Source organism: Schistocerca nitens, chromosome 1 (genome assembly GCF_023898315.1).
Source record: "Schistocerca nitens isolate TAMUIC-IGC-003100 chromosome 1, iqSchNite1.1, whole genome shotgun sequence".
In the NCBI taxonomy this organism is placed as follows: Eukaryota; Metazoa; Arthropoda; class Insecta; order Orthoptera; family Acrididae; genus Schistocerca; species Schistocerca nitens.
Genome location: NC_064614.1, coordinates 1,035,994,985 through 1,036,067,073, shown reverse-complemented (window position 1 = coordinate 1,036,067,073; position 72,089 = coordinate 1,035,994,985).

Genomic DNA, 72,089 nt, shown 5'->3' with positions numbered 1-72,089 from the left:
TTTCGTAACAGCGCACACTCGACTGCATAGTGGGAATTTCATTCTGAATCTAGTGGAGTCATTGAGGCAGTTTTAGAAGAAACGAGGTAAGAAATTCTCCTCATGATCTCATTGCAACCATTACTCGCGGATTGTTCGACATAACCCTCAACATACAACCTGTCGCAAACTACAACATATGCAGTTATCATGTCCGACGATGCAGTATTGCGTCTCGGCAGGAACATTTTCTGCTCTTTCCAATGCAAGTTGGAAGGGATGAAAGCTACAACGCCCTTTCTAATCCGAGCAATTTCTTTATACTATGAGGATATACTGGTTTTCCTTCAGCGCTGCTCCATTATCAATCACAGTATTTAATATCTTTACCTTTTCTAAGCCGAACTGACTGTCGTACAACAAAGTCACAACTTTCTTTTCTGCTGTTCTGCATATTATTATTCTCAGCAAGTTGGATTGATTTTGCGAATAGTTATCACAGTGGTCTGGCCTTGCTGTCTGCCGGTCTCCAATGCAAAAAAAAAAAAAAAAAAAAAAAAAAACTGCTTTTCTGGCCACTGCTTCTCCCCCAAATGATTGTAACAGTTCTGAAGCAATATGGTGAGTCAGGAGAACCTTGTGAACATTGTTCCTCGCAGGTGCGTATTTTGGACGTGTGTAGTTTTACACACTGAAGGAAAAAATTCGGAACTCTAAGAAGGAGTCGTGCGACGTAAACGAAAGTTAGTTGGCGTGTTTCTGCATCTGAAAGATTATGTCTATTCAAATTTGACGCCAGTCGCAGTGGAGTGGTGCTTGTAACGCCATTATGAGGATGCAAATCACATCTGTTTTAAATACGCGCTCTAACGATCGCGAGCGATGGTTACCAAGAGGTGGGATTGATGAGTTGATGTTAGCCAGGAATGCCTTTAAGAAGGCAACAACGCCACTAAGGCACCTCTTTGAGTTTGAAAGAGGTCGTGTAATAGAGCTACCAGTAGTTCGATGTTCCTTCTGCAATACTACAGCAAGACTTGTCAGGAATGTAGCCACTATACAGGATTTCTGGCGGCGGTGGTCGTGAAAATGTTCAATTGCAAGAAGACTGGGCTCCAGACAGCCATGTGGCACTACCAAGAGAAAAGACCATTGTGTTCGGCGTGTGGCGCTGGCGCATCGTACTCTATCTGCAGCAGCAATCTGCGCAGTAGTTGACATCACATTGACGCAATGAACTGTTCCAAGCCGGTCACTTGAATGACAGCTTTGAGTCAGACGTCCTGTATCAAGCATTCCATTGACCCTAAACCACCACCCTACGCGACTTCAGTGGTTTCAAGCGAGAGCTCATTGGAGGTAAGGATGGAGGTCTGTTGTGTTTTCTGTCTGGGTGCTACTGATGGCTGTGTGTTGATTAGAAGGAGGTCAGTTGTGGGCCTGAAATAAACCTATCTGTGTGCTAGGCACACTCGACCTACACCTGGAGCTATGGTATCGGGTGCGATTTCGTATGCAAGCAGGAGCACTCACGTTGTTATCACTCGGACCCTAACTGCAAACTTGTACATCGGTCTGGTGATTCGACTTGTTATGCTGTCAGTCGTGAACATCATTCCAGCGGGTATTGTCCAACAGGATAACGCTCGCCCACATACAGCTGTTGTAACCCAACATGCTCAACAGAGTGCCCACATGTTGCCTTGGCTTGCTCCATCAGCAGATCTGTTTCCAGTCCAGAATATATGGAACATCAGCAGACAACTCAAAGGTCACCGACAAACCGCATAGCCGGTTCCTGTGTTGGCCGACCAAGTGCAACAGGCATAGAACTTCATCCCACTAACTGTTATCCGGCGCCAATGCAACACAATGCAAGCACGTTCGGATGCTGGCATTCAACATTCTGGCGGCTACACCGGTTAGCAATATACCAGCATTTCACATTTGCAATGGCTTATCTTGCGCTTGCTTTAAAGTGTGATCTTACAATGTTAGTCACTTATGTTATCTAGACAAATTTCATTACTCTAAATTAATTATTTTTTGGTATTATCATGTTTTCCGTCAGTGTACCCAAAGAATTAAATTTCTTAATTTTGATCCCGTGCATTTTGGTAAGTGGTCTCACCGGAAGAGGGGCTTCTCAGCATATCTGCTCGGAACGACGGTCTGTGCTCGGCGTTTCCCCCCGTATGTGGTGGTTCCCTGGAGACTGGGAAGAGGGCGGGACCGCGTGTGACGTGCCGGAGCGCCGCATTTGAAATGCAGATGCACGCACCAAAACAGCGGCTCCGCCGGCTCTTGGCGGTGCCGCATTAATTCCGGACGCCCCGGGCGTCGCGCCGTTACGGGGCACCGTTATTGCCGCAGGCACCGCCGTTGGCCGTCGCCCGCGCGATTTCCTGCTGGCTCCGCTCGCTGGCAATGTACAGATCGAGTGTCTCCACAGTTTTGCAAATTGGCACGTCCGCTCTTCCGACGCAGCTCACTCACACTGGACTCCAACGATGGAGGCCTCCAATTATGTCCCAGCTGGGTTGGGGTTGGGTTGTTTGGGGAAGGAGACCAGACAGCGAGGTCATCGGTGTCATCGGATTAGGGAAGGACGTGGAAGGAAGTCGGCCGTGCCGTTTCAAAGGAACCATCCCGGCATTTTCCTGGAGCGATTTAGGGAAATCACGGAAAACCTAAATCAGGATGGCCGGAAGCGGGATTGAACCGTCGTCCTCCCGAATGCGAGTCCAGTGGGCTAGCCACTGTCCCAGCTGGAACAATCAGGTATATGAAAGGTGATCACAATGGGCAGCAACCCCTTCACATAAAAAGAGAAGAACAGCACCTATGTTTTGTGATGTATCGGATGTGGACGTGTCAGACCCGTCACTGAATCGGATTTCTCAGCCATTTTACAGCGCGTTTTGCACGTCTTGGTCTGTAGCTCCTAGCTACTGTACTGTATGAAATCTAACTCGTAATTCGTCTTATATATATGTTTATTCGTCTTATATATATGTTTGTGACTATTACAGCGCCATCTATCACAAAGCGAAAAAAGTGCTCAAACTAAAACATCATTATTTCTTTACGTACTACACTAATATGTAATGAAAATTGGGGGTTCCTGTTTATAAAAACGCAGTTGATATCTGTTTGACCTCTGGCAGCGCCATCTAGCGGGTCAACCATAGCGCCATCTGGTTTCCCCCTTCAAGTTAGACGAGTTTCGTTCTTTGTAGTTTTTTCGTTTGATGCTTATTTCGAGTTACGAAGTAATAGGCGACTGGAAATATTTATTGTGGTAGGTCACCATAAGAAATGTTACACTGTCCGCGGAGCTATGAACATAGTTTATTATGTTATTAAAAAAGAGTTACAGCAAAAGATACAATTTTTTAAAATGGAACAACAGTTGATTCTATCGTGCACTGGAACCAGTAACACCAGCTGTGTATACATCAATTTAAATCACAGTCCTATCACTTTTAGTTTGGGAGCTATAACCCTTCAAAATTTCAGGGGCAGATACCACACACTGTACATAATACATGGCTGTGTGGGTCCGCAGCTCGTGGTCGTGCGGTAGCGTTCTCGCTTCCAGCGCCCGAGTTCCCGGGTTCGATTCCCGGCGGGGTCAGGGATTTTCTCTGCCTCGTGATGACTGGGTGTTGTGTGATGTCCTTAGGTTAGTTAGATTTAAGTAGTTCTAACTTCTAGGGGACTGATGACCATTGATGTTAAGTCCCATAGTGCTCAGAGCCATTTGAACCAGCCAGCCATGGCTGTGTGGTGGGCCATGGATGTTCTGGCGGTGGAAAGCTGATTTAAATGAGATGTTCAAATGTGTGTCCATGTTCCTGAATGCATGAATGCACAATTCAATGCGCCTTCCAAAAATTTGCGGACGAGATGTAACATCGCTGGTGTCACGTAGCAACATGCGTCTTCGATGCGCCGTTTTAGATCATCTGGGGATGTGGGCAAAGTGACATAAACACGATCCTTTAGATATCCCCACAAAAAGAAATCTAATGGTGTTAATTCGGGCGACCTTGCGGGCCATGATTGAGGACCATGGCGCCCCAACCACCTTCCTCCAAACCTGTTGTTTATTTCTTCCACAACAGCACGCACGGAATGGGCTGGGTGACCATCGTGCTGCATCCACATATAGACACTCCTGTTTAGACACGCATGTTCAAGGAGACCACCCAAACTGTCCATTACAAACGCGCGATATAACTGACCTGTCAGTGTACCTGAGAAGTAGTGTGGACCGATGATTTCATCCCCAAGGATTCCACACCATACATCAATAGACCACCTACGTTGACGGTCGACAGGTCGTGCCCGCCGAGGATTGTCTGCGGCCCAATAGTGCGCGTTATGGCGATTCACTGCACCATAGCCGGCCGCGGTGGTCTCGCGGTTAAGGCGCTCAGTCCGGAACCGCGCGACTGCTGCGGTCGCAGGTTCGAATCCTGCCTCGGGCATGGATGTATGTGATGTCCTTAGATTAGTTAGGTTGAAGTAGTTCTAAGTTATAGGGGACTGATGACCACAGATGTTAAGTCCCATAGTGCTCAGAGCCACTGCACCATAATTTGTGAACGTGGACTCATCAGAGAATATAACACCTTGTAAAGACTCCACTGTGAAATTACGCATGGCTCATTCACAGAATGTAACTCTCACACGGAAATAGTTCCCATGCAGCTCCTGGGTCAGTGACAGGTGGTACGGGTGAAACCTATGGCTGTGTACTATACGCCACACAGATGTGAGACTTACACCAGCGACTGCAGCAACGGCTCGTAAGCTGACATGAGGACCGTGGCGTACTGCAGCTAAAACAAACACCTCCGTCTCCTCACTTGTTGCAGTTCTTCGTCTATTAATGCGGCGCATTACCAAGCTGCCTGTTTCCCGAAGGCGTTGTTCGGCACGTAAGAACGTAACGGCTGCCGGAGCCCTTCGCCGAGGATATCTCACGGCGTACGCCACGGCTGCTTCAGCGGCATCGTATCGGCACTCACCGAATATCAGCAACATGTCAGCGTACTCGTTGTTTGTGTATGCCATCTTCATCCGATGTCAGTAACTGTGGAATATCGAGGAAGCTTCTCGCTCCGTGACACCGGCGCCGTTACAACTCGGACACACCACATTTAGAAGGCGCATTACGTTATGCGCAGCGTGTGTGGTATCTGCCCCTGAAACTTTGAAGGGTTGTAGCTCCCAAACTAAAAGTGATAGGAATGTAATTTAATGTATACACAGCTGAAAGCTGGTGTTACTGATACCAGTGCATGATAGAAACAACTGTTGTTTCATTTAAAAAATTGTATCTTTTTGCTGTAACTCTTTGGATAATGACACAATAAACTATGTTCATAGCTCCGCAGACAGTGTATCGTTTCTTATGGTGACTTACCGCAATAAATATTTCCGTCGCCTATTACTTCCTAACTTACAGAAGAAAACACATTTAGTGAAAAACCATGTATATATATTTAGGTATTAATCTTATACCTGCTTTGAAGTGACCCACCACAAATCGAATTCCTCTCCTGTGCCAACTTTTTCAGCTCAGAGTAGCAGTTCCAAGTTACTACTCAATTAATTGCTAGACGTGTCCCTCTCTCTGTCTTACTCTACAGTTTTTTTTATTCTCTCAAGCTCCCTCTAATACCACGGAAGCTATTCCCTGATGTCTTAACAGATTTCCTGTCATCCTGTCCCGTTTTGTTGTCAATGTTTTCCATACACTGTGTGATCAAAAGTATCCTGACATCCCCAAAAACAAACGTTTTTCATATTAGGTGCTTTGTGCTGCCACCTGCTGCCAGATACTCCTTATCAGCGACCTCAGTAGTCATTAGACATCGTGAGAGAGCAGAATGGAGCGCTCCATGGAACTCACGGACTTCGAACGTGGTCAAGTGATTGGGTGTCACTTGAGTGATACGCTTGTACGCAAGAATTCCACACTCCTAAACATCCCTAGGTCCACTGTTTCCGATGTGACAGTGAAGTGGAAACGTGAAGGCCGACCTCGTCTGTTGACTGACAGAGACCGCCGACAGTTGAAGAGGGTCGTAATGTGTAATAGGCACACCTATACAGAACATCACACAGGAATTCCAAGCTGCATCGGGATCCACTGCAAGTACTGCGGCAGTTAAGGCGGGAGGTGAGAAAATTTGAATTTCATGGTCGAACGGCTGCTCATGAGCCACACATCACGTTGGAAAAATTCCAAACGACATCTCGCTTGGTGTAGCGAGCGTAAACATTGAACAATTCAATTGAACAGTGGAAAAACGTTGTGTGGAGTGATGAATCACGGTACACAATGTGGCGATCCGACGGCAGGGTGTGGGTATGGTGAATGCCCGGTGAAGGTCATCTGCCAGCGCGTGTGGTGCCAACAGTAAAATTCGGAGGCGGTGGTGTTATGGCGTGGTCGTGTTTTTCATGGAGGGTGCTTGCACCCCTTGTTGTTTTGCGTGGCACTATCACAGCACAGACGTACATTGATGTGTTAGGCACCTTCTTGCTTCTCACTGTTAAAGAGCAATTTGGGAATGGCGACTGCGTCTTTCAACACGATCGAGCACCTGTTAAAATAACATACCTGTAATCGACTGTCCTGCACAAAGTCCTGACCTGGATCCCATAGAACACCTTTGGGATGTTTCGGAACGCCGACTTCGTGCCAGGCCTCACCGACCGACATCGATACCTCTTCTCAGTGCAGCACTCCGTGAGGAATGGGCTGCCATTCCCAAGAAACCTTCCAGAACCCGACTGAACGTATGCCTGCGAGAGTGGAAGCTGTCATCAGGGCTAAGGGTAGGCCAACACCACATTGGATTCCACCATTACCGATGGGGGACGCCACGAATTTGTAAGTCATTTTCAGCCAGATGTCCGGATACTTTTGATCACATATAGTATATTCCTTCCCCCGCCGACTTTCCGAAGAACGTCCTCATTCCTTACCTTATCAGTCAACCAAATTTTCAACTTTCTTCTGTAGCTCCACATTTCAAACGTTTCTATTTTGTTCAGTTTCCGTTTTCGCACAATCCATATCTCATTGCCATACAATGCTGTGCTACAAACGTACATTCCCAGAAATTTCTTTCTCAAATTACGACCTACGTTTGGTACTAGGAGATTTCTCTTGGCCAGGAATACCCTTTTTGCCAGTGCTAGTTTGATTTTTATGTCCTATATGGTCCATATGTCACGGGTTATTTTGCAGTTGTGGCGGCACAATTTCTTAATTCCATCTATTTCATAATCACCAAGTCTGATGTTAGATTTCTCGCTATGCTCATTTCTGCTACTTCTAATTACTTTCATCTTTCTTGGATTTACTCTCAATCCATATTCTGTACTCATTAGACAGTTCATTCTGTTCATAAAATCCTGTAACTCTTGCTCACTTTCAATGAGGGCAGCAATGCCATCAGCGAATCTTATCATTGATATCCTCTCATCTTGAATTTTAATCCCACTCTTGAACCTTTAGTTTCATTTGTGTCATTGCTTCTGAGATGTATCAGTTGTAAAGTACGGTCGAAAGACTATGTCCCTGTGTTACACTCCTTTAAATCCGAGCACTTCGTTCTTGTACATGTTGTCTATTACCCGTCTCTCCCTACAGATTACTCCTATTTTTATCAAAATTTCGAACATCTTCCACCATTTTACATTGTCAAACGCTTCTTGCTGGTCGAAAAACGTTATGAACGTGTCCTGATTATTCTTTTGTCTTGCTTCCATTTTCAACGGCAGCGCCAGAAGTGCCTTTCTTGTGCCTTTACCTTCTGTAAAGCCAAATTGAATCGTTAGTGGTGGGAACAGGGAACTACTCTTAGCGAACTGCTCCTCCGTAGCCGAGGTCGCTAACTTACTTCTGTGCGTTGTGCGCTCGACTGGGAAGTAAGTTCGAATCCTGATCATCAACATCATCTCGGACAGTTTCCAGCCTCAGGCTGGGTCTGTTTGGATCGTAAGCCTCACCCTCTAGTTCTGGTTTCCCACGACCCTTCTGTCTTCGCTCTGGCCCAGTCCTCGCCTCTTTTCCGTCACGTCCCTCCATACCTTTCAGCCATTCTCCCTTGGTCTTCTTCTTGATTGTTCCTTTCGCGTCTCCATTTCATGTATCTCGTGGGAATCTTCCTCATACCACCTTAGGCTATTGTTTGTATCCTGCTCTGGAAGGGTTCCTCTTTTACAAATTTCCTTTACCCCTCGATTCTTCATCCTATTTCTCCTTGCTAGTCCTACCCTACCTCTGAGGAGCTTCATTTCACATGCCTGTAATCTGCTTGCTTTTCCTTTCTTCATTACCCATGTTTCAGTGAGTTTTAAAACGTAGTAGCCGGCCGGTGTGGCCCTTGCGGTTCTAGGCGCTTCAGTCTGGAGCCGCGTGACCGCTCCGGTCGCAGGTTCGAATTCTGCCTCGGGCAAGGATGTGTGTGATGTCCTTAGGTTAGTTAGGTTTAAGTAGTTCTAAGTTCTAGGGGACTGATGACCACAGATGTTAAGTCCCATAGTGCTCAGAGCCATTTGAACCATTTTTTTAAACAAATACATATTACTTTTTTATTTTTTTAGGACGCCTTCTTTGGAAACCAGGCTCTTAACACTTCACAGGAATTTTCTTGACTGTCTGCCACGTTCAACGATCTCTTTCTCATTTCTTCCATTTTCCTCTCTCACATTTCTCAAGTACTTGGAACTTTCCACCTTCTTCAATTGTTCACATCCAATCCTTATTCCGCTAGTTGGTCTGTTTTTCTTTCTAGCTGTAACCAGAATCCTGGTGGTGGACACAAAATCTTAGTACCAGTATTTGGCCGGCATGGGGAGGACAGATGGTGGCGTAAAGTGTCTACACATCAGTCTCTGTGCCTATGTCCTGTGTGAAATTCCAAACCTCTCCGCAGTGTCTCGTGAAGTAAGGGCATGTGACATGGTGATTCATCCATCGGACGGGGGCGTTAAGCCTGGCGATCCTGTAGGTGCTTTTCCACAGGAATAGGCTATGTACCAGCTCCGGGTGCCACCATGTTCCTTCTCTCATCATCCCCAACATGAATATGACACTAAACTACACACACGTTATTACAGTCACCTACACTTAACATATGTACGTATGCACAAAGCTCATGTAATTCGCGACAGAAAGGCATATGCGGGTGCGAGAGACAATGGAAACATTACCAATCAGGCGGGTGAACCAGCCCTTCTGATATCCCAGACGTTCATGACACACGACTTCACTTTAATGGCTCTAGCTTGTCTCCTCCGAGACTCCTGTCGACGTCACAGACTATCCTGCTGATATAATTTCTTGCTTCCAAGAATCAGATTGTATGATTTACGAGGACTCACACCTTTAAATCCTCAAAAGCAATTGATTTATAAGTATAGTTAAGAATGGTAGTTACTGTAGTTAAATTCAGACATTGAATTAGGAGCGCAATCTAGACTCTACAGGAATTTTTAAAGGAAAATTTCCATTGAGACCCCATGTTAGGTAGAAATCAATGTTATGTGTGTACAAATTTGCTATCTAACCGGCCAGTAAAAACAATTTTATGTAGTGAGGAATGTGTCAGCGTCACTCTGGGGAGCTAATCTGTTCTAATATTTTTAACTGTAAAATATATATACGAATGCGGTATTGGCGATCAATAGCAAATAGAGGTCTACCTTGGCCAGTTGCAGAACTTTAATTAAAGTACACCCCAGTTCACGCTGGGAATCCAAGTACATACTCGCTTATAATATTCCTTGTTTCTTTTCGTATTATGATACGGTTCTTTTAATTCTGTCCCTTGAACACTTTTATTTTTATAACCAAGCAATCCCATGTCTGGTTTGGGATTTGAGCCATTGGACTTGCCGCAACGGTAACACCGGTTCCCATCAGATCACCATAGCTAAGCGCTGTCGGGGTTGGCTAGCACATGGATGGGTCACCGTCCCTGGCTGCCGATCGCTATTGTCAAGCAGAGTGCACTCAGCCCTTTTGAGGCTAAGTGAGGAGCCGGTCATTAAAACCGACAATGGCCGGGAGAGCAGTGTGCTGACGACATGTCACTCTATATGACGCCTGTCGTCTGAGGATGACCTGGTGGTCGGTCGGTATGTACCGCTGGGCCGTCCGAGGCCTGTTCAGTCGGAGTTTAGTTTTTAGTTTGGGATTTAAAATACGATATCGTCCAGGGTAGAAGTCTGGGAACAAAGGTTTGAATCTGGGTTAATTGTGTACAGAGGGAAATGAATCGGGCTTAACGATTACCTTTCTTTGTTGTATGTCTTTTTTCGTAGGTTTTGGAATTGATATTAATAATTACGTCAAAATATTGCTATTAGATATGTCGTCGTATCAATAACCATGCAAACAGTGGTAGATCACAGTCTCCAGTTATTAAATTACTGCTACTGGACGAGTGGGCGAATGTGTCTTATCTGTCCGAATGTAACTATTTTTGATGTGTGATCTGAGGTTTTCCCGGCGTACAGAAATCTTGAAAATTTTTCGGGTATTCAGCCGGGTAGCGTCGTCCAAAAGGCGCGATATTTCGGCAAACCGCCTTCTTGCCATCTTCAGGCGTCCTTGGTGTCTGATTGATATCTGATGGATGCCGACTTTATATAATCTCCACCCCTCCCCCACAGCTTCCGTCTGGGCGCTTCCGAGCGGTCCGCGGCCGGTGGTGGGGGAAGGGTGGCGCTGAGTGGTGGGGGAAGCGCGGCGCCCCGCGACAGATCATGGGCCGCAGTCCTTCCGCGGCTACGGCCGCTTGTGGAGCTCAGCCGTCGTGGTGACAATGCTTCTTCTTCTTCAGGTGTCCTGACAGGAGTGGATTTCCGTGTAGACTGTCTTTGTGTTTTAATCATGCTCAAAGCTGGATCCAAGGCTTTGCTTATTTATTAGTTCGTCAAGCAGCCGGATCTCCACTGCCTCTTTGAGGAGGCAATCCCAGAAGGTGTTCGATTGCTGTAACACCTTTGTGCCATCGTAGTTCATGTTATGTCCATGTGAGATGCAGTGCTCTGCCATTTTACCCTAGTGAAGTATGAAGGGCTTAATTCAATAGTGGTACAAGTCCATTACCTCCACTTTTCTGCCTGTAATGCTTCTGAAAAACAGAAAGAAAGGTTCATCTCCAGCAAGAAGCCATATACTTGAATATTTCTGGTATCTCAACTGCAGAATTTTCAGCGCTCATTTAACTTTAGGACTGTATCTCAAAATGAACAAAAATGGACTTGTACCACTATTGAAATAAGCCCTTCATATGCTTCTACATCCGTACTTTTGCCCTCTAGCCATACCTGATTAGCCATTTTGCACTTCCTGAGGATCTCATTTTTGAGACGTTTGTATTCCTTTTCGCCTGCTTCATTTACTGCATTTTTATATTTTATCCTTTCATCAATTAAATTCAATATCTCTTCTGTTACCCAAGGATTTCTACTAGCCCTCGTCTTTTTACCTACTTGATCCTCTGCTGCCTCCACTATTTCATCTCTCAAGGCTACCCACTCTTCTTTTGCTTTATTCCTTTCCCCTATTCTTGTCAATCGTTCCCTAATGTTCTCTCTGAAACTCTCCACGACCTTTGGTTCTTTTAGTTTATCCAGGTCTCATCTTGTTAAATTCCTACCTTTTTACAGTTTCTTCAGTTTTAATCTACAGTTTATAACTGATAAATTGTGGTCAGAATCCACGTCTGCCCCTGGAAATGTCTTACAGTTTAAAACCTGGTTCCTAGATCTCTGTCTTATATCTGAAACCTTCCAGTGTCTCCAGGCCTCCTCCACATATACAACCTTCTTTCATGATTCTTAAACCGAGTGTTAGCTACGATTAGGTTACGCTCTTTCCAAAATTCTACCAACGGCTTCCTCTTTCATTCCCTACCCCCAGTCCACACTCACTTACTGCTTTTCTTTCTCTTCCTTTTCCTACTATAAAATTCTAGTCCCCCATGGATATTAAATTTTCGTCTCCCTTAACTATATGAATAATTTCTTTTATCGCATCATACATTTCGTCAATCTCTTCATCATCTGCGGGAGCTAGCTGGCGTAGGCGTGGGCTTCGTGTAAATCTTGGCTATATTAATGCGTTCACATTGCTGTTCGTAGTAGCTTATCTGGGTTCCAATTTTTTATTCATTATTAAACCTCCTCTTGCATTACCCTTATTTGAGTTTGTATTTATATCCCTGTATTCACCTGACCAGAGATCTAGTTTCTCCTGCCACAGAACTTCACTAATTCCCACTATTTCTAAGTTTAACCTATCCATTTATCTTTTTAAGGTTTCTAATCTACCTGTCTGATTAAGGGATCTGTAGAACGCCAGCTTTGCTCCTCCTGATAACGACGTCCTCCAGTTTAGCCCCAGCCTGGAGATCCGAATGGGGGACTATTTTATCTCCGGAACATTTTACCCAAAAGGACGCCATCATCATGTAACCACACAGTAAGTCTGCATGCCCTCGGGCAAAATCAGGTCTTTAAGTTTCCCATTGCTTTCAACTATTCACAGTACCAGCACAACAACGCCGTTTTGGTCATGTTACAAGGCCAGATCAGTCAATCATCCAGGCTATTGCCCCTGCAACTACTTAAAAGGTTGCTGGCACTCTTCACTAACCACACGTTTGTTTGGTCTCTCAGCAGATACCCCTTAATTGTGCTTGCACCTTCGGTACGGCTTTCTGTGTCACTGAGGAACGTAAGCCTCTTCAACAACGGCATGGTCCATGGTATACATAAAATGTGTGAAGTGTAATTAGTGGTGTGACAGAGAGTACACGATGGGTGATGAAGTAAAATGAAGACACTGTAATATCATGTTGGTTTAGTAGTTCACTAGCCCAGCAGCAGCCTGAACTCAGAGGAACAAATCTCCCGGAATGGCAGGGAGGACGCTCAGCCTCAGTTTGAGGTAGGCCTACACAAACAGGCAAGGGGTATGGAGGCCACGTAATTCTGTGGCTGGGCACTGCAACGTATTGTTCTACCACAATCACTGGACTAGTTTACTGCACGTTGTCGCACAAAACATTTCCACAGCTGACTACTTGGTAGAAGGCTACCTTCTGTGATAATATACCAAGCTGCAGCAAGTATACGGGTTCCAAGCTCAGCCAGTAACAAGATCCCCCTGACGCCATGTGTTCGACAGATGTAGAGTCCGCGCCAGTGATCAATCGAATGTGACGGCAGGAACAGGTTGCTCTCTTTGTAGGTGTGGCCGTAATTTTTAAGTTGACTAAAAGACGCGCTCTCTGACTGGCGTACGGTAATAACATCAGCGACAACGATAAAAGATAGTGAAGCCACAGATGATTATTAATGAGCAATCCAGCGTGCACTAATTAATTAGCAGCTGTCTGTCGTTGACACTGGAAAGAGACGAGACGCATGTGTAAAAATGTACGCGTGCCAAGTGTTATTAACCTCGTGAATGTATTACGTAAAGACCATGTGTGAAAATATATTTAGGACAGTTTTAAAAAATGGTTCAAATGGCTCTGAGCACTATGGGACTCAACTGCTGAGGTCATTAGTCCCCTAGAACTTAGAACTAGTTAAACCTAACTAACCTAAGGACATCACAAACATCCATGCCCGAGGCAGGATTCGAACCTGCGACCGTAGCGGTCTTGCGGTTCCAGACTGCAGCGCCTTTAACCGCACGGCCACTTCGGCCGGCCGACAGTTTTAAAAAGTTGTTTGAATACTTATTTATTAGTCCATGAAAGCCCATCATACCAAAAGTTTGGACGATCGTGAGGACTTGCAAGGGCACCAGTAATAATGGAGCGAAAGACCTACGTGTCGCCGCAAGGTTGAAGAGATATAAAAAATTACTTCAGGAAGGGACCTAAGAACATTTTTAAACTTTCTGTCTATATATTCATAATGAGATCTTATTGTTCAGTTTTTCTTCATTCGCTAAAGTGATTGTTCGGAAAGCCGAAACCCCTCCTTTATCCGATAATGTATTCCAGAATAATCTTAAAAGTCATTTAAACCTTTAAATAATATTTCCCTTGTCATTTCCAAATCCATTTTCCCAATAATTTTCCTGTATGTTGTAATTCTGTCAGAGACAGCAAAGGACTTGGAAGAGCAGTTGAACGAAATAGACAGTGTCTTGAAAGGAGGGTATAAGATGAGCATCGACAAAAGCAAAACTAGGATAATGGAATGTAGTCTAATTAAGTCGGGTGATGCTGAGGGAATAGATTAGGAAATGAGACACTTAAAGTAGTAAAGGAGTTTTGCTATTTGGGGACCAAAATAACTGATGATGGTCGAAGTAGAGAGGATATAAAATGTAGACTGGCAATGGCAAGGAAAGCGTTTCTGAAGAAGAAAAGTTTGTTAACATCGAGTGTAGAGTTAAGTGTCAGGAAGTCGTTTCTGAAAGTATTTATATGGAGTGTAGCCATGTATGGAAGTGAAACGTGGACGATAAATAGTTTGGACAAGAAGAGAATAGAAGATTTCGAAATGTGGTGCTACAGAAGAATGCTGAAGATTAGATGGGTAGATCACATACGTAATGAGGAGGTATTGAATAGAATTGGGGAGGAGCTTGTGGCACAATTTGACTAGAAGAAGGGATCGGTTGGTAAGACATGTTCTGAGACATCGAGCGATAACCAATTTAGTATTGGAGGGCAGCGTGGAGGGTAAAAATCGTAGAGGGAGGCCAAGAGATGAATATACTAAGCAGATTCAGAAGGATGTAGGCTGCAGTAGTTATTGGGAGATGAAGAAGCTTGCACAGGATAGAGTAGCATGGAGAGCTGCATCAAACCAGTCTCAGGACTGAAGACCACAACAACAACAACATGTTGGCTAGCGACAGCAGGGCGGTCCCATATAGGCACTCCGTTTGACAGTAACAGGGGCGCAAGATGCAAGCCCTCTTGTCGTGTGAAGTGACTGAGGCGTCCTTCTCGTCGATCTCGTTGTCGGTGGTTCTACATTGGGACCAGTCGCCAACAGTTACACTACAGCGATCGAAAGAAACGAGTCACGAATAGAGTAGAAAAACTGGTTTATTGTTGACATCTAGGGATCTATGAAACGGTTAGCTGTTCTGTTCCATGTTCACAGACGATATCTTAGGGTTAGTCTCATGAGGAGAAAAACAAATGGAAATTCTGACTTGGTTACTGGTTAGCAGAGAGATTCGATTTTGTTTGCAGGCTGGCTGGTGGGTGAAGTACAAAGACTCAAAGAATATTATGGCAATGTCCAAGTACACAGCATGACTCATCAGATACTGTTTCCACATAGATAATTTCAGCCTCTATCCAGAGAAAAGTTTCATGAGATCGTGCTTGTTGTCAGTGTGTTGGACTGTGTCTGATGTCAATGTCTGCCCGGACGCCAGATTGTCTGGTGCATCTGTATTTACCAACTGGCTGCTCGCTGTAATGGAGCGTTCCTGCCTCCTGGCTCCTCCACTGTTGTGCCTACATAGGCGACAGTGAACTACGCTGTGTGGGAATCCCCCTCGCATACCTACTTGTAAGCCATCCTGGAATGTAGACCGTCCACCTCCAGGCTCAGTTGGACTGACATCCACATTGCACTCCCTCTCTAGGTGTTTCGGCCCTGCCTTCGTCCTTCGGAAACTGCTTTCCCATGTGTGCGCCTCTACAACCCTCTGGTCTTGACCTGCACATTTCTGACATAACCCATTTTCGTTATCGTTCCGCAATATATTCCTTCAATAATACAATTACTGTAGGACATAAATAGTATAAAAGTGACCAGTCAGACTTTACAAATATAAATAGGATATAATTTAAATTAAAATGATTGTCTTGCTATAATATTAATATATTGTATCTAAGACTCTTACGTTATATTACAGTTGACATGTAAACTTATTTCGTTCAGTATTGGTTGTACGGTAAGAATGTGTACTTACATTTACCAAATACACTATAGGGTCTCTCAATGAATAGTTTATTTCTGTGTATGCCTCTACTTATGCTAGCTAATATTTAATAATTACTGCCACCAAAATAATGAACTTAATTTAGGATTTACCACATTTAAATAAATAGATCAGAAAAAAAATGCTTAACCTAACATGCAATAGCAAGATGGAAGCAGTAACCTTCTCCACCTAATGGTCCATGTAAAACTTTGTCTTAACTATCACTAAAACCCAGTTGCTACATTTTTCACCCCTTCGGTCACGAAATGACTGGTGTAGATTTGTGGCTGGACCATCTATGAACACCTTTCAGGAACTGACAACAAGACAAACAATATAAATACGAGAGTTTGTGACGTGTCATCCCATGTATACTAAAACGACCACTCTCTGCCCACACATTGTACAGTCGTGGACAAAACGAGCGAGACCCCTCGCCTTTTCTTTATGCTGACCCGCACGGCCTTAAAGTCTGCTACACAGCATAACAGGCAAGGCGACGAAGTGCTACCAACATACTATGCACAGGCGTGAAATTGACAAACTATCTGAATTTTTTTAAACTGTTTTCAATAATTTGTAAGACTATATCAATGCTGATTAGTGTGTTAAATACAACACGTAAATATAAGACAGAACTGAAAGAAGAAACGCTGATTGGTATGAACTGTATCAATAAAAATGAATTTCAACTTATCGACATAACATAACTGTTTTAGAAAGGCAAAGAACCCCAGATTGTTACGAATTAGCAAAATTTTATCAGCATTCGGCCGCGAAACGGTCTGTGTTAACGTTCAGACCAGTCATACTGGATTACTGTTGCTGACTTACCATGAAAGTGTGCAAATTTAGCTATGCGTGAAGATTCATAACGAAATTCAGTTAAAAATCATTCAACGCCAAACTTAAGTCAATTTCGTTATTGACAGAAGCGGAAAAAGTAGGCAGTAACATGTATGAAATTCTACAAGAGTGTCATATTGACATCCACAGGGCGCCAGTACAGAATAAAGGTAGCGATAAAACGTATTGGGGGCGCGAGAATTTCTTAAAATTGCTTTGCTGATATTCTACCTGCCTCCATCGAGATTAGAACCGAAAACAAACCAGACCTTCCTTTCACTACGCTAGCAGACAACCCCGGAAAACAGCCCTCTATTATTACCCCAGACATGAATAAGCCGGCAATTTCGCAATGAAAATGGCAAAATGATCTGCAGTTTCTGTTGCATAGAGCTTTCTGGACTCAAAAACATGAATTTTCTTCCTTTATGTCACCGCTTACGTGACTATCATTCGGGATGTTTATCGAAATAACAAAATACTGTTATTAGAGAGTAAATTTAGTAGGATAATTCTGCACCACCCCAGGAAATAAACGGCTACATAGCTGTCAAACGTATTCTACACTGTTTCTAATTCTCCACTGGACTCGCCACAGCCAGAAAACGTTAATTAGCCGAAGTGTTTCTTAAGCTAGCTAGCAATGGGAATGTTCGCACTTATAAAACACGGTGGCATTAATACTGGGATGTGAATTACCACGTGTATAGGCAAATGGATTCTATTTGCATTCCTGTAAACGTGATTTAGATCGAAAGCGTAGCTACGATTAATACGGTGATGTATCGACTGCAAGTAGAACATTTCGAATAAAGAGTAGGTGTTATTTATGCGGCCCTCATCTTCAGTAGCTGCCGTAGCTGTTTTCGTTGTTAGGATTTCGACACCTAAACCGGTAAAAATGGAACCCTTCTACGTCAACGCAATGTAAAGATACGGCCGTTTATGTAAAGAAAATTTACGCGAAAGGTCAAAAAATGGGTTCAAGAACTATGCGACCAAACTGCTTAGGTCATCAGCCCCTAGACCTAGAACTACTTAAATCAAAGTAACCTAACACACATCGATGCCCGGGGAAGGATTCGAACTGACGGCGCAAGCAGCCGTGCGGTCCGCAGAATGACGCCGTTGAAAGCACGGTTAACCCGCGCCGGCAAGCTGTTAATATCATCTGATGTTGCTAACAAGTTATTTAGTTCTGGTGAATGATTTTCTGCGCAGTTCATTTAAGATAGAATAACTAAAATATATTAGATGTTACGGAAGACGAAGGACGCCTAATTCATTTCCCTCTCTTTATTTATGATTTAAGATTCGCAATCTGAGCATACCTATTATCCATAACCACACTTTAGCGCCACACAGGTATGTGAAAGAAACACATTGGCGTACAGTTTTAGACATAAAAACTGACCGCCGGTCGGCCGCCACAGAGACTAAGTCCGAGTCGTTCACTTAACGTGGCCAATAAAACACAATCTGGCAACACTGTTAGACGCGGAAGTCTTAGGAGGAAGTGTTGTCTACTTCCGAGATGTTCTCGGATTGTGTGAGCCCTTGGTCTAGTGGTGCCCGAACGGTAGTTCAGTGTGTTCGGTCAGAGGGCTAGCTGCCCTCAAACAATAAAAAAAAAAAAAAAAGCTGGTTTAATGGATCAACAACGAGCTGAAACGGGTGTCTTTCGACGTCCGCCCCGAGCAGATACAACGAACGAAAACGAACAAATTGATATGAACTTTGTGCATTCTAAACTTATGGTCGCCTGTTTGCGTCCAACTGTTTTTTTTTTTTTTTTAACCGCATTTCGGTCTAAAGTTATGAGTCTGATTGAGCATCGAAGATAATTCGCATAAAATTCTACTCACCAGCAATAACAAGTATTCCAGAAACAACTCCGCAGGACAGCTCGCGGCTGCGTCGCGATCATAACAGCTTACGCTCGAGCGTTTCCCCGCGCTGCAGCGGCTACCGGCCACCGGCCAGACGCCACCCGCCGCCTGAAATCCGGCGCCGCCCATTTGAACGCGCGCCACGCTCTCAGTGTATATATCAACTGTCATTTTCGAATTTGAAGTTCTAGTTATCATCTTGCAGTTAAGCACTGGATTTTGCATACTTGAAAATCATGAACTACAGTTAAGCATTGTAAAATTGGGTCGCAAGTGGAAAGAGGTGTAACGTCTGCAACACAACGTTTACTTTTGGTATAACAGAGGGGTGAATGCAGAGGAGGCAGCTAGAGAGATTTGAACTGTGTTTGGAGCGAGTGCTTTTGGGAAAAATACGCCAGAAAAAGATATTCGTGTATCAACAAAGATCGTTCTGGCGTGAATGATTTTCCACATTAAGGAAGTCTCGACTACTGATATATGTGATAGATTACCATTTTACCATCATGCGACATTTGCATTCAACAGGCAAAGTTCAGAAGTCTGGTGTAGGAGTACTGCATGCTCAAATTCGAAACAACAAAAATCAACGGAGTGACTATTATTGAACGTCATCAGGTCGCACATCGAGCATTCCTATGCAGTTCTGTTACTGGTGACGTGTCATGATGCCTTTATCGTTAACTTCCTAAGAAGAAATGAAAGGGGGAGCCCCACCAAAAGAAGTAAACTCGAGGAAAGAGTAGTGTGAACATAATATTTTACATCTGATAAATCCAAAAGTGTGTTTTGGGCTACGAATTCTGCCCCCAGGGTGTGTGCAACACAGCTGGAATTTGTTGCCAACAACTGAGACACTTTTCGGTATCAGTGTAAGAAAATCGAGGAACAAAACTACATCACCTGTGCTACTGCATGATAACGCACTATGTTGATTTGAGAAACAAAACTATCCAGGAGATTGATAGGAAAGTCGTCTCTCAGGCACTTGTATTGATAGGGAAGTCCTCTCTCAAGAACTTGTCCCTCTCGTCATATATTTGTAAAATTTTACCTTTCCCGCTCTTGATCGATCAACCATCAAGGCAATTCATTTCTAGACGAAAATACTCTTATAACTACTCTGGTTTAATGACATCGTTAGAACCAGTAGGTTTCTACAGGCGTAGAATTCGTAAACAACTTTAGCATTGTCAGATCGTTTTAGATATCGTGAAAGAGAATTCTGCTGCTGATTAATTTCTCTTTGATAATCACTGTTGCGTTTAGTAAACTAATGGAAAATGCAATTAAAATACTCACTGTACTATTACAAATTAAATTTAGCTTACTACAGAAACATCACGACGGCAGTCTAACTTAATGAAGCATTAAGTGTCTGTGAGACGATTGAGCCTATGTTAACACGAATTAGTAGGATATTACCGTCTTTTAACTTCGAAAAGATCTTTATTTATTTCATTTCCTGTACCATTCGTAAGTATTATGAAAATGTAACATTTCATAGATAAAATTATATATTAACAACAACAAAAAATATGTCGGTAGAAAACAAAAATGGCATTATGAATTTGGCAGTACCGTAAGGTACTAAGGGTTACTGAAAGAAGCAAGACGAATTTTGCTCTAGCGTTGTCTTACGATTTCCTTATTGAGATTTTGTCTGCCTGCTTGTAGCTGTGCTACAAAAGAATGAAAAGTCTGGCTTTCAGCGAGTCTCGAAAGGCGTACGAAAGCAGCTTGCACCTGGCAGCTTAGCATGTTACCTGGGAAGTGGTTTTTTCCTAAAGTCGGAAGACATCCTTTTGTGGTTGAATTGTTGGCAAATTGTTAGTCAGTGTTTATTTTTTACTGGGGCTCTGATGAGCATAGTCGTAAGTCGCTTGTTGATGGGCCGGCTGCGGTGGCCGAACGGTTCTAGGCGCTTCAGTCCGGAACCGCGCGACTGCTACTGTCACAGGTCCGAATCCAGCCTCGGTCATGGATGTGTGTGATGTCTTTAGGTTAGTTAGGTTTAAGTAGTTCTAAGTTCTAGGGGACTGATGACCTCCTGCCCGCATCTCGTGGTCGTGCGGTAGCGTTCTCGCTACCCACGCCCGGGTTCCCCGGGTTCGATTCCCGGCGGGGTCAGGGATTTTCTCTGCCTCGTGATGGCTGGGTGTTGTGTGATGTCCTTAGGTTAGTTAGGTTTAAGTAGTTCTAAGTTCTAGGGGCCTGATGACCATAGATGTTAAGTCCCATAGTGCCCAGAGCCATTTGAACCATTTTTGATGACCTCCGCTGTTAGGTCCCATAGTGCTCAGAGCCATTTGAACCTTTTGATTGTTGATGGGTGTGATTTCTTTGACAGAGTTGATGATAGATCTGTGTTCGAGAAATGCAATGCCGAAGACTGGTACGCCTTTCGCTACCTTTTGTTGTATTTTGCTCTTGAAGATGCAATGGTTTCCCTAATGCAAGATTTCATTGTCAGTTAGTCGTGGTTCTTAAAGAGCAAGGATGAGAATTTTTTGTCGGTCGATTTCTTTTGTGAGATTATTTAGTCTTCGTGTTTGGATCAATGTATCGATGTTTATTTTACCGGACAGGACCAGAGGGTGTTGAAGCCTTTGAAAGCAAATATTTTCAGCCAAGCTCATTGAGCTAACAGACGCTGGCCAGAGCAACGGTGATTTTCACTCAGACGTGTCTGGACTTTGGGTTCTACGGATTGAGTAGCCGTTCAGGATTGTGTTAGTATTTGGTTCACCCCCCTGTATTTGATTTACTCGGTACCACCCATATGGGGGAGGGTTTCCCCTATCCGCCACACGCGATTATTATTATTATTATTATTATTGTCATTATGTCATCAGCAAATCCGATATGGTGTATCTTCCCACCACTGAAATAGACGTGTATTGTTCGACTCAGTATTTCCATCACACAAATGTGGGTTATAATTACGTTACATTGTTGCTAGTAGACATATTTCTCAATTTTTCGTAGACAGTTGCTACGTTACTCCATCATAGGAATTTATGTGCCCAGCATTGTTGCAATACAGACGTTCAAATTATCCGATTTCTGTAATTTGATTTCGATACCAGATCGTTCTAATCGGATTTAGCCAGGCAGTCTTAATGTGGAAATCCGACTACGACTCTCATCATATGATAGACGGGGTAAACCACATTCTTAATCGGACTGTTGAATATAGATCACTTATCTATGACAGGGCCTGAATTCTTAAACACTGTGGAAAATAATAATCCAATGTGCTTATTACAAATACGTTATTTAAATATAAATATATGAACTAACGAGATAACACTCAATTTACAGGAGCAGAGCCCCATCCATCATAGCAAAGCAGTGCGAGATTGGTTTCAGGGCCAAGAGAGGGTAAAGCTGTTGCCGTTTGTTCCACGATCACCAAAAATCAACCAGATAGAGAATATGTGCCATGTGGATCTACAAAAGCAAGCGACCTTTGGACAAAATAGAAAACATATGTTGGGAAGTAAACCATCACCCTACACTGTCGACGGCTTAATGAAATCAACTCCCCTACGCCTTCGAGAAATCTTACGTAATGGTCGTGGGTGGGTTGGTTACTAAAAGTATAAAAATATGTTCAAATGCGTGTGAAATCTTATGGGACTTGACTGCTAAGGTCATCAGTACCTAAGCTTACATACTACTTAACCTAAATTATACTAAGGACAAACACACACACCCATGCCCGAGGGAGGACTCGAACCTCCGCCGGGATCAGCCACGCAGCCCATGACTGCAGCGCCAAGACCGCTCGGCTAATCCCGCGCGGCTACTAAAAGTATACTCGTCCACAAAACCCATGTGGACAGTTATCTGATAATCGGTCAAGCTTTGCTTTGTCGCAGCTCTTTAGCATACAAGTCCATTTACTTTCTGTCTCCTCCTTGCAATTCTTGCAATGCAAGGTAATTGAAAAAACTCATCCACTCGACGCCAACTGAGGAACTGACTGGTGCATATGTTGTTCAACACACAGTAGTTGTCACCCTGACTGGAATCAATGACTGTGTGTGTGTGCGTGTGCGTGTGTGTGTGTGTCTGTGTGTGTGTGTGTGTGTGTGTGTGTGTTTTCGTGTTTATGCACAATCTGAATCAATACTATTAACATTAGAGAGACAACCAACAATATATATTGCATCAGATATTACTGTAAAGTATTTTAATGCGATGGGAAGTTACAAACTGAATTTTCACCCAACCCACGTCCTGCAGATTACGTTAAGTAAGATGTATTAACTACATGGTATCGTTAGCAGAGGCAGTGCGCTCTTCTTGTCGAGGCTCGCGACAAGTGCAGCGATCGGCAGTGCCCAATACCGCCGCGATTTGTTTATGCTGGCTGAGCGTGGACACTGCAGCAGACGCTTCGCCATAAACAGAAAGAAATCACCTTGGCTCTGACTGCAGTGAGCGGATATCACTGCCTGCGTGTTCTTATAGTAACCTTATAGGAACCTTCTCACGAAGGAATGTGAGGTGATACCAAAATGTATCCAACATAGAAAAATTAACTGCAGCGTTTTCATGTATGCAGTAGTAGCACACAAGGAAATATTATGTCCTGGAAGCGTATATTTCATTTCCTCTTCTCATATTAACTCCCTTGTTTTAGCATGAAGTGAGAAAATAAACACGAAAAACTAAAGTTCCTGAGAAGCATATGAGTCATTTCCTCTTCTCATATCATAACTGTTGTTTTAGTATGAGGTAAAAAAATAAAGAGTTTAGGGTTCTGAAACATAATATGACACCAGATTCTTATCGTAGGCGCTATCGGAAACGCAAAAAGCAGGGAGCTATCCATTCTTTTGTCCAAAAGTCTGTTTCCTTTCATGCATTACTCACGCTAGGAGATTCTTATTTAAGGATTTGTGGGCATCAAGTCCTTCAGCAGAACAAGCCTTATGTTATTGTGCTATTACGGTATGGAAAAAATGCAACAAAGACGAGTTCCGCTGGAGCAGTGAGGCTATTTGCACATGTCTGTATTCAGCAATGACTGCCAGCTGCCACAGAATCCTTGTGGCAGGCAACACAACTGTGCGTGCACTTCATACTTCATTCAGTAAGTCGTCAGGAGGTGGATGGAAACGTAAAATTAACGTTCCTTTCCGAGTCGTATTCAATCCAGAATGAGGTGTTATTAAGGTAGTTGAACGTTCTAGCAATTACACTTCTATAATTCCCATATGAGTATTCCGATAGCCAAAAGAACCCGTTAGTGTGAAACCATCTGGAACTGCATTAACCTCAAACTGCAAGAGCTTGGGACAATACGTGGACTCTTATCTTCGCTAGGTGATCTATTACTGATATTTAGGATTCTCTCCGTCCTAGGCGTAATGGAAATGGAACTTCAGAGGCGCTTTCCGCTTTTCTTGGCAAACATGAGAAACTTGTAATCACTGCGAGTTACAACTGCGTGATGATAATGGTTCAGGTCGTCAGTAGTGTGGTGGTGTTATGCTGTCAAACTGCAACGTTAATGGTGGCACACAAAATTTAGCGCTGACTACCTACTTAAGTAAAGATAGTGTTGTGGCGTCGTCGCTTGTCTTTATTTGGCCTCAGCTTGAGTAATCCGATTTAACGAACATAGTACTACGTCCGCGGGCTGCTAATGATACAGTATGACTATAGAGATCATCTTGCGGGTATTACATTAATTCAGCAATGAATTGCTTAAAAAAAATTACCCTCAGCTATGCAGCTGGAATGACTCACTACACAGGTACTCTACGTTAAAGTTTGTTAAGTGATCAGTTCGCTGCAATCCTGCTTCTACTGTTTGTAAATACTTGTATACTTCAAAAACGGTTCAAATGGCTCACAGCGCTGTGGGACTTAACGTCTGAGGTCATCAGTCCACTAGAACTTAGAACTACTTAAACCTAACTAACCTAAGGTCATCAGACACATCCATGCCCGAGACTGGAGTCTAACCTGAGACCGTAGCTGTCGCGCGGTTCCAGACTGTAGCGCCTAGAACCGCTCGGCCACCCTGGCCGGCATACTTGTATACTGACCATTCGTTATTTGACTGAATATGAACTACAATCTAATTCGCATGTATACGACATGGGTTAGCGCCGGCACAAAGGTATGACTAGGGATTGGATGCCGTTGGAGTCCCGTTATTTTGATGGCAAGACAAATGTACGCAAATCACCTCTATTGCCTCAAAAAACAATTGCATCTTAAATATCGAGGGACCGATGGCCACACTGTCACAGCGTGTTGAAATACAGCAACGACGGCAGTTGAAAATTTGTGACCGACTGAGCTTCGAACCTAGACCTCCTGCTTACTAGACAGACGTGCTGACCACTGCACTATTATTTGTTTAAAAAGTTTGAGAAGACTTTCAGCACCAGCTAGGCGGGGGCAAAGAGGGCAGGGGTCGAAAATCCGAGGCCTGGCCACAATGCCTCCCCCATACCTGTCACTGAGCAGCTGCATTATTCACATGTATTCCATGTGTGCATTCATATATTCCTTTAAATTGAAGAACAGAACTGAAGTAGTCATTAAGGTAAAATAAATTACAGATTGTCGCCTCCAATGGCGTGCGTTCCTTGTGGAACATAACTTATAACATTGAACAGGGTGACGGAAAAATAAATAGCAAACATTCATTCAGAAATATATTCACAATTTAAGTTATTATGCACTGGATGTATATGAGGCCTGCAAGGAAGCCATATATTTGTCAACAAATGGAAGAAGTTTCGGAGCCGGAGTGGTTTTGCCAAATTAGAACAGTTCTGATTTTAGAACCAACGTAAAAGAATATTCCAGGAATAAAAAAAGTGAAAGAATATTATTCTGCTTCTAATCAATAAAATTGTCCACCTCTTTGTAGCCCACATAAAGCAATAGATAAAAAAAATTTTAAACCATTCCTTATATTTGTTATTCTTCTTCAGCTTAAAATGTTCTTCTGCAATATAAAACATGCACTCTTCTAAGTTTTGTTTATTACGACGTAAAACACAAACTGTCCCAGAAGCCACGAATAACTGTTATTCTTTGCGGACCGGTAACATTTCCAGTCGGGCTGTAAAGCTTCAGTTATAGGTATATGACTTTCTGCGGTTCTGTTGATAGTGCTAATTTCTTCCTAGTCCAGTTCGAAATTCTGATTCTATTTTCACATAAGAAGGTGTGCGTTACAGTTTCTACAAGCCCACATTTGTCGCAGTATAGAGATGGTCTCAATTTTATTTTTCATAATCGTTCGGCTGTGGGTATGGTTTCGTCTACAACGTCGCACCGTACGGCACTGACTCTAGTTGGTATAATTTTATTGTTCATATTTTTCCAGACGTTCCTCCAATTTTTTGTAGGTTAATTTACCGGAATTGGTTTGTGTAGACGATGTCTGGTAACATAATCATAGACGGTTCTAGTGTTGGTTTGTGCTGGTAGACGTCTTATACAGCTCCAGTCGCCATAGTACTTTCGGACGTAATCTATGCTGGCGTGCTACATTACCAGGAGCGTTCCTGTCCCCAGGCTCTAACGAGAGGAACAGAAGTTTCGTGATGCCTGTCTTAATGGCGTGTATTAGTTTAAAAGCACGTCTTTAATTCCAAGTCCTCTGTTTTGCCTCTGCAAAGTCGCCGTGTGACAGGATACTTTGAAGATTTTTTTTTCCACTCATACCAAGAGGCTACAGCTAATATTTAATGTGCTGTGACCTGCAGTATCGGTAAGACTGCTGCGACATGACAAATTTTGCTAAGTATGTGTGTATTTATAAACTGAACTTTCTGCAGCCAGTCTAACGATCGCATGTCATGGGCCTTCAACAAGGTTCTGATGACATTAAGTTTCCGCTCCCAATTGTTCGTGGCCATGCGCTTGGGATTCGCCCTTAATCACAATCCGAGTTAGAGTCTCTCTTCAGTTACATCTAACAAAAAAAATGATTCAAATGGCTCTGAGCGCTATGGGACTTAACTGCTGTGGTCATCAGTCCCCTAGAACGTAGAACTACTTAAACCTAACTAACCTAAGGACATCACACACATCCATTCCCGAGGCAGGATTCGAACCTGCGACCGCAGCGGTCGCGCGGTTCCAAACTGTAGCGCCTAGAAGCGCTCGGCCACTCAGGCCGGCAGTTACATCTAACCAGTGCGCACCTATTGCACTACTGTAAGAACCGAGATACAGTATTTTGGATTTAAAATTTTGTAAATTTGTGACAAGAACTTATGGGACCAAGCCCCCCGGCCATTATTTCACTCGCTCGCCCCTACACTGTATTCCCGCGTGGGTTCGGACGATGTCGTGCGTCTAGCACTGAAAACTACAGATGAGCCGCCGAGACCCAATTAGTTATATAGGATGTTTCAGGAGAAATAGTAAATATTGTAGGAAATGGTAGTATAGAAAAAATTGTTGAAACAGTGACATATAACATGTGTCCAATTTTTATCGAACATACATATAGCTGGGTTGTAGTGTATCTAGAGGTAGCCCTGGATGGAAAAAATATTATGAACACCTCACATAAAGAATGTGTTCCACTGCGAAAGACAATCTTATAAGCACTAGAAGCTGCTGTAGGGTAAACTGGGGTCGAAACCCAATACTTACTGGATATACACCTCTGCAAAAAGACCATTGATAATTTATAGGCCTATAATATGAACAAAGTCGAACAGAAGGTGGCTGCTAGGGAGTCTGGCAAAGTGCAGAGACTGATCTGCTTTCACAAACAGATGGAATTAGCAGGACATCCACTCCTGTGATTGATATTACGCTAGACATGCCCGCCTTACACCTGTGGCTTAAAATGGAGGCAGCGGCAGGGACATAAAGGCTATAAATTGTAAATAGCTGGATATAGTTAGAATATACGGAATCCCAAATAAGTTTGGCGATGGTTGGGGAAATGCCGACTAACTATACAATAACTTCTAGCTGTTTCAATAAACCTTGCCATGTAACACTTGGAAGCAGGGAGCAGTGGAAGAACGAACCACTACACCGTGCAGTAGACATAATATAGTGGTTTACTGACAGGTCGAAAACAGATGAAAGTACTGGGTCCGGTGTACTGCCTAGAATCTCTTTAGGGAAGACGGCCACAGTATTACATGACATCTTCTATCAGCATGTGCACGGAGGAGAATTAGAGTAGAGCCTACAAAAATCGTAGCATCTACTTTTATTCAGACAGCCAAGCAGCTCTGAAATCTCTATCAGCCCCTGTAACTAGATCGAAGGTCGTGGCAGAATGCCATGAAGCATTTTCTTTCGGACATGTCCGAAAGAACAGACACCACACATATCTCCATAGGCAGGGTGTTTCGGGAGGAATAGTAGATATTTTAGCAGGTGGTAGTACAGACGAATTGCATAAAAAACTTCCATATAAATGGGTCCACTTTTTATTGAGGACAGAGATACAGCTGATAGTACGTAACCCTAACACACTCAAATCAAAGGCAAATGAGAACGTTCAAAGTTGACTTTCAAAAATTCCGCCACCAACTTCAATGCACATTTGACTTCTCTAGATAACACCACGTGTAGCTCTTCTTAGGTCGTCTTTGCGTTCTTTTATGGGGGCTGCACTATTCATAATCCGAACGATCAAATCGGCTTTTGGGTTTACTTTTTCTTTGTAGACTTCGCCTTTAACCTGTCACACGGCGACTTTGCTGAGGCAAAACAGAGGACTTGGAATTAAAGACGTGTTTTTAAACTAATACACGCCATTAAGACAGGCATCACGAAACTTCTGTTCCTCTCGTTAGAGCCTGGGGACAGGAACGCTCCTGGTAATGTAGCACGCCAGCATAGATTACGTCCGAAAGTACTATGGCGACTGGAGCTGTATAAGACGTCTACCAGCACAAACCAACACTAGAACCGTCTATGATTATGTTACCAGACATCGTCTACACAAACCAATTCCGGTAAATTAACCTACAAAAAATTGGAGGAACGTCTGGAAAAATATGAACAATAAAATTATACCAACTAGAGTCAGTGCCGTACGGTGCGACGTTGTAGACGAAACCATACCCACAGCCGAACGATTATGAAAAATAAAATTGAGACCATCTCTATACTGCGACAAATGTGGGCTTGTAGAAACTGTAACGCACACCTTCTTATGTGAAAATAGAATCAGAATTTCGAACTGGACTAGGAAGAAATTAGCACTATCAACAGAACCGCAGAAAGTCATATACCTATAACTGAAGCTTTACAGCCCGACTGGAAATGTTACCGGTCCGCAAAGAATAACAGTTATTCGTGGCTTCTGGGACAGTTTGTGTTTTACGTCGTAATAAACAAAACTTAGAAGAGTGCATGTTTTATATTGCAGAAGAACATTTTAAGCTGAAGAAGAATAACAAATATAAGGAATGGTTTAAAATTTTTTTTATCTATTGCTTTATGTGGGCTACAAAGAGGTGGACAATTTTATTGATTAGAAGCAGAATAATATTCTTTCACTTTTTTTATTCCTGGAATATTCTTTTACGTTGGTTCTAAAATCAGAACTGTTCTAATTTGGCAAAACCACTCCGGCTCCGAAACTTCTTCCATTTGTTGACAAATATATGGCTTCCTTGCAGGCCTCATATACATCCAGTGCATAATAACTTAAATTGTGAATATATTTCTGAATGAATGTTTGCTATTTATTTTTCCGTCACCCTGTTCAATGTTATAAGTTATGTTCCACAAGGAACGCACGCCATTGGAGGCGACAATCTGTAATTTATTTTACCTTAATGACTACTTCAGTTCTGTTCTTCAATTTAAAGGAATATATGAATGCACACATGGAATACATGTGAATAATGCAGTTGCTCAGTGACAGGTATGGGGGAGGCATTGTGGCCAGGCCTCGGATTTTCTACCCCTGCCCTCTTTGCCCCCGCCTAGCTGGTGCTGAAAGTCTTCTCAAACTTTTTAAACAAATAATAGTGCAGTGGTCAGCACGTCTGTCTAGTAAGCAGGAGGTCTAGGTTCGAAGCTCAGTCGGTCACAAATTTTCAACTGCCGTCGTTGCTGTATTTCAACACGCTGTGACAGTGTGGCCATCGGTCCCTCGATATTTAAGATGCAATTGTTTTTTGAGGCAATAGAGGTGATTTGCGAACATTTGTCTTGCCATCAAAATAACGGGACTCCAACGGCATCCAATCCCTAGTCATACCTTTGTGCCGGCGCTAACCCATGTCGTATACATGCGAATTAGATTGTAGTTCATATTCAGTCAAATAACGAATGGTCAGTATACAAGTATGCCGGCCAGGGTGGCCGAGCGGTTCTAGGCGCTACAGTCTGGAACCGCGCGACAGCTACGGTCTCAGGTTAGACTCCAGTCTCGGGCATGGATGTGTCTGATGACCTTAGGTTAGTTAGGTTTAAGTAGTTCTAAGTTCTAGTGGACTGATGACCTCAGACGTTAAGTCCCACAGCGCTGTGAGCCATTTGAACCGTTTTTGAAGTATACAAGTATTTACAAACAGTAGAAGCAGGATTGCAGCGAACTGATCACTTAACAAACTTTAACGTAGAGTACCTGTGTAGTGAGTCATTCCAGCTGCATAGCTGAGGGTAATTTTTTTTAAGCAATTCATTCCTGAAATAATGTAATACCCGCAAGATGATCTCTATAGTCATACTGTATCATTAGCAGCCCGCGGATGTAGTACTATGTTCGTTAAATCGGATTACTCAAACTGAGGCCAAATAAAGACAAGCGACGACGCCACAACACTATCTTTACTTAAGTAGGTAGTCAGCGCTAAATTATGTGTGCCACCATTAACGTTGCTGTAAGCAGTTTGACAGCATAACACAACCACAACTACTGACAACCAGAACCATTATCATCACGCAGTTGTAACTCGCAGTGATTACAAGTTTCTCATGTTTGTCAAGAATAGCGGAAAGCGCCTCTGAAGTTCGCCTAGGACGGAGAGAATCCTAAATATCAGTAATAAATGGATCAAATGGCTCTGAGCACTATGGGACTTAACATCTATGGTCATCAGTCCCCTAGAACTAAGAACTACTTAAACTTAACTAACCTAAGGACAGCACACAACACCCAGCCATCATGAGGCAGAGAATATCACTGACCCCGCCGGGAATCGAACCCGGGAACCCGGGCGTGGGAAGCGAGAACGCTACCGCACGACCACGAGATGCGGGCTATCAGTAATAGATCACCTAGCGAAGAGAAGAGTCCACGTATTGTCTCAAGCTATTGCAGTTTGAGGTTAATGCAGTTCCAGACGGTTTCACACTAACGAGTTCTTTTGGCTATCGGAATACTCATACGGGAATTATAGAAGTGTAATTGCTAGGACGTTCAACTACCTTAATAACACCTCATTCTGGATTGAATACGACTCGGATAGCAACGTTAATTTGTCGTTTCCATCCATTTCCTGACGACTTACTGAATGAAGTCTGAAGTGCACGCACAGTTGTGTTGCCTGCCGCAAGGATTCTGTGGCAGCTGGCAGTCATTGCTGAATACAGACATGTGCAAATATCCTCACTGCTCCAGCGGAACTCGTCTTTGTTGCATTTTTTCCATACCGTAATTAGCACAATAACATAAGGCTTGTTCTGCTGAAGAACTTGATGCTCACAAATCCTTAAATAAGAATCTCCTAGCGTGAGTAATGCATGAAAGGAAACAGACTTTTGGACAAAAGAATGGATAGCTCCCTGCTTTTAGCGTTTCCGATAGCGCTTACAATAAGAATCTGGTGTCATATTATGTTTCAGAACCCTAACCTCTTTATTTTTTTACCTCATACTAAAACAACAGGTATGATACGAGAAGAGGAAATGACTCATATGCTTCTCAGGAACTTAAGGTTTTCGTGTTTATTTTCTCACTTCATGCTAAAACAAGGGCGTTAATATGAGACAAGGAAATGAAATATACGCTTCCAAAACATAATATTTCCTTGTGTACTACTACTGCATACATGAAAACGCTGCAGCTAATTTTTCTATGCTGGATAAATTTTGGTATCACCTCACATTCCTTTGCGAGCAGGTTCCTATTTTCTTCGGATTCAAATAGAGTGGACATTTCGTCACTGGTTAATATTCTGATGACTAATGACATGATACCCGTTGCAATTGCTCCATGGCACCTGTGAGTAGAGTCTCACGTTGGTTACTATAAGAACACGCAGGCAGTGATATCCGCTCACTGCAGTCAGAGCCAAGGTGATTTCTTTCTGTTTATGGCGAAGCGTCTGCTGCAGTGTCCACGCTCAGCCAGCATAAACAAATCGCGGCGGCATTGGGCACTGCCGATCACTGCACGTGTCGCGAACCTCGACAAGAAGAGCGCACTGTCTCTGCTAACGATACTATGGAGTTAATATGTCTTACTTAACGTAATCTGCAGGACGTGGATTGGGTGAAAATTCAGTTTGTAACTTCCCATCGCATTAAAATACTTTACAGTCATATCTGATTCAATATTTATTGTTGGTTGTCTCTCTAATGTTAATAGTATTGATTCAGATTGTGCATAAACACGAAAACACACACACACACACACAATCATTGATTCCAGTGAGGGTGACAACTACTGTGTGTTGAACAACATATGCACCAGTCAGTTCCTCAGTTGGCGTCGAGTGGATGAGTTTTTTCAATTACCTTGCATTGCAAGAATTGCAAGGAGGAGACAGAAAGTAAATGGACTTGTATGCTAAAGAGCTGCGACAAAGCAAAGCTTGACCGATTATCAGATAACTGTCCACATGGGTTTTGTGGACGAGTATACTTTTAGTAGCCGCGCGGGATTAGCCGAGCGGTCTGGCGCTGCAGTCATGGGCTGCGTGGCTGATCCCGGCGGAGGTTCGAGTCCCCCCCTGGGCATGGGTGTGTGTGTTTGTCCTTAGTATAATTTAGGTTTAGTAGTATGTAAGCTTAGGTACTGATGGCCTTAGCAGTCAAGTCCCATAAGATTTCACACACATTTGAACATATTTTATCCTTTTAGTAACCAACCCACCCACGACCATTACGTAAGATTTCTCGAAGGCGTAGGGGAGTTGATTTCATTAAGCCGTCGACAGTGTAGGGTGATGGTTTACTTCCCAACGTATGTTTTCTATTTTGTCCAAAGGTCGCTTGCTTTTGTAGATCCACATGGCACATATTCTCTATCTGGTTGATGTTTGATGATCGTGGAACAAACGGCAACAGCTTTACCCTCTCTTTGCCCTGAAACCAATCTCGCACTGCTTTGCTATGATGGATGGGGCTCTGCTCCTGTAAATTGAGTGTTATCTCGTTAGTTCATATATTTATATTTAAATAACGTATTTGTAATAAGCACATTCGATTATTATTTTCCACAGTGTTTAAGAATTCAGGCCCTGTCATAGATAAGTTATCTATATTCAACAGTCCGATTAAGAATGTGGTTTACCCCGTCTATCATATGATGAGAGTCGTAGTCGGATTTCCACATTAAGACTGCCTGGCTAAATCCGATTAGAACGATCTGGTATCGAAATCAAATTACAGAAATCGGATAATTTGAACGTCTGTATTGCAACAATGCTGCGCACATAAATTCCTATGATGGAGTAACGTAGCAACTGTCTACGAAAAATTGAGAAATATGTCTACTAGCAACGATGTAACGTAATTATAACCCACATTTATGTGATGGAAATACTGAGTCGAACAATACACGTCTATTTCAGTGGTGGGAAGATACACCATATCGGATTTGCTGATGACATAATGACAATAATAACAATAATAATAATAATAATCGCGTGTGGCGGATAGGGGAAACCCTCCCCCATATGGGTGGTACCGAGTAAATCAAATACAGGGGGGTGAACCAAATACTAACACAATCCTAAACGGCTACTCAGTCCGTTGAACCCAAAATCCAGACACGTCTGAGTGAAAATCACCGTTACTCTGGTCAGCGTCTGTTAGCTCAATGAGCTTGGCTGAAAATATTTTTCAAAGGCTTCAACACCCTCTGGTCCTGTCCGGTATAATAAACATCGATACATTGATCCAAACACGAAAACTAAATAATCTCACAAAAGAAATCGACCGACAAAAAATTCTCATCCTTGCTCTTTAAGAACCACGACTAACTGACAATGAAATCTTGCATTAGGGAAACCATTGCAAGAGCAAAATACAACAAAAGGTAGCGAAAGGCGTACCAGTCTTCGGCATTGCATTTCTCGAACACAGATCTATCATCAACTCTGTCAAAGAAATCACACCCATCAACAATCAAACGGTTCAAAAGGCTCTGAGCACTATGGGACCTAACAGCGGAGGTCATCAGTCCCCTAGAACTTAGAACTACTTAAACCTAACTAACCTAAGGACATCACACACATCCATGACCGAGGCTGGATTCAGACCTGTGACAGTAGCAGTCGCGCGGTTCCGGACTGAAGCGCCTAGAACCGTTCGGCTACCGCAGCCGGCCCATCAACAAGCGACTTACGACTATGCTCATTCAGAGCCCCTGGAAAAAATAAACACTCATCAATGCACGTGTCCCCACCGACATCGAAAATAAGAAAAACACCGAAAATGCCGAAAATTCTGGAACACACTCGAAAATACTATGAGCAAAATTCACCAAGATGACGTGAAAATACTAATGGGAGACTTCAACTCTCTATTTGGGACAGAAAAAAACCTGTAGAAAAATCATTGGTACAAATTCAACACACCGAAACGCTTAGACCAACAGCACGCGTCTGACTGACAATTTGCCAACAATTCAACCACAAAAGGATGTCTTCCCACTTTAGGAAAAAACCACTTCCCAGGTAACATGCCTAGCTGCCAGGTGCAAGCTGCTTTCGTACGCCTTTCGAGACTCGCTGAAAGCCAGACTTTTCATTCTTTTGTAGCACAGCTACAAGCAGGCAGACAAAATCTCAATAAGGAAATCGTAAGACAACGCTAGAGCAAAATTCGTCTTGCTTCTTTCAGTAACCCTTAGTACCTTACGGTACTGCCAAATTCATAATGCCATTTTTGTTTTCTACCGACATACTTTTTGTTGTTGTTAATACATAATTTTATCTATGATATGTCACATTTTCATAATACTTACGAATGGTACAGGAAATGAAATAAATAAATATCTTTTCGAAGTCAAAAGTCGGTAATATCCTACTAATTCGTGTTAACATAGGCTTAATCGTCTCACAGACACTTAATGCTTCATTAAGTTAGACTGCCTTCGTGATGTTTCTGTAGTAAGCTGAATTTAATTTGTAATAGTACAGTGAGTATTTTAATTGCATTTTCCATTAGTTTACTAAACGCAACAGTGATTATCAAGGAGAAATTAATCAGCAGCAGAATTTTCTTTCACGATATCTAAAACGATCTGACAATGCTAAAGTTGTTTACAAATTCTACGCCTGTAGAAATCTACTGGTTCTAACGATGTCATTAAACCAGAGTAGTTATAAGAGTATTTTCGTCTAGAAATGAATTGCCTTGATGGTTGATCGATCAAGAGCGGGAAAGGTAAAATTTTACAAATATATGACGAGAGGGACAAGTTCTTGAGAGAGGACTTCCCTATCAATACAAGTGCCTGAGAGACGACTTTCCTATCGATCTGCTGGATAGTTTTGTTTCTCAAATCAACATAGTGCGTTATCATGCAGTAGCACAGGTGATGTAGTTTTGTTCCTCGATTTTCTTACACTGATACCGAAAAGTGTCTCAGTTGTTGGCAACAAATTCCAGCTGTGTTGCACACACCCTAGGGGCAGAATTCGTAGCCCAAAACACACTTTTGGATTTATCAGATGTAAAATATTATGTTCACACTACTCTTTCCTCGAGTTTACTTCTTTTGGTGGGGCTCCCCCTTTCATTTCTTCTTAGGAAGTTAACGATAAAGGCATCATGACACGTCACCAGTAACAGAACTGCATAGGAATGCTCGATGTGCGACCTGATGACGTTCAATAATAGTCACTCCGTTGATTTTTGTTGTTTCGAATTTGAGCATGCAGTACTCCTACACCAGACTTCTGAACTTTGCCTGTTGAATGCAAATGTCGCATGATGGTAAAATGGTAATCTATCACATATATCAGTAGTCGAGACTTCCTTAATGTGGAAAATCATTCACGCCAGAACGATCTTTGTTGATACACGAATATCTTTTTCTGGCGTATTTTTCCCAAAAGCACTCGCTCCAAACACAGTTCAAATCTCTCTAGCTGCCTCCTCTGCATTCACCCCTCTGTTATACCAAAAGTAAACGTTGTGTTGCAGATGTTACACCTCTTTCCACTTGCGCCTCAATTTTACAATGCTTAACTGTAGTTCATGATTTTCACGTATGCAAAATCCAGTGCTTAACTGCAAGATGATAACTAGAACTTCAAATTTGAAAATGACAGTTGATACATACACTGACAGCGAGGTGCCGCGTTCACATGGGCGGCGCCGAATTTCAGGTGGCGGGTGGCGTCTGGCCGGTGGCCGGTAGCCGCTGCAGCGCGAGGAAACGCTCGAGCGTAAGCTGTTATGATCGCGACGCAGCCGCGAGCTGTCCTGCGGAGTTGTTTCTGGAATACTTGTTATTGCTGGTGAGTAGAATTTTATGCGAATTATCTTCGATGCTCAATCAGACTCATAACTTTAGACCGAAATGCGGTTAAAAAAAAAAAAAAAAAACAGTTGGACGCAAACAGGCGACCATAAGTTTAGAATGCACAAAGTTCATATCAATTTGTTCGTTTTCGTTCGTTGTATCTGCTCGGGGCGGACGTCGAAAGACACCCGTTTCAGTTCGTTGTTGATCCATTAAACCAGCTTTATATATATATATATATATATATATATATATATATATATATATATATATATATATTTTTTTTTATTGTTAGAGGGCAGCTAGCCCTCTGACCGAACACACTGAACTACCATTCGGGCACCACTAGACCAAGGGCTCACACAATCCGAGAACATCTCGGAAGTAGACAACACTTCCTCCGAAGACTTCCGCATCTAACAGTGTTGCCAGATTGTGTTTTATTGGCCACGTTAAGTGAACGACTCGGACTTAGTCTCTGAGGCGGCCGGCTGGCGGTTAGTTTTTATGTCTAAGACTGTATACTTGAGATATTTCGTTTCCCATGAAATGGTGGCAGACGATGCTGTGGCGTCTTCGAAGCTCGAGCTTTGTCAGTGCAAGATGTCTCAGCACAGCTGAGCGAACGTTTTCTTCCTGCTGCTAGTCTAATGGACAATGGCGATACTATAGAATACTTTTGACAACTATGTGACCATCGATTTACGTTCGTGAGTGGTTCATAATTATGTTAGTAAATTCACTCGATCTTTTTATGTCCTTTAAATTACATTTGCTACATGATTCGCATTGAAGACGTGGGAAATGTATGTTATTTGGTCCAGTAAGCACGTTCCAACAGAAATTAATGCTTACATTGACATTTATGTTGAGAATTAGTCGTCTTATCCATCACATGGATAACGAGGATGCTCCGTTTTGCTACAGTTGGTTTATAGCTAACAAGGGAACCTCCCCATCGCACCCTTCTCAGATTTAGTTATAAGTTGGCACAGTGGATAGGCCTTGAAAAACTGAACAGGAAGAAGTTGTGTGAAACTATGAAAAAAAAAGCAAAATATACAAACTGAGTAGTCCATGTGCAAGATAATCAACATCAAGGAGAGTGTGAGCTCGGTAGCGCCGTTGTCGCGTGGTTAGCGTGAGCAGCTGCGGAACGAGGGGTCCTTGGTTCAAGTCTTCCCTTGAGTGAAGAGTTTAATTTTTTATTTTCAGACAATCATCACCACACGTACCGTTTATCAGCAAATGTAGGAAATAATCATACAAATATTCGACAATCGTTCGATCCCTTAAGGAAGACTCCGATGCCTTACAGTTCGGAAAATATTCATTGGCATTGTTATTGAAGTCGCGAGCTATATTTGCTGGATTCATATTGCCCACGGAATGCACCCCACGTATTTAATGCACTCTCGTCCAAAGTAGTGAACAGTCAACTGCCAGCCAGGGAGCCTCGTTAGCAGGAATACTCTCTTTTCCGTGCGCTGTAGTCGACTTACGTCATGTGATTCGATGTTTCTTTAGGTGTAGCGTCATCATACTACGGCGCAGTTACCTCGCATCGGACGAACGGACGGACAGATAATAGTTGTCTGAAAATAAAAAATTACACTTTTCACTCGAGGGAAGACTTGAACCAAGGACCTTTCGTTCCGCAGCTGCTCACGCTAACCACGGGATCAGGGCGCTGCTGAGCTCACCGTATCCTTGTTGTTGCCTATCTTGCGCATGGACTACTCAGTTTGTATAATTTGCTTATTTTTATCACAGTTCCACACAACTTCTTCCTTATTTCTCGATTGATCTGTGTTCAGTTTTTCAAGGCCTATCCACTGTGCCAACTTATAATTAAATCTGTGGGGGTGCGATGGGGATGTTCCCTTGTTAGTGGTATTGTGTGTTGGTGGCGTTGCCAGTTTACATACTGTGCATGTAACACACGATAAATGCGTTGGATGCCTCCTGTGATCAGTTTACTTGAAAAACGTTTGTCGTCATCGTAATTTATGTAACTGGTTCTCCGACTTCCAATTTCACAATTTGTGGAAAAATTGTTTACCTTGCTAGTCCTAGTTTCAAACATTGTCTGACAGGAAACGTAAGCATGAAGGAGTCAGTAAAAGCAATTATTCGCTATTATAGCAAACTTTTGAATTCACTGGACACTTGAATTCTCTATATTGATTCTGAGAGTTTTGTTATTTCTGTTGTTGTTTACTGTCTCAATGTCATCCGCGAGAATAAAATTAAAGGCAGTTGGATTAGGTTCCTGATCAATAAACTATGATTTAATATTCTGCGTTGCTAAATAAATTTTGAAGGTTATATTCTTTACGTAAAACAGAGTATCGGTTTCAGTCCTAGGATTGACGATAAACTTCAGAAATAAAATTACAGAGTATGGCATATCGATTATGGCTCCTCGCCATTAACAATAGTTATTACCCATAGTTTCGTATTTGCTATTTTACCGTCGCTACCCTTTAGAGACCAACCTGATCTTTCCACAATGCCATTTTTGACTTGCTTCTTAATATGTCCTGTAACTAAAGATTTGTTGAAAATATTAACTGTTAAATACGCTATTCCACAAATTAAAAACTTCCAGTTATTCTACATATCTTGAAACTTACTACCGTTGACTTTCACCGAAGAAAAGATACATAATAATAAAATGAAATCAAAGATTAGAATGTCAAAGCATAGTGTGAATGGTTAAAATGAAATGAACTAAAAATCATCTTCTTGTTTAAAACACGTTACTCTTCCAGAGAACTTCGCAACCTCTCAAAATTTTTTACACCTCTGATGTTTAGCCACATGTGGACAAATAGTGGGTCTCATGATGCAGCACTGTTTAGCCGTCACAAAATAAAGCCTCAAAAATCAGTAAATAAAACTATTCTTCTGCTGTTGCTCCGAATCGCATATACCAACCGCCCTCTGCTGCGACAACGACTCAGGGTATTTGATTTTTCTCTGCTTTTTCGGGCCTCCTTACCTCTCCTTCTAGCCCAACCTTTGTTCTCCAATTACGCCTTCATCGGCGAGCTTCTGCTCAATATTTTTCCTTTGCACTGAATTGTTTTGTACCCTTCTTGCATATACACGTGTGCCATGTAATTTTTAGAGACTGCATGAATATATAAGGTGAGTATTTCTTCTCTTATCAAATTAAATATTACATATCTTGCTGTGAATTAATTTGTTTGTCCACATTCCACTTTCTGCGATTCCTTGAAATTATATAAAATATACGTCTGAAAAAAAAAAACTTGAAACAGCTGTTGCAGCTGATTGGTGAAGGGCTGAAAAAAGAAAAACACCTCTGCTGATGCTGCTTAGTATCGCGTATAACCTCCTTCGGCTTCCACAACAGCTTGAAGTCTGTTGGGCATTGAGCCCACAACTCGAGCCACATAACTAGGATATTCAAGTAACTCATTCCAAGCGTCATGAATCACATCAGAAAGCTGTCGGCGAGTCGACGGTGACTGCCCCTTTTCTCGTACTACTCTGACCATTTCTGTCCAAATATTCTCAATGGGATTCATGTCAGCTCCTTTAGCTGGCCATTCCGCTACAGTAATATTACTATGGTCGTCGAACCACTTCTTAACCACAGGTGCCATATGAATAGGTGAGCGATCTTGTTGGAACATGATCTGACCATCGCCAAATCTTGCTGTCACAGAAGGCAACATCACGTTCTCCAGAATTGGTATGTAACTGCGCGCATCGAATCTTCCTTCCACTTCTCACAGGAGCCCACACCCTTCAGCCGATATCCATGCCCATACCGTTACCGACTCCCTGCCACTCCTTCGGCAACTGTAAATATATTTTCGATTATACCTAGCACCTTTAGGCCGGTAAACAGGTACTTTTGCGGTTGATGCCGTAGAGAAAACTTTTTCGTCCGTGAAACTCACTCGCCTCCAAAACTGGAGAGGTTTGTCGACATTTTCAGCAGCAAAAGCAAGGCGAGCTTCTCTGTGGGAAACAGTCAATGTCTCTTTCACAGCAGCGCTTCTTGCTCTCAGTCCACCTTCCCTTACACGAGGAGTGACGGTCTTACTGCTAACATTGAGACCCAAAGTTTGCTGAATTTGTCGGGCGTTGACAAATGGGTGGTTCTCACTGAAACGGCGTATCTGCTGATCCTGAGCTGCTGTTGTTTTACGGCGACGGCCATGAGGCCTCCCATTCAGGTTACCACTCTCTTCCTTTCGTCTGACCCACCTGGCTACCGTCGACTCGTGAAGACCCATAGTTCTTGCTACATAGCCATTTGAAGATCCCTCTGCATGGAGTGCTATTATAGCACCCTTGTCTGCCTCAGCTAGATGGACCATTTAGCGTTGACTGAATGATTCGTCGCGGTTAATATCTGCTGCGGAAACAGCGCTAGCAGGAAACAGCTGCCTCCTCCACGATGGCAGCCACAACGCAGTGGCCAAGTATGTGTAACACGGAAATCGATGGCATAAACGAGAGATCGCAAGCCCGTACCCGTGGCATTACATAGTGGAGCAACTTAGAATCTGTAATTTATCTCAGAAGGGACTGGTCCACTCTTGTCATGTCTTATCCTGATAAATATTACATGAAATGAAATGTTTACGTTTTGCATATGCGGCAGGCCTAACGCAAGAAACATTTCTGAAATATCTGAGGCAACCTGAAGAGCACTTCGTGAATTTTAGCTGTAGAAGGTTGCCTTATAAGAAGGAAAACGTGTTTATCCCCGCTCGCCGTGTTTCCAAGTGGCGCAGTTTACTCTGAGGCATACATAATTCTCGCCGGGCGTAAGAAGCGACTCGACTAACGAGGGGAACTCGCCAGGTGTCATAGGCTGATTGTCCGGAAACTTTGCTCAGTGAAGGAGAGGACAAAATAAGCGAACATGTGTTTCGACTTATCTGCAGACATTCGACCGTTTCCGAGAAAACGACGGTCAAAGTTATCAACGCGCTGTTGCTATAGTGTAGATACCTTCTGCAGCCGAGAACGCAATTGAAGCGGTGGCTCAGTGGCTACCGTCGTTCCTTCTTAACTTTGATTCCCGTGTTCGAGACCATATTGTTTTTTTTATTATTATTATTTTCGTGCCTCTCTATCAGAATTATCTACGAATGTTTTTTTTTTCTAATTTATGTTGAAATAATGTTGTCATTATTCGCCAATTAACTTTATGTGTAATTAATGAATTATAAAAATAATAAACGAATGAGACAAGCTGATCTAACATCATCTGGTCTGCCTCATGTATCGTTATATCCAAATGGTTTATAAATGTTAATCTACATTCAGATCCGATGATGGCATACCTTGAAACCGGTTATCCAGTAGACAGTATTTAAGCGATCTTGGCTTCTGAATTATTTCTACAACAGAGTGATCGCCCCACCACTCACTGTGTGTTCCCTTTTTAACTTATTTCTTTACACAGTAAATTAACTGACGAATAACGACAACAGTGTTTCAACATCAATTAGAATAAACATTCGTAGATAATTCAGAGAGTGAGGGGGAAAAAAGGAAAAACGGGGTTTCGAACTCGCAGCGCAAAGTTCCGAAGTTGCTATGGTAGCCGCAGAGCCACCGCTTCAGTTGAATCCTTACCCGCTAAGAGGTATCTACACTATAGCAACAGCGCATTGAACGCTTTGACCGTCGTTTTCTCAGAAGCGGTAGAGTGTAAGCAGATAAGCCGAGACACGTGTTCGCTTATTTTGTCCCCTCTCTCACTGAGCGAAGTTTCAGCAAGATCGGGGTATGACATTTGGCGTGTCCCCTCGTAAGTGGCGTGCGTTGGAATTCAGTAGACAGAATGCGTCCACTTTCCTTGACTACTCATTGACATGTTTGGAAATTTTCTTTCTTGTTGTGGCACTTTGCATTATGAGTTCTGGTTTTCCTGATAACAATCTACTAATGGACTTTGCTCCTAATTTACGTCACTGTGTATTAGACCTACTGCAACTACTTAAACCGGAAATGTTTGTTTATTTGGATACTCAGCTTCTTAGTTGCTACATTTCGCTATAATATTTTCCTTTGTTTCAAAACGGCAAGTTAAGGTGACCACTGCAACTTGGTAACATCAGTGACAATTTAATACTTTGAAATAGTTATGTGTGGTGTACGAGGAGTGTACTCTGTTGAATGAGGAATACATTAAACACGAAAGCTGCGACCAATAACAATAATTAACTTTCGGTTACATGACAAAACACAAGTCAAATCACTGTCAGTTCATCTCAGTACCCAGTAAAACTTAAACTGGAACGATCGAAAACACACTTTTGTGGGGAAGGCAAACGAATGACTGCGTTTTATTGGCCGCACACTAAGAATACGCAACAGGCAAACTGAAAACACTGCCTACACTACGTTTGTCCGTCCACTGCTATAATATCCTTGACAGACGTGATTGACTGTGCACGCAAAAACGTCCAAGGAACGGTAGCACGATTTGTAATGTCACGAAATAGGGGAGAGAGAGTGCCAGATTTGACAATCGAGTTGGGGTAACATTCATGAAGCGTTTTTCGTTGCTGCGAGATCTTTTCACGAAATTTCAATCACCAACATCTGTTCTCAATGCCAAAACATTATTTCCTCGGGAACTTACACAGGAAGAAACCATAGTAATAATGATATTCAAGGCTCGCAAGAAAAGATTTAAGTAATCCTTTTCCCACACACTGTATTGACGGTAGAGAAATAGTCCGAACCTTCTGCCAAGCACGTAAGTCTGGATTGCAAAGAAATCCTGTTGATGTAGTCATGTAGATGTAACAACGAAATTATGTTGTAATTGCGACATGTGACTTTCATTTGATTTGAACATCGAAGTTGCTTGCTGTTTATTTACTTTTTGTTCATTAGCTTCAGCCATATACGAACACCTAGGCGCGTTAAATTGATATTGAAATAAAGTGTCATGCATGGACCAATAACAATAAATTCTTACCTACTTGTGATGGTACTGCAGTATCTGCCAGCGTCTTCAGAAGTGGATATCGCATACGACGTTCCTAGGGTGTTTATAAATGGGTATTGCAGACGACTTCGAACAAACTTTGAATGTAGCTTCGTAAAAGTTCTGTGATCAAACGATCTGAGTTGCTGGCGAATACAGTTTATCCTCACTAGACAGCATATTTTATCATTATACATGAGGTGAATAGGGTTTCGCCGGGTGCGGTGGCAGAGCAGTTCCAGGCGCTTCAGTCACGAACCTCACGGCTGCTTCAGTCGCAGGGTGGAATCCTACTTCGGGCATAGATGTCTGTGATGTCCTTAGGCTAGCTAGGTGTAAGTAGTTCTAGTTCTAGGGGCTGATGACATAAGCAGTTTGGTCGCATAGTTCTTGAACCCATTTTTTGACCTTTCGCGTAAATTTTCTTTACATAAACGGCCGTATATAGACATAGAAGCTCACTTGTTTGCACCACCAAGGGACGGGTTACCGCAAGAAGTGCGATACATTTCCACTTATTATGTCTACCCGTTCTGGAGGTAAACTGGTTTTAAGGGTTGGGTAGACCGATAGACGGTCAAGAAAGTGAGACTAGTACGGTTCCGCTTTTACCGGTTTAGGTGTCGAAATCCGAACAACGAAAACAGCTACGACAGCTACTGAAGATGAGGGCCGCATAAATAACACCCCCTACTCTTTATTCGAAATGTTCTAGTTGCAGTCGATACATCAGCATATTAATCGTAGCTACGCTTTCGATCTAAATCACGTTTACAGGAATGCAAATAGAATCCATTTGCCTATACACGTGGTAATTCACATCTCAGTATTAATGCCACCGCGTTTTAGAAGTGCGAACATTCCCATTGCTAGCTAGCTTAAGAAACACTTCGGCTAATTAACGTTTTCTGGCTGTGGCGAGTCTAGTGGAGAATTAGAAACAGTGTAGAATACGTTTGGCAGCTATGTAGCCATTTATTTCCTGGGGTGGTGCAGAATTATCCTACTAAATTTACTCTCTAATAACTGTATTTTGTTATTTCGATAAACATCCCGAATGATTGTCACATAAGCGGTGACATAAAGGAAGAAAATTCATGTTTTTGAGTCCAGAAAGCTCTATGCAACAGAAACTGCAGATCATTTTGCCATTTTCATTGCGAAATTGCCGGCTTATTCATTTCTGGGGTAATAATAGAGGGCTGTTTGCCGGGGTTGTCTGCTAGCGTAGTGAAAGGAAGGTCTGGTTTGTTTTCGGTTCTAATCTCGATGGAGGCAGGTAGAACATCAGCAAAGCAATTTTAAGAAATTCTCGCGCCCCCAATACGTTTTATCGCTACCTTTATTCTGTACTGGCGCCCTGTGGATGTCAATATGACACTCTTGTAGAATTTCATACATGTTACTGCCTACTTTTTCCGCTTCTGTCAATAATGGAATTGACTTAAATGTGGCACTGAAAGATTTTTAACTGAATTTCGTTATGAATCTTCACGCATTGCTAAATTTGCACACTTTCATGGTAGGTCAGCAACAGTAATCCAGTATGACTGGTCTGAACGTTGACACAGACCGTTTCGCGGCCGAATGCGGATAATATTTTGCTAATTCGTAACAATCTGTGGTTCTTTGTCTTACTAAAACAGTTATTTTATCTCGATAAGTTGAAATTCATTATTTTTTTTTTGGTACAGTTCATACCAATTAGCGTTTCTTCTTTCAGTTCTGTCTTATATTTACGTGTTGTATTTAACACACTAATCAGCATTAATATAGTCTTACCAATTATTGAAAACAGCCGAAAAAAGTTCAGATAGTTTGTCAATTTCACGCCTGTGCATAGTATGTTGGCAGCACTTCGTCGCCTTGCCTGTTATGCTGTGTAGCAGACTTTAAAGCCGTGCGGGTCAGCATAATGAAAAGGCGAGGGGTCTCGCTCGTTTTGTCCACGACTGTACATATGTAAACTGAAAAGGAAAGAGGAAATAAACGATACTTACACAATAGTGATTACCCATTATGATTTCCACTACAATGGATTGAGCCACCTTGTACTGTCACATCCTGACACGGTATCTCTCAGCAAATTTTGCGACGTAATATCCGGTCCATCTATCACTAAGACTTGCATTAATTCAAGTGCACAGACTGCTATAATAAGACAAGATATCCATCTTCCATTTCTTGTGTGACTATTAACTTCTATTGACAAGTTACTCCAGAAACTATGGTGTGCCTGTAACACATTCCTATATGACCGTTTCTTAACATGTTGCTGTGGAGTTGCTGCTCATAAAGGCTTGCACTGTACCTGTAGTACAACACTAACGATCGCACATGTACGCTGTCATGGTGCTTCTGCGAGTAGCTCGCGACCCTATCGGATATGTACTCAACGCTACAGTGGCGTGGGTCGGCACAGTGACACCTTAGCGTCATACTACAACGAACGTTCGACTCAACACAGCTCAGTTGTTACCATACTCAGTGGAAACATCCTCAGAAACTTGGTAAAACACATCTCAGATGTGCCCGTATACAGTCGACAAAACACGCTCCTCCATGACGCCATCAGTGACTAAAGACCAGCCATGATTTCGAAACAAAAAGAAATCAGACAAGCATGCATATGAATAAAATGGCAACATTTCTCATGTAACAGTCAGCCTGATGGTATTAACAATGGATACCCCATTAAAATCGCTTCCTGCTCCATGTATGGATGATACTACAATGGTGTACCATGACAACATGCCGTTGGTGGTCAGTGTTGCCCAACAAAGTAATTATATCCAGGGTGTTTCCGTAAGAGCGTGCAAAAATTTAACTGTATATAGAGGATGTTCTACTGAACAATTTGAGGCAGCAAACTTGGGATGGGATAAGCGAGCTTAAGGAGATAATAAGAATAAAATCAGATAACTATGTACTTCTTTATTTACATTATTTAGTTACAATTGTCTGGAAATACCATCATTGATACAATGAACGATTTATTTGTACTGTATTTTACAAAATGTGCTGAAACTGAAGGCCATCTGCCTCAATGCAAGTATGAAATCGTCGAAGAAGGTTATGACGCACCCTACCATATATCCATGGTCTGTTTCGGATCACATCACAGACAGCTACAATTCTGGCAACTAATTTCATTTCCGTATCCACTGGGGTCTCACACACAAGTGACTTTAGATATCCCCATAGGAAATAATCAGTATGATTCAGGACAGGTGATCTCGCAGGCCATGGAATAGGACCTCACATTCCAATCCAGTGACCAGGAAATACCGCATTGATGCGGTTGTGGACATCCATTCTGAAATGAGGCGGTGCACTGCCATGTCGTACCCACAACCTCTCACAAACAGCTCAGGGTGTGTTCTCCAACAACTCAGGTAGAACTTTTTGCACGAACCTCACGTACAGGTGGCCATTCACGCGGCCAGTTGAAAGATATGGCCCAGTGAGATTGTATTCCCTGTTTGCCTACAGGAAATAAGAATGTACATGTAAATAAACGGCAGTACTTGAAACTAGCACGCATGTTAGTTCCACATAAGCTGGAAAACAGTAATGCTTTGCAAAGCGGTAAACAAGTTTATTTCCATTTTTCCTTAAGCTTGCTTCTCTGATCTCGGGTTCCCTACCTCGAATTGTTCATTGGAGCATCCTCTATGTCCAGTTAAATCTTTGCACGGTCTTACAGAAACGCTCTGTATAGAAAAACAAGCTTAATGTCCAATTTATGCTACTAATCCATGTAAACACAATAATAATTCTAATTACTCTAGTCCTAACAAACTTGAGCTCACATCAGACTATCCTAGTCTACAAATAGATTCACACGTCCTGTATGGTGAACGCCAATTGACTTCTTGGACTTCATCGATCCAAATTACAGTGCACTTGAGTTCGTGATTCTCTCTAGACGAAAGGGACCGCTGTATAGAGAAATGAACTTATGGCATATTTGTTTCTGTTGTTCGACAGCTGATAGCATTTGACCTAGACCTTTTCCCCGACATGAAATTTTTATTCTCGTTCTTTTTTGTCTGATTTTTCCTTTCTGTGTCTCGTTGACAACTGGATGTTGTGGAGTGCCCGCTCTGTTATTTTCTTCTGCTGTTCTCGCATCCTCGACGGGAAGTCCAGGATGTTTCTGATAAGATCCTATGGTTGCGGGTTCCGAAAGATGGTAATCGGTGTGAGAATTGTGGCACCTCGAGGGCTTCATTCATCATGTCATGAATATCTCTTAGGAAAATGTCCTACAAAGTGTGCTGCTTGTTACAGTAGATCTAGCAAAGATTCCCGAGCTCTCTCATCACACGTTCTCTTGAATTTGAGCTTTGAGTGACGGGATGACATACAGAATGACTCAATTTATGTCTCGTGCGTGTGTCTTTCCATCTCACCGATCTGAACTGTGGCCATTGGTGTAATTTTCTCCACTTGGTCAATGTGAGATAGAGTACACGACACAGCCAAAGACATAGCTCCCTTGATGGTGTGAAGGTGATAAATTTGGATTCATTTCAACAAACACTTGGATATAGCAGAACCCTCACTGCATCCATGGCACAGGCGCCATTAGATCAGTCTCGGCTAATTGTTTCAACTTGTTTGGCACTATTGCCTATAGGGGCACATGCCTTCTGGCAGACCTCACCTGTGGACAATATTCGCCAATTTCTCCTCTTCTTATTGTTGAAGTAGCAGAGGCTGTTCACTTTTGAAAAACATGTCCTTGATCCAAAATGCCCGGATCAGGTGGTATGGCATCTTGTTAATGAGGTCCTCCAGAATACGCAGCCACTACAACGATTCTGCTACATTGCCGAAGTTATAAGATAAACAGGGCTCATGATACTTATGTCCAAACGGCAGTCTCCAGGATTGGTAACATTTACGAAACGCCAGGAAGGCTGTGTATTGTCTGCAGTGTGGGTGGAGCTGGACCCCAGCTTGATGGATGAGAAAGCAGAGATGCTGTGGATATTCTGCATAAGTTCATGAAGCTTCTTGGGTCTGTCAGTTTCTATGTCTATTATAGTGCTGATCTGCTGAGAGTCAAGGACGAGCTGGATTGGTCTGCTCTTCTTGTCGACCACCCTAGATGGTCTGTTATAGGTTGCCCTAGCAGGCTCAATCACTCCATTGGTCAAGATTTTGGAAACTTCTTCGCTACTTGTCCCTCCCTGTACATTGCATAGGGCAGTATAAAGAAATTCCTATGCCGCTGCACTTCGAATTCATACTTAAATTTGTTTATTGTGCTGAGTTTCAGCAGAAATACATCAGTATTTTCCAGTAACATTGTAAGTAGGCTGTTTAGGTTTTTATGTTGGTAACGCCACGTAGCGCTCTATATGAAAATCACTGATTGTGCTGTGTGAGGGCTGTGGTTGGTTTGCATTGTTGGAGTATATGCTATTGTAGTGTTGGGCAGTTGGCTGTTAACAGCGCGTAGCGTTGCGCAGTTGGAGGTGAGCCGCCGGCAGTGGTGGATGTGGGGAGAGAGATGGCGGAATTTTGAGAGCGGACGATCTGGTCGTGTGTCCAACAGAAAGAGTAAATTTGTAATATTGGATATCATGGACTGATTGATATATAATGACTTTTGAACACTATTAAGGTAAATACATTGCTTGTTCTCTATCAAAATCTTTCATTTGCTAACTACGCCTATCGGTACTTGGTGCTTCAGTAGTTTGAATCTTTTATTTAGCTGGCAGTAGTGGCGCTCGCTGTATTGCAGTAGTTCGAGTAACGAAGATTTTTGTGAGGTGAGTGATTTGTGAAAGGTATAGGTTAATTTTAGTCAGGGCCATTCTCTTTTAGGGATTGTTGAAAGTCAGATTGCGTTGCGCGGAAAATATTGGGTGTCAGTTTAGTGTTGATCAGAATAGGTAAAGAGCGAAATGTCTGAGTACGTTCAGTTCTGCTCAGCTGTTTGAAAATCAAATAATGTAAGAGGTTTATCAGCACAGTAATTCATTAATTTTTGTAAGGGGACGTTTCAACACGTCCTTTGAATCAATTTGTTCTATATGCTCTATGTCTGGTATGGCATTCACTTTCTCCTCCATTAATTCGCTAATTTTTCGCTTCACTACCTCTTTTCCTTGGTCGCATGTTTTTTTAGTCAGTTGATCAGGCGAGCACTCCCCACTAGTGCCATTGTTGGTGCAGCTGAGCCTTAGACAATTGGCACGAAGCTGCGCTCATGTAGTGTGTTCTTCTAGTCTAATACAAGTAGTTGTGGCCTTGTATAGTATAACTTTGTGGTGTCACCGCCAGACACCGCACTTGCTAGGTGGTAGCCTTTAAATCGGCCGCGGTCCGTTAGTATACGTCGGACCCGCGTGTCGCCACTATCAGTGATTGCAGACCGAGCGCCGCCACACGGCAGGTCTAGAGAGACTTCCTAGCACTCGCCCCAGTTGTACAGCCGACTTTGGTTCAAATGGCTCTGAGCACTATGGGACTCAACTGCTGAGGTCATTAGTCCCCTAGAACTTAGAACTAGTTAAACCTAACTAACCTAAGGACATCACAAACATCCATGCCCGAGGCAGGATTCGAACCTGCGACCGTAGCGGTCTTGCGGTTCCAGACTGCAGCGCCTTTAACCGCACGGCCACTTCGGCCGGCCACAGCCGACTTTGCTAGCGATGGTTCACTGACAAAATACGCTCTCATTTGCCGAGACGGTAGTTAGCATAGCCTTCAGCTACGTCATTTGCTACGACCTAGCAAGGCGCCATTATCAGTTGCTATTGATATTGTAAAGAATGTAGAGACAAGAGCTACGTTCAACATTAATGGATTAAAGTTAAGTATTCCACCAGCTACATCCTTTTTTTCTAGTCTCACCTCCTTGTCCTGTTCCAGACCTCACGCCAGCCTGCGTGAGCTAAAACGCGTGCCTTTCTGCTTCCTCTTACATTAGTGGGTTGGCCCTCTTGCCAATCCACAACAAACTTCAGCCCTGCCGAGGTCAAGTATGGCCCCGCGTACATTTAAGAAGTTCATACTAATGGTTAAATGAGCCACCAAACTTGGCATTAGCAGGAGATTCGTTTCGGGCTTATGTCTTTGAAACTCGAATTCAAACCGGTTTTATAGGTTGACTCCACACATTTGCCCACCAAAGCTCCTCTTATTTTTGTCTTCTTCACTGAGAGTGTCGACCAGCCCTGCTTCCCAGTGTACTGTTGTTATGCTCCCTGCAATATCGTAGTTAAATGGCTGCCACTATCTAGAATTCAGTGCAAGCAAATGTCAGCGATTGTGACTGTGATCATAGGGTGTAGGGCTATCTGTTATCTTTTTCTTTCTCATCTCACAGAATGACGGATCTGTCCTCATAACCTATGAATACTGCTCGGTCCGAAAACTGCCCTGGAAGCTCCATGAGCCCGTTCTGTGTGTGCCTCACGTCAATTTATTACCGGGCTCCAATTGCGATACACGGTGTTGGGATATGCCGCACGGATTACGGTCATCTCGGCCCTCTAATTATTTCTGTTAGGTTCATGACATCTACGATCAAAGCGCCCACCGTAGCCTCGTTCACTGAACTGGTTCCAGTTACCTCTGCTATCCGGGTTTGGTCCACGGTAATCGCGTCCTCCGGACGTACCATCCATATCGTTCCTCCGGTCTTTATTCGTCTGAGGCTTTGATTGTTCCCAATGCAGTTTCTTTTCCTATCACTTGCGTGTTGTGTTTCATAATACAGGGTGATTCAAAAAGAATACCACAACTTTAGGAATTTAAAACTCTGCAACGACAAAAGGCAGAGCTAAGCACTATCTGTCGGCGAATTAAGGGAGCTATAAAGTTTCATTTAGTTGTACATTTGTTCGCTTGAGGCGCTGTTGACTAGGCGTCAGCGTCAGTTGATGCTAAGATGGCGACCGCTCAACAGAAAGCTTTTTGTGTTATTGAGTACGGCAGAAGTGAATCGACGACAGTTGTTCAGCGTGCATTTCGAACGAAGTATGGTGTTAAACCTCCTGATAGGTGTTGTATTAAACGTTGGTATAAACAGTTTACAGAGAATGGGTGTTTGTGCAAAGGGAAAAGTTCTGGACGGCCGAGAACGAGTGATGAAAATGTAGCACGTTAGAGAATTGGCTGTTCCCTCAGCTCGAACAAGAAGCACAACAATTCATATTTCAGCAGGATGGAGCGCCTCCACATTGGCACTTATCTGTCCGTAACTACCTCAACGTCAACTACCCGAGGCGATGGATCGGCCGCCAGGCAGCCCGTGACAGAGCACTTCATCACTGGCCTCCAAGAAGCCCTGATCTTACCCCCTGCGATTTTTTCTTATGGGGGTATGTTAAGGATATGGTGTTTTGGCCACCTCTCCCAGCCACCATTGATGATTTGAAACGAGAAATAACAGCAGCTATCCAAAATGTTACGCCTGATATGCTACAGAGAGTGTGGAACGAGTTGGAGTATCGGGTTGATATTGCTCGAGTGTCTGGAGGGGGCCATATTGAACATCTCTGAACTTGTTTTTGAGTGAAAAAAAACCTTTTTAGATACTCTTTGTAATGATGTATAACAGAAGGTTATATTATGTTTCATTCATTAAATACACATTTTTAAAGTTGTGGTATTCTTTTTGAATCACCCTGTATAAGTTCACGTTCGCAGAGATGATTTTCGAATACTTCTATATTAATGCTGAATTTACCTACTAGGGTCTGGATCTCACTCTCATTGTAGGGAGTGTGCAGAAACTTGTTTTTCCTCATAACGGCATCAAAGAGTTTCGTTGGGCTCTTGAACCCTGACGACTACCGTTCCAGCCAAATCATTATATCTTGTTTGATTTTATCTTGCGTCTGGATCCAGTAACTCGAAAAAAGATATCTCTGAACTCTAGGTTCTGGTCATCGCTTCCCTCGAATCTTCTCCTAGTCCGTCCCCTCTGAGTGTGCGCAAGTGAACTCCAGCTTTGCCTCCATGATGCTGGCAGTGTTCTTTCAAACTGAGAAACCAAATCTTCAGGTGGAGTGAGCTTCCACTGTCCTGAAAGCTCTGATATTTCAGCACTGACAAGACATGTTTGTGCTCGAATATTAGATCGCGTCTCATATTTATACTTACTCTGGTATCAGACACTTGGATCTACTCCATCCATTTCGCATGTTGCCACCGTTCTTTCCTATGTTATCATCGTGTATGAACTGTGAATTGCATCTCCATAGCTGGATACAATGGTGCAAGTGTTCGCTCTCCGTGCCGCGGCATGTGACTTGTGACCTGCTTTTTTGTGAGCCCACGTGCATCAAGCATCCCGTTAATGACTCAGTAATTCCCACAAGCTCGTTCACATCTGATCGTGATGTTCCCTTCCACATTTCCTGTTCTACGCGAACTAAATGGTCTTCCATGTTGTCAAATCTTTGTAAGTTCCCTGCAACCACATTTTGACCTTGTGCTTGTAGTGAGGGCATAGCTTTGGCGTTTTTGTTCGCTGCACACTTGGCTACCCTGGCATGACTATCTGCAATATATGCTATTTTCTTGCCGCCAGCCGCGTCTATTCTGGATGGTTGTGCGCCCTTCTTCGTTTCTAATGCAACCTACTTCGCGTCGGTGCAAGTCTTTCCTGTTTCCTGCAACTGGTTTTCGATCTTGTTCAGGTGAGCTGACACTATCATTACTAATTCCTGGATATATTGTCTAAATTTTTTTCTGAGGCTCTCATTTGTTGTTCCCTTTTCCTTTTCAATTCTTTGGCTTCCTGTACCCTTTCTTTTTCTAAATTTTTAGTTTACAGTTTCCTCTTCTTCTCAGCTTCTACTTTTTGCTTCAGAAGTTGTATGACCAGGTCTGCCTGCTCCTCATACAGCGTCTCAGCCACTGGCGACGAGACACATGACTCCCGCATGCTACTGCTCTTTCGTGGCAGGATTTGCCTATTATCAACTCTGTCTGCGTCATTACCGATCCTGAATATCGCATCTACCTGCCTTCGATGTTGACCGTATTCTCGTCCTCAGTCATATCGCTCGTTTGCTCAGAATCCTAAAAATCATTTTGTAACCTTTCGCTGTTATTCGTTCCGACGGTTTCTCGGGGGAGAATATCTCATCCAAGGATATATCCTCGTTCCTATCCTGTCTGCACTCCGTTGTACTAGATCTTCTATCTGGTTCTCTCCTATTCTTAACCTGCCCTTAACCCTTCTTAACATTCTCGCAACGCCTGATATATCGCTGCAAGAATGATGTCAAATTCTAACTCTCGCCTGACATATAAACACTACTCCAAAACATCATATGAACAACTACTTCTAATCCTGTCCAAAATAATGATAAAAGCAGATAGCGACGTTGTATGTCAACAAAGCATGAATGTGGCGCAGAAACCAGAAAATAAACACATGAACCATGAACACAATTAGCGAAATGAAAAAAGAAAACACATGAGGTACTGTATTTCCGGAAGCACTTAATAATAAAGTGGACTTGACAAAGTTATTTAATGGTATTTAATAATTAATTTACTGCAGTACAATGGTAGGGTCACCATATTATGAAAAGTGCCAGTGTTGAGGGAGCATTTGACCACCTGATTTTATAAATCTGTATCAGATACCCCCTCCAAAACACACTATCCCAAGAGGCACTATTCTGAAGTATGCGCAGTTGATTTGGTAATGCAATTAATCGGTATGGGCACTAACTGTGTGTCGTGAGTTGGATCGTTGCCATAAATCAATTGTGAACCAGTTAATATCGCGCAAAAAAGTGATTAAGAGTCAGATATATAACTAGATGTCCTGGCTACTGAAATGATACAGCCGGCCAGTGTGGCCGAGCGGTTCTAGGCGCCACTGTCTGGAACCGCGTGACCATTAAGGTCGCAGGTTCGAATACTGCCTCGGGCATGGGTGTGTGTGATGTCCTTAGGTTAGTTAGGTTTAAGTATGAGATTTTCACTCTGCAGCGGAGTGTGCGCTGATATGAAACTTCCTGGCAGATTAAAACTGTGTGCCCGACCGAGACTCGAACTCGGGACCTTTGCCTTTCGCGGGCAAGTGCTCTACCATCTGAGCTACCGCAGCACGACTCACGCCCGGTCCTCACAGCTTTACTTCTGCCAGTATCTGCCAGTTCTGCAAGGTTCGCAGGAGAGCTTCTGTAAAGTTTGGAAGGTAGGAGACGAAATACTAGCAGAAGTAAAGCTGTGAGGACCGGGCGTGAGTCGTGCTTCGGTAGCTCAGATGGTAGAGCACTTGCCCGCGAAAGGCAAAGGTCCCGAGTTCGAGTCTCGGTCGGGCACACAGTTTTAATCTGCCAGGAAGTTTCATAGGTTTAAGTAGTTCTAAGTTCTAGGAGAATGATGACCTCAGATGTTCAGTCCCATAGTGCTCAGAGCTTTTTTTTTTTTTAAAGATAGAGGATATATAACTGGGTTTCGTCGCTACTGTTTCACAAATAAATCTATCATATCAAAGAAAAAGAAAACATAGATATGAACAGATCTTCATATGCAGGCATGCAAAGGCAGAAATGTAGTAAATGGCATCACAAATTGACATGACAATGTTGAACTGAAAGTCTAGTGTTTCATTACGGTGTGCTATGCTATTCATTCTGAGGAGCATGGTAGCTCTAAATGATCGTTTTACTACAATATCACATAAAAGTGAATGATCACTGCAGAAGTGTGGTACTGTGGTACATGAAAACGATGTCTGTTGTTGTCACTATGCGGATGTGTATGCTACTGAGGGTGACAGAACAATACTACAAAGCCGCTAACATGCTGGAGCTGGCAGCACATCATCACGTTTGTAGCCCACTTTCAGCGCTGCATAGTTTTGGCGATCGGGCGGCTGTCCTCACTCTCGAGCCACACATTCCGACTGGAGTGAACGCACAAATCTCGTGTCAGATGATACTAAGTTTTCCGTCCGTCGGTCTGTGGAAACTCGACTTGCCTGTGCAGATGACCAAGACAGAAACACGTTTTACTCATCCGGCGGTCCGGAACGTAAAACTTAATGCCTCTTCCACCCATCTGCACTCGCGAAATTAGAGTGTGTCGATCCCGCCAACTTGCATGACTCTCAGCCGAGATCAGGCCTTAACCTGTACGCCAGTCGTATAAACAAAATCATAGTGTAACAATTCCCACCAAAACACAGTGAAACATCCTCCCGCAATGATCTGGCTTACTGCCAAAGTTAATGGTGCTAGGTTACATCAACAGACGTCACAGAATGTCCTGCAATCAGCATCCTTACATTTATCATGCGCACGAAGGCATAGGCGTGAGAGTACGCAAACGGAATAAGGAAAGCAAGAGTGATTCAAAATGGTTCAAATGGCTCTGAGCCCTATGGGACTCAACATCTCTGGTCATAAGTCCCCTAGAACCTAGAACTACTTAAACCTAACTAACCTAAGGACATCACACAACACCCAGTCATCACGAGGCAGAGAAAATCCCTGACCCCGCCGGGAATCGAACCCGGGAACCCGGGCGCGGGAAGCGAGAACGCTACCGCACGACCACGAGCTGCGGACAAAACAAGAGTGACTACGTGGGCGTGGGTGCCAGTGCCGCCTTCCCTGTTGTGTTGAATACATAGGTCTAGGGAGAGCAACACAAATAATGGCCGCAGACTCAGAGAAATGCGCTGATCATTTCCGCCAGCTGGCGTCGAGAGGCGCCAATATGCATCTCCAATGCCGAAAAAATTGATTATTGCGGCACAGGCCCGGAATCTGAAAGGAAGGCGGTCTCTTCTCTCCCACAGGACAACAGTGGCAGCCTGGTCTTAGCCTCGCCCTGGGGGTCGGTCAGCCAATGACGTCGGACCGACCCTTGAGCTTGCATCAGCCGAACCCAGCATCTTTCACTGTGACAGGGCCACGTCTTTCTAACAGTTCACCTCAAGACGGGCCAGCAAGAACAGTCCACTGTAGTTGAGCTGGACGACACAAAGTGGCAGCAGAACAAATTCCAGAAAATACGAAGAAATAAAGCAATGTTCCATCACCTAAAGTGAACTGAGCAACCAGTTGTCAAAGCTCTCGGTACACAATCACAGCTATTACATACTGTTAGCCGCCCCACTCTCAGAAAAAATGCCGCGTGAATGCAATAAGAATGAAAGACGAACAAGCCAAAAGGGCTTGACTTGTTTCAATATAGCACACATATAGGAAAGGAAATCCCCCGTTATGCAAGTACACTATTCATGACAATTTGTTGGAAGCAGCAACCACTGAAAATGACTAGGAGTTACTATTCACAGCTGCCTTAAGTGGAAAGATCACGTGTAACAAACATGAGGAAAACCAACTGCCAGATTCTGATTCGTAGGAAGAATCTTAACGAAATTTAAGTCCTCCACTACCGAAGTGCTTATTCGACCAATTCTTGAGTGTTATTCATCATAGCTTACACTTGGTTCAAGAATCATGAAAGAACGTTGTATACATGGAAGAACCCTGGAGATACTAAAAGGTTTCAGATAGATTATATAATGATAAGACAGAGATATAGGAACCAGATTTTAAATTGTAAGACATTTCCAGGGGCAGATGTGGACTCTGACCACAATCTATTGGTTATGAACTGTAGATTAAAACTGAAGCAACTGCAAAAAGGTGGGAATTCAAGGAGATGGGACCTGAATAAACTGAGAGAACCAGAGGTTGTACAGAGTTTCAGGGAGAGCATAAGTGAACAATTTGACGGGAGTGGGGGAAAGAAATACACTAGAAGAAGAATGGGTAGCTCTGAGGAATTAAATAGTGAAGGCAGTAGAGGATCAAGTATGTAAAAAGACGAGGGCTAGCAGAAATCCATGGGTAACAGAAGAGATACTGAATTTAATTGATGAAAGGAGAAAATAAAACAATGCAGCAAGTGAAGCAGGCAAAAAGGAATACAAACGTCTCAAAAATGAGATCGACAGGAAGTGCAAAATGGCTAAGCAGGGATGGCTAAAGGACAAACGTAAGGATGTAGAGGCTTATCTCATGATATCTCATCATGTATCATGGATACAGCCTACAGGAAAATTAAAGAGACCTTTGGAGAAAAGAGAACCACTTGCATGAATATCAAGAGCTCAGATGGAAACCCAGTTCTAAGCAAAGAAGGGAAAGCAGAAAGGTGGAAGGAGTATATAGAGGGTCTATACAGGGGCGATGTACTTAAGGACAATATTATGGAAATGGAAGAGGAGGTAGACGAAGATGAAATGGGAGATATGATACTGCGTGAAGAGTTTGACAGAGCACTGAAAGACCTAAGTCGAAACAAGGCCCAGGGAGTAGACAACATTCCATTGGAACTACTGACAGCCTTGGGAGAGCCAGTCCTGACAAAACTCTACCATCTGGTGAGCAAGATGTATGAGACAGGCGAAATTCTCTCAGACTTCAAGAAGAATATAATAATTCCAATCCCAAAGAGAGCAGGTGTTGAAAGATGTGAAAATTACCGAACTATCAGTTTAGTAAGTCACAGCTGCAAAATACTAACGCGAATTCTTTACAGACGAATGGAAAAACTGGTAGAAGCCGACGTGGGGGAAGATCAGTTTGGATTCCGTAGAAATGTTGGAACACGTGAGGCAATACTGACCCTACGACTTATCTTAGAAGAAAGATTAAGGAAAGGCAAATCTACGTTTCTAGCATTTGTAGACTTAGAGAAAGCTTTTGACAATGTTGACTGGAATACTCTATTTCAAATTCTGATGGTGGCAGGGGTAAAATACAGGGAGCGAAAGGCTAGTTACAATTTGTACAGAAACCAGATGGCAGTTGTAAGAGTCGAGGGACATGAAATGGAAGCAGTGGTTGGCAAGCGAGTGAGACAGGGTTGTAGCCTCTCCCCGATGCTATTCAATCTGTATATTTAGCAAGCAGTAAAGCAAACGAAAGAAAAATTCGGAGTAGGTATTAAAATCCATGGAGAGGAAATAAAAACTTTGAGGTTCCCCGATGACATTGTAATTCTGTCAGAGACAGCAAAGGACTTGGAAGAGCAGTTGAACGGAATGGACAGTGTCTTGAAAGGAGGGTATAAGATGAGCATCAACAAAAGCAAAACAAGGATAATGGAATGTAGTCGAATTAAGTCGGGTGATGCTGCGGGAATTAGATTAGGAAATGAGACACTTAAAGTAGTAAAGGAGTTTTGCTGTTTGGGGACCAAAATAACTGATGGTTGGTCGAAGTAGAGAGGATATAAAATGTAGACTGGCAATGGCAAGGAAAACGTTTCTGAACAAGCGAAATTTGTTAATATCGAGTATTGATTTAAATGTCAGGAAGTCGTTTCTGGATGTATTTGTATGGAGTGTAGCCATGTATGGAACTGAAACATGGACGATAAATAGTTTAGACAAGAAGAGAATAGAAGCTTTCGAAATGTGGTGCTGCAGAAGAATACTGAAGATTAGATGGGTAGATCACATAACTAATGAGGAGGTATTGAATAGAATTGGGGAGGAGTTTGTGGCACAACTTGACTAGAAGAAGGAATCGGTTGGTAGGACATGTTCTGAGGCATCAAGGGATCACCAATTTAGTACTGGAGGGCAGCGTGGAGGGTAAAAATCGTAGAGGGAGACCAAGAGATGAATACACTAAGCAGATTCAGAAGGATGTAGGTTGCAGTAGGTACTGGGAGATGAAGAGGCTTGCACAGGATAGAATAGCATGGAGAGCTGCATCAAACCAGTCTCAGGACTGAAGACCACAACAACAACAATTCATCACTCTCGGTTCCTTACCATGTGGGATTCATAAAAGAGATAGAGAACATCCAACGAAGAGCAGTGCGTTTCGTCTCGGGATTGTTTAGCTGGCGCGATAGCTTAATAGATGTATTCAACAAATTGGAGTGACTGACGTTATTCGAGGCTTGGTGTGCACCACATAGAGATTTTCTATTGACATTTTGAGAGGATACTTTCCGGGAAGAGCCGGACAACATATTACTTGCTCTCACCTAAATATCGTGAAATGGCCATGACCATAATATTCGAGAAATTCGAACTAATACAGAGGCTTACAGACAATTGTTTTCCCCACGCGCCATTCTTTCCCAGAATAGGGAAGTGATACCAGAAGTATCTTCCATCACACACCGTCAGATGGGTTGCGGAGTATTGGTGAAGATGTAAAAATAAGAAAGCAAAGAGAAAAGTGAAGGCACATTACAAATTAATTATTTTAAGTATGCTGAAGGAGAGAAGGAGATAGCACATGTATGTAAAAATAGGAGACGTTCTCAAACTTAAGACCATTGTCTGAAGTTAGTGAAGAATACATTTTACGGTAATAAGTCGCTAATGTTAAACAGAGGTTGCAAAATTTCTAAAGAAATGTTTACAGAAGGACAAAAAAGAAAAAGTTTATAAATGGTTTGTATTTATATTTAAAGTTTGTTGGAAGTCTTTATGTGCTGTCATTCAGAAATAAAGAAATAATTTACTCTGGGTAATTTGCATGCAATGATTTACATTGCCTCAAATATATAAGTATGCATAGCTCCTAGCTTCAATGCTTATTACGTGAAACATTTAATGCAAGATTATATCTCTTAATGAGTATATTACGAGACCATTTTAAATATTTAAATTTGTTCAACAATTATATAAAACACAGAAAATCAAACTTGTTGCCCCTGAAAGTCTTCAGATAGGCAACTTTCTTGAGGGATCAAGTGAGCATGTTAGCCATTAATAATGATGATACCAGTTTTTGTCACCCTTTTAGGTTACATTTTTCTGCTCATCTGTAAAGGAATCTAACATCTTGTGGAATGAGGTTCTCCTCGTTAGCCATGTTAGTCATATTCCACTGCATAAAAATTTTTCCTAATAATCATGATATGTACAACTAACGATTTTCTGCATCTAATTATTGAGACTATTTGCCAAAAACACTAAATCAAAAGTTCTATAGTTAAAATTTTGTGCAAAAATCACTAATGTATAGTTCAAGAGGAAAAGAAAACAATTTTTGCAAATTGGATTTAATATCCAGCAGGGCAGCAATTAGATACTTTTTTCTGTCGGGATTTCTTTCTCCTTTTCATGTTTGTATTTTTTGTGAATGCAACAAATATTTCATTTGTATATTAGTTAATTGAAAATGTAGTCATATACATATATTTCAAAGAACTAAAAGTTAATTATCAATTAATTTATGTCATCACTCAAGCAGTTACAGGTTGTGGCAGTCATATTACTATTTCCTTCTTTCTTTACATATTCTTGAATTGTTGTTTTAAGTTTGTCTATTCAAACATTTTTATTTTCCATGACCATGTCACTTTTCTTTCGCTGATTTAGGATTAGAAATATTATAAACATATTTATAATGTCAAGGCTAAACGCCCTGGAACAAAACTCACTTTGGATTCATACGGTACAAACGACATTGTTAGGAATTCTATAGTGCCTTTGGCCCCTATTGTCTATATTTTAACATTGTGCGAGGCTTATGTACGATGTCGCAATCCATGCCTCCTTACATATTTCAGCATAGCGATATCATGAGCCATACCCCTTTTTCACTTACATCATCATGAAGACACATGGAGGAAAATTTAAAAATTAAAAACGTTGGATGATGGGGGCTTTAAAAATCCAAGACTGCAGATGATGGTAACTATAAAAGATGCAAGGTGGTGCTGTTGAGAAAGGAATTTTTCTGCCGATACAAATGCATGATGATGCTGGTGAAGAAATCTGTACAGCCACTTTTGCAAAGTCAGCCAGTTTCAAAAGAATTCAAATATAGTAAAGTATTTCCACAAGCTACGTCTTCATCTGAATTGGGAGCATGATCGAAGTATTCGATTATATAGTAAGTTCTTGACCTCCAACATGCATTACTGTATCCAACGTATCTGATTTCCTTTTGCGCTATGTTTACAAGTAGTAATCCCAACCTTTACGTAAAGAGCGAAACTTGCAATATTTATGATTTTTCTCAGTAGTATCTGAACGCTGTAAATTTTTTTTGCGCCATCTTCAAAAGCATTTATCAAAAAATTAGAAGAACGGTATAACTAGTACTATTTACACATCTATAAATTGTTTGCACACCACTAGAATGAATCAGTTAATCACAGTATAGTCATTCTGAGTGTGTTCAGAAGTATCTAAACGCTCTGGAATCGATTTCTGTGCCATAGATGGTGTAAGGCACGAGGTATCCTCAAATTAATTTTCCCATACCTAAATTGTTCTGTAATGCTTGTCATTGTAGGCATTGTCCAATTTTAATTCACTGACAGCGTTTTTTTTTTGTTCCAGGAAGTCTTACCTTGCTAACATCGATTGCATTTCATCTCAGCTCGACGAAATATGGCATGCACGTTGCATTGCAAAACAAACATAGGTACTACTGTTGATATATTTTAGAGCTTAAAGTGCACTTGTTATTTTACTTCTAAATTTGTCAAAAACGCGTCTCTAAATCATTAAAATGACGTCACGCTAGGGTATCAGCTATACCTTGCACTTAAATACATTTTGCAGACACACAGTGAAAACAACATGGCACTTCGATGGAAAACATACTGAACATAGGAATACACATTAGTATAAGGATGAAAAAAGTTGGCTGCGCTTTCATTGTCAGCTAAACGTTACAGTGAGCGTTTGCTAGGATATTAACTTTATGCATACTGGAGTACAAAACTTTTCTCGTCTTCTGCTGATAATGTCAGATATTACAATACAGTAGTGACACATATTCGTATAGGTGAGAAACGATGGCTGCCACCTTTTAACTACTTAGTTTTGAAGTCAATCAGTCAGACATTTCGTTGATGCCATGCTATGTACAAAACGTTTATCATCCTCTGTTGATAATTCTAAATGTTGCTGTCACTCAGTGGAAACTGTTGTATTTTAACTGGATATTTTCCAGAAATTTTATACATTAGAGTTGTTCTAGGAACTTTGTACAATTTACTACACTTGCTATGGGTGTGTCAAATACAGGGACTGCCAGCTACTGATACCGTCGGCTATAGGTGGCTGTTTTCCAGTATAACTGAGTAATAGGTAATTGTGCAACACAGTGGCAGGTAACGGCTAACAACGTAATGATTTAATGGTTTCACAGGTAATGGTAGATGGTAAATTGTAAAACAGCAGGACAATTTAACAGTGTAATCATATAATGCAGCAACAAGTAATGAGATATTGCTGTAGTGGATCTTGCATAATTGTGTAACAACAGGTAACGGAGTAACATTATTACGATGCAAAATTGTTAAGGCTTTCGTGGCCACTTGTTGACAAACTGCCTATTGGCTTCTGTCTCGGGTTCTTCGGCCGACGTTCATCTAATGATTTTTCTGACGTTTCGCCAGTACGAGAGGCTGGCATTGTCAAAGCTTCACCCTCCATTGCCGGTATGGAGGGTGAAGCTTTGACAATGCCAGCCTCTCGTGCTGGCGAAACGTCAGAAAAATCATTAGATGAACGTCGGCCGAAGAACCCGAGACAGAAGCCAATAGGCAGTTTGTCATTGTTACGATGGATATATACCAGACATGCTGTGCACGGCAGCTTTGCGCTGCACACAAACACATGGTGCAGAACAGTGCACAACGCACTAACTGGAGCAAAGTGTTTGTAGGTGCACAGCAATATTCCACCATGTGCACATGTGTGTCAGTAGAAATGGAAAACTAGAAACGTTGTCCAAAAAGACCTGCACGTGAAGGAACCATTTCCTCTGATGAGCTTGGAAATTGTTCTCTGTTGCACAGAGTGGTGTGGTTTGGCGTCCGTACCAGCCATGCTGTGCTGCACCAAACTCTTAGCTTTGCGTGGTGTTATGGATAATAGTGTAACAGGTAACTGGTAACTCTGTAATGGGTAACAGGTAACTGTGTAATTATATAATGGCTAATGGGTAATAGGGTAATATAATCGTGTAATAGATACCAGGTAATAGTGTAATGCTGTATAGGGTAACAGTATGTGTGGTGACTTGTGAGGTAGTGGCGTAACCATGCATTGGGTATTAAAAAACACAAACAGTATCCGAACAGACCTTGGAAGCCCAACGATACCGACAGTCCGCTGTGTCATCTTCAGCCCATAGGAATCTCAGGGTGGAGGAGCATGTGGTCAGCACACTGGTCTTCTGGCCATTGCCAGTTTTCATGATTGGTGCCGCCACGCTACAGTGGCATGGCAACTTTTCTTGCTTGGCGATGAAAAGGTGCTACCTGTCAGTTACGATAGGCTAGTGCAATAAAGCAAAGCACATACTGTAGCTGCCGTACACTCCATAGTTCCGAAATTATAATCAATATGCACTTTCAGTTTTAACGGTCGATCGTCGAGGGCGTAAACGCATTGGTAGCAATAGCTACCCAAAGATATTCACTATCTGCCATGTTCCCTCAGAAGCTGATCTTTGGTCCTAATGAAATTTAGTGTTGGAATAGTTTATGATTTTTCACCAAAGAAAAACACAGTCTCACAAAGTTTCACTTTTAAAGAATAATTGGCTTTAGACTAGTTCCACCTAACACTTTCCCATAATTAGTATGACTTTCCACTTTAATATTGCATTTTACTTATAGTAGTCCGCCGCAGCTGCGCTTCAAGTACAAAGATGATCTTTGTCTGTTCATTTATAACTGTCACTTAAAAATTAATTTCGCCCGTACCTTGATAAACCTTCGTTTCTTTAGTGTTAACTAACTAACTAAACTAACGCCGTCTACAGGCCGCAAGCGACCCATCGGGACCATCCGACCGCCGTATCATCCTCAGGTGAGGATGCGGATAGGAGGGGCATGGGGTCAGCACACCGCTCTCCCGGTCGTTATGACGGTTTTCTTTGACCGGAGCCGCTACTATTCGGTCGAGTAGCTCCGCAATTGGCATCACGAGGCTGAGTGCACCCCGAAAAATGGCAACAGCACGTGGCGGCGGGATGGTGACCCATCCAAGCGCCGGCCACGCCCGACAGCGCTTAACTTCGGTGATCTCACGGGAACCGGTGTATCCACTGTGGCAAGGCCGTTGCCCGTTTCTTTAGTGTTATTAATTTAAATTTATCTTCTGTAGCCTGCTACCGAAAATCTCAGCATCCTAATCGCCATGAGGTATAGTCCATAAAATATCATGTCTGTGCATTCTATATTCCAAAGATAGCATTATCCCGTATAATTTGATCTCCCGTTTCATCAAGCTCACTACAACTTTAAAAAAATCAACTTCATTTAATCCACAATATTTTCCACTCAGACTCAATTCGTAACAGTTATCTTCATACAAACGTTTCGACTGCACACTTCAAAATTAAGAGCTTCACTTTTTATCCATTTTATTACAGTGAAATCATACAGTTATAAATAGCCACGTATCAAACATTAACAACGTGGCTGAGTAAATTTGCACCCATTCGTGACTAAAGCTTAACATGAAGTCTTTCAATCTTTACATTACCAATTCCATACGAACTCTTTTTCAGTTTGTAAAATTCTTCTTCATTTTTCATTATTACGGCAAGGTTGGGAGACTCGCTTCGGGACGTCTTCTTTACACCTCGACCGTCGTTGTTACGTTTCTCATGGCCGATCACTCTGATTATATGACGTCGGGAAGACCTTTCCTTCCGCCACTGCCACACACCCGCTTCTATCATGAAACAGAAATAAACGCAAACATTTCTTCGAGTATTACAGTTGTAACAACATTTGAAATTCATTTTCCCGTATCTAAATATTATAACGAACCTACAGCTACTTGCATTCCATGTGTCGCATATTGGGAACAAATCGATGGTACAGCGTACATTGTATCATCACAACGTCTTAGTCAAGTATCTCCTCAATTGGCCTCACAAGGGCCGAGTGCACCCCCATGTCAACAGCGCTCAATAGACCCAGTCAGTGACCCATCCAAGTGCTATCCGAGCCCGACAGCGCTTAACTTGGTGATCTGATGCGAACCAGTGTTACCACTGCGGCAAGGCATTATATGCTATGCATAATGACTAATAGTGTATTGGTACTGGCAGAAAGGGTAAGGGGTAATCATAATACAGTTAATGAATAATGGTGATTGCTAAAAAACGAATCGTAAATGGTGAAACAGTGTAACAGTATTTGGTAATTTTAATAGCTCCAGGTGATAGGTGAGCTGTCATTACACATTGCATTGTTACACTGTTACCTGTTACATAATTACACTGGTACCGTACACTGTTACACTATTTCATTACCTGTTGTGCTATTACACTATTTACTGATATCTGTTACTTCATTACACTATTACACCATTACCCTTTATCTATTACCCAGTGACAATGGAAAACAAGCCTCAGTAACCTGACAGCCCAGTATCTGACATCATCATGGCAAGTTCTTGTGATTAGGAGAAATCTCTCACAACATCCCTGATGCATAAAATTTGTGGAAGATATCCAGTTCAAAGACAGCAGTTTCCAACACGTAAAAGAAGGTTTTAGCATTATTAGCAAAAGATGGAAAAAGTTCTCCACTGTAAGATAATGTTTGACTCTAGCATGTGATCACTATAATGTTTGACAGACTGACTTTGAAAGTGTGTAGTTGAAAGCATAGCAACCATTGTCTCTTACCTATATAGATCTGTAATACTGGTGTTCAGTATGCTGTTCCACTGAAACGCCAAGCAGTAGTGAAAATGGCTTTTGATTACTATCTAAGGTTAATACACTAACAAAGATTCGCTGTAATGTTTGGCTGATTTTCGTATCGGTTTTGGATACAAGCTTTTGACGAATTTGCCTGAGAATACGAGTATTTACTTCGCTAAGTCTCTTCAAGACATTCACTTTAAGCTGTAAGTCAGATAAGCAGTAATGTCGATGAGTGTTTTGCAGTGTAGCACACATGTCAGATCATAGTGAGCAATAAGTGAAAAGCACTGGATTGCAGCAAGACAAACCTTGTGACAACATGCAAAAAGTTCAGTAAGTGAGTTCAGTCTTAGCAATGCTAGTCTATGTGCCCTGCGACACTTGATATCCATCACACAATGATTTAAAAGTGGAAAATAATTAATTTGAGGCTCCGCTGTGCCTTACACCAACATGGCACATAACTAGATATTTACAGGTATGCAAGTGCTGCTTTTCTTGATTGTTTGGATAAATGTGTTTGACCATGATGCAAAAAATTCAAAGCATTCGAATAATTTTGAACAGTATATAGTGATCGGATATCTCATTTTAATAGTGTGGAAAGTACTCTTAAATGAGGAAATACTGGAAGTTTCATCTTTCAACTACATAACTCTCTTCGTTAAATATATTTGACATGGCGCAAAAAATAAAAAATAAAACTTTGCGTTTGGGTACTCCTGTGCACGGCGAAAAATACTTCACGGTATATATATTTGGATAAATACTTTTGAACAAAATGCAAAAAAGTAATTCAGAGTGTTCGGATACTTTTGAGTATGGCCAAAAATATTGGTAGTACATAATCTCCGTATTTTTCAAAAAATGATTTTCAACTTGATGCTAAAATGAGAATGCAGAGTATTTGGATCTGTGTCTCCTGCAGATGTTAGGCAGTAACAGCATGAGGCCTCAAATATGGTCAGTTGCCTCCTAGTTACCGCTCATATCATGCATCTATACAATACATTCAAATAATTCATTCATCTGCCAATAGTCACATTTGCCACTACGGAGTGCAATGAAATGGAACTATCTCATGTACCCTTCATATCGGTCGTAGGATGACGTACACACGCCAAACGCATGATTTAAGCGAACGGACGCCAACACTCTGCCTGTTGTCACTCAGTTATCGCCCAATCCCAGCAGTTCTTCTGTCTTACAGTTACCTGCAGGTTCTCTAAGCGCCGACCAGTTACAGTCATGACCAGCTTACGGTTATTGTGAAACTCTAGTAAAATCGGTAGTCAGCATGTTTACCAATTGAGAGACTGAGTTTGGAGTTTGTAAACAGCAGCCCGTGACGAACTTCAATTACATTACTTACTAATCGTGTCCTGTGTTAAGTTAGCTGAGGTGCAGCAGTGCCACGCCTTCTCTGGAAGCCAAAGCTGAGCATATTTTACGTACCTTATTTCAGTTAACTATTGTTTCTCATGTGCTGCTTAGTGACTGCCCTGTGAAGAGTTTGCAGCTGGCATGGAAGCCAGTCGCTGCCATTCCGCTAAATGTATCTGTGGCAGGTATTTCACTAAATGCTACCATTATGTTGGCCTCGTGCTTTTAGTGAACACAATACATAGATTTGTGTACCGTAAAAAGTATTAAAAGTGACATCTTTTCTGTAATTTTTTGATAAATAGTTCTGAGCATGGCGAAAAGAAGTATTTCGAAGTTTTCAGATACTTAAGGACAGGTCACGTTTGCTGTTTTGTTTCTTTATGCTTGCTTACAAGTATTTTAGAACCTGACACCCAGTTCAGGAAGAGAAGGAGCGCGGAGCATAATTGGATATTTTTGAATATTGTGGACTTCGGAAAAAAAAATACTTCGCAGTCATTGGGTGTAAAACTTTTCCGGCCACCGTCATTTTCATTATGATGGTTCAGAAACTATTTCCTTTAATGAATATTAGGAATAACTTATCGTACTATAGAATAACACCTTGACTCCAGGTTAAATGAACTTCCTCTGCACATGGAACACTGAAATCGTATTCGTTACCTTGCTTGCCAGTTCTCATTTGAGTAGCTTATATGTAGCAGAGCATAGTGCAACGTTACTGTTGGAGTAGGTACAATTTCGGGGTTGCTGATGGTAATAATAGAACTGAAGTCGTCACGAATTGCAGGCTCTTCTTCCTTCTTCGTGTCAGTGCTGACTCTCACAGTAGCCGGCACAACATCGAGGCCTGTTTATAGCTACAAGATGTAAAATAGTTCCACTGTGTGTGGGCTGTCTAATTAGCTGTTCATGGAAGTTTTCGGGAAATGTTCCAAAAGTTTTCCAAAAGTCCGTACCACCTGTAGTGAATCCGTAGACGTTCCAGTCCGTACTCAAGATTGTAAAGTCGCCTCCAACTAATATTACGTGCCCTAGAAATTTTCTACTGATTGATTCTACAACTGCTAGAGCGGAATCAAATAGACATGTCCGAGAGAACATTAATGTAACTCCTTCGTCTCGACAGGCAATGAATCAACAACCTTCGGTGCGGACGCACATCAATGTTCGACCTCAAAGAGGAACCTAAAATTAGCGAGCATGGAAGATCTAGACGGAAAATCTTCATGCTTTCTTAATCGCTTAGTTAAGATTATACGATGCGTGTTTTTTAAGTAAGTACCGTTTTGAAATTGAAAAAAGAAGTGCTAAAATATCTCAATAATTTAATTTTTACATGAAAGCCTGTACCTTAATCTACTTTTCTATATACTTTCCATCAATATTGATGCACTTGTCATAACTTTGTACCAGTTTTTGAATACCCTCCTGATAGAAGTCTGCCACCTGACTTGTTAACCACTACATCGCCACTGTTTTGACTTACTCATCGTCTTGAAGACGCTGACCGCCCAAGTGTTTCTTCAAGTGCAGGAACAGATGGTAGTCACTAGGCGCAAGATCGGGGCTGTGCGAGGGTGATCTAGAGTTTCCCATGGAAACGATGTGATGAGATCTTTGGTCTGATTCGCCACATGCGGACGGGCATTGTCTTGCAGCAAAACGATGCCCTTGCTCAACTTCCATGGACTGTTGCTTTGATTATGGTGTGACGTAGGCCACCCATGTTTCATCGCTCGTAACAATTTGGCTTAAGAAATCATCACCGTCGTTGTGGTACCGCTCAAGGAAAGTCAATGCACTGTTTAAACGTTTGGTTTTGTGCACATCCGTCAACATTTTCGATACCCAACGTGCGCACAATTTTCGGTAATTCAAGTGCTCAGTCACAATGCCACACAAAACACTACAAGAAACATTAGGTAAGTCATCCCGCAAGGAGGAAATCATAAAGCGTCTGTTTTCTCTCACCTTATTGTCCACTTCCTGCACCAAACTTTCATTAACGACCGAAGGACGCCCACTCCGTTGTTCATCATGCACATTTGTGCGGCCATCTTTAAATGCTCTCACCCACTTTCTTACCATTGCATCACACATAATGATTTCTCCGCAAACTGCACAGATCTCACGACGAATATCGATCGCTCTTAGGCCTTTAGCACTAAGAAATCTTATAACAGCCCGTACTTCACAGTCGGCGGAACTCACGATTATCGGAGGCATCTTAAACACTCAGTACACAACGTAAACAAGGAAGACTCAGACTGTAATGGCGTCAGTGCGTAGATTAAGGTACAGGCTTTCGTGTAAAAATAAAATTATTGAGATATCTTAGCACGTCTTTTTTTTAATTTCAAAACGGTACTTACTTAAAAAAGGGCTCGTAGTAAAATAATTCTTTAGATAGATGGCGTTCTTGTTTGTACATTTTGTTACTCATGGTGGAACTGCGTCATAGCAAGACCTCAGCTGAATTAACAACTCTCGATTAGTTAAGTGACTCAAGTAAACAACTGTGTCTTGCATAAATATTAATGTGGAGATGGTAGCTGGAAGCTCCTAGAGGGTCTCAGAATAGAACGCGCGATCCATCTGCCGGCAGCTGCGCGCTGGATATACGGCGAGGTCGGCAAATTTACTGCAACAGGTCTATATTAGGCAGTTACGGGCTCCAAGACGGATTACTCCGTGACTTATCATGCGGGCCGCACACCGCGGCCGGCTCCCTCTCCACTTCTCGCATTCATAAGTATGATATATTAAGCTCCTTACACAGCTGAGAGGGAATTTTAAATCCTCATTATGAATAATTGTGGGAGCGCGGACACGTTTGCTCAACGTGAACCTGGCGTTGCAGTCGGACGGCCGGCTATTTTCCGGCGGGGGTTTTAGGAAACTGCTATCCGGCGATTTTACGTCAAAAATGGTCCTCTTCTGATGACCCAAATCCCCTCACGAGATTTAACGTTGCGGCATAGACGTCCAGCTTCTCCGTACGGATGAGTGGGGAAGTTCCAAGATTGTGACTGTACGACTGAAGAGTGAAATGTCATTGGAGACCGACTGAGACCGAGTGATGAAGGTATAAAATTCGGTCTTGAGTAGCTGACCTGTTCCACACCAAATGAACCAGCGTTCTTCAACGGCCCATCTCCAATCTGAATGAAAGTTTTCGCGGCAGTGCTTAGCGAATAAAACTTAGGTGCGCCAAATTTGAGCTTAATATATACAGGGCGTCCCAGGATGAGTGGTTAATGTTCAGGGATATGACAAGAATGGTCACTTGAAGCAAAAACTTGACATGGAAGTATGCCCTATTTCGAATGATTTCCAAGACAAAAGCGGCTCTGAGCACTATGGGACTTAACTTCTGAGGTCATCAGTCCCCTAGAACTTAGAACTCGTTAAACCTAACTAACCTAAGGACATCACACACATCCATGCCGAGGCAGGATTCGAACCTGCGACCGTAGCGGTCGCGCGGTTCCAGACTGTAGCCCCTAGAACCGCACGGCCACTCCGGCCGGCCTTTTCAAGACAGAACACATTTATTGTACGTTGATATTTATTTCCTCCATTATTTAATATATTGTCAGGTTTACACATCTGCATATACATTTTACAAAGTATCAATTCACAGATTACGGATTTTAAAACATTCAGCTCTAAGGACAATCGTACGCGCTACATTTGAACAGCTGTTGTACAGTGCACAACAAATATTCGAACACGCCACCGTCAACAATGCATTTAACTTAAGGTGCGACATGAACTCGCGCTGGAATCCTGCTGCCATGAACTAAATTTGGGAAGACTGAAAGTTTTCGCGGCAATGAACCAGCCTTCTTCAACTGCCCATCTCCGATCTGAATGAAAGTTTCCGCGGCAGTGCTTATCGAATAAAACTTATGTGCGCCAGATTTGAGCTTAATATATACAGGGAAGACTGATGAATAAGTCGCAAGAATACGTCGTCACTTGACGTTCAAAACTTCTTATTTATTGACGTGTTTAGGGCACAGTCCGTCATCAGAAACCTAAAATTAAAGTCTTCACACAAGGTATGGAGTCACATATGTCAACTGTGGGTATCGAACTCACCTCATTTAAGACTTTAATCTTAGATACTCTGATGAAATGCTGTGCCCTGAACGCGTCAGTAGAAAAGAATTTTTTGACAGTAAATGACCAGTTATTCTAGCGACCTACCCTGCAGTGGTCTGTGTCTCCTCAAATTCAATGTAATACTCTGTGTTGCTTATCTGAGTGCCTCTGCACGTTCGCTAACAAGGGCAACAGCGTCCACGATGCGACCAAGCAGTTCACCTCGCTTATTCACCTTTAGTTTGTACACCTGGCGATGTTGGTGACCAGTTGATTGTGGCAGCACGACCAAGAAGTCGGTTACATTAAGTGTGTAAATACGTTCTCTCAGATGCCTGGTAAAATGTGGACGGCTCCGTCATGCTGGAAGTACAATGCTATCCGCGTGGCCAAAGCAGCCTCCTCAACGAGTTGAACAAACCAATTTTCCAAATAATTATGTCTATTCATTAGGTTTTCTTAAATGACTGGACTTATCAGCATGTTACCCATCATGCCGCACCATACAATGATTGAAAACGCACTTGAAAATTTG